The sequence below is a fragment of the Petaurus breviceps genome, unplaced genomic scaffold, assembly GCF_028583685.1.
Source record: "Petaurus breviceps papuanus isolate PSGF00001 unplaced genomic scaffold, PetGlider_PUasm1.0 90339, whole genome shotgun sequence".
Classification (NCBI taxonomy): domain Eukaryota; kingdom Metazoa; phylum Chordata; class Mammalia; order Diprotodontia; family Petauridae; genus Petaurus; species Petaurus breviceps.
The window spans coordinates 1-70,584 of NW_027187223.1; the positions used below are offsets into that span (position 1 = coordinate 1).

Sequence of the window (70,584 nt, forward strand, 5' to 3'; positions counted from 1 at the left end):
CTCTATTTTGCATATGCAACAGTCTTTAGAGAACTTTACTGCAAAGATGCTTTTACTCATTTAACTAAATTCAATTTGTTTCTGCAAAAAAACATTTCAACTTAATGGAAGCAGAATCACCCATTTTACTTTCTGTGATCCTCTTCATTGCTTCTTCTATATTAAGCTCTTTCCCTATCCATCCATGTGAAAAGTAGTTTCCTCCTTGCCCCTCTAATTTGCTATTGATTCCCCTTTTACACCTAATTCATGTATCCATTTGTAGTTTAATTTAATAGGTGGTATTGATGAGGGAGGGGATCCCAATAGGTTCAGCAGGAATTCTGATCTTATCTAAGACCAGAAAACCTGCAATATCGTCTGGAAAGAATTCAAGGTCTCAGGCTTAATTGGAGTGAGAGTTGTAGAAGTTTATTGTTACACTTCCACGAGAAGCAGGCAAGAGTCCTTTAGGGGACCTGCTAGTGAGAGGGGTACAAGCTTTTACCTTTAAAGGGTAGGGCTGCCATTGTCAGGGCTGACCAGACACTGGGAGGGGCCCCAGTGCACAGACAAAGGTCCGAGCTGACCAAGAGGAGCATGTGAATAGACAGTTTAGGTAAGATTTGGGCCAGGTCGTTAAGGAGACAAAAGGCAACAACAAAGGAGGGTGTGGGCCAGGCGAGGAGAAATGAAGACATTAAGTAAGAACAAAGGGGTCACAGGGTGTTGCCTAGGTGGAGTGTGGGATAGGGGGAAGGGGCAGAACTCAAGGATGGGAAAGGACAAATTGCAGTTACAACTGAACAGACTGGTTTTACAAGTTGGTTTCACAAATTGATCTAGACCCCAGGTACCCCATCAGTATTTGGTGGTCATGTCCTATCAAATTTCTGCCAAATTGCTTTTCTTTTATCCCATCTGTTGTTTTTTTTTTTAATTCAAGAAGTATGTCTTCCCCCCTCTCTCCCAATCTTCTGTCTTTGGAATTATTAAACACTATTTTATTTTATTTGTTTGCTTGTATATGTTGCAAACATTATCTTTTCCAGTGATCAGCCTTTTAATTTTTAATAAGTTCCAACTGTTGTCTGGATAGCTAGGTGTCCCACTGGGCCTAAAGTCAGGAAAACTCATCTTCCTGAGTTCAAATGTTCCCTCAGATACTTCCTAGCTGTGTGACCCTGGACAAGTCACTTAAGCCTGTTTCCCTCAGTTCCTCATCTGTCAAATGAGCTGGACAAGGAAATGGCAAACCATTCCAGTATCTTTGCCAAGAAAACCCCAAATGGGGTCAGGCAAAGTCAGACAATAACAACAACAATTCTTTTCATAATCACTGATCTGTAGTGTTGTTTGAGATCTGCTACTGATAATCACTAACCCAAACCTCTTTCTTTCCTCCTTCTGCCCTCTATCATTACCCTCAAAATGCTTGACCTCTTTTTAAAAATTTTTATTGATGTTTTCTGGTTCTTATATCAACAGGGTGTCTTATTATCCCTCCCTCTCTCCATCATCAAGAGCCATCCCACGTGACAGTATTTCTGCTTCTTTGTTTTAGGGAGGGAATAAAAGCCAGCAGAACTGAACAATGCATTCAGGCAAGGGTGTGCAATGTGTGATACCTGTGGACCTCTCACCTCCTAGAGAAGGTAGGTTGATGGTGTCTTCTCATGTTTCCTTTTCAGTCCTACTTGTTATTTAACTTTGTTTCACTTATTTTCAATTTTTTGGTGTGTTCTTCTTTCCATTTGAATTGTTGTAGTTACTGTATATATACACTGTTTCTTGACTCTGCCTAATTCACTTTGCATCAGTTCACAAAGGTCTTTCCATACTTCCCTGTACTCAGTGCTCTCATCATTTCTTTCTTTCTTTCTTTTTGTTTTTTGGAGGGGGTAAGGTAGGGCAATTGGGGTTGACTTGCCCAAGGTCACATGGCTAGTTTTTGTGTTAAGTGTGTGAGGCCGGATTTGAACTCAGGTCCTCTTGACTCCAGGGCTGGGGCTCTATTCACTGCGCCACCTAACCGCCCCTCTCATTATTTCTTAAAGCACAGTAGTTGTGTTCTGTTATTCCTGTTCCATACCTTGTTTAATAATCATTCCCCAGTTGATGAGCATCTGCTTTGTTTCCAATGTGTAGCTCTCACAAATATTTTTGTGTTTATAAAATACAAACATTATATTTACATAAAATGCTATTGTAAATATTTTGGAGTTTATAGGCCTTTTTTTTTTTCTGATTAATGACTTCCTTGGGGTATAAGTCCAGTAACTGAGTCTTTGTTTTAAAAGCTATGGACATTTTTGTTACTTTCTTTGTATAACTCCAAGTTACTTTCCAAAATGATTGTGCCTTTCACAGCTCTACCAACAATGTATTAGGTGCCTCTCTTCCCACACTCCTCCAACTTTGACTTTTCATTTTTTTTGTCCTTTTGTCAATTTGCAGAGAGTGAAGGGGATCCTTAAGGTTGTGTTCATTTGCATTTTTTTTCATTAGTGATTTGGGGCCTTTTCATGTGGTTGTCAATACTTTGCAGTGCTTTTGAGAAGTATTTGTTCATATCCTTTCACCATTTATCAACAGGGGAATTATGTATATACATGCATTCATACATATTTATGTGTGTATGTGTATATATATTTACATATATACACATAGATGCTTGTTTGTATGCCTTGTATATTAAACCTTTATCAGAGGAATTTGATACAAAGATTTTTTCCCATTCAAACACTTACCTTCTTATCCTTGATGCATTAATGTTGTTTGTACAGAAGCTTTTCGGTTTTAAGAAATCAAAGTCATCAGTTTTGCACTTTGTGATTGCCTCAGCTGCTTATTTGATCAAGTATACATCTCTTACCCATATCTGTGAGAGATACATGATTTTTTTTAGTCCCATGATTTTTGTTGTTGTTGTTTAAAATTTATGTATTTAAAATTGAAAGACACATGTAGGGCATAAATAAAGACCTGGATTAGAACTTATTTTGTTTCAACTGATCAAAATAAAACAAAACAAAACAGGGATAGCAATAATGATCTTAAACAAACTAAGCTAAAATTGATTTAATTAAGAGATAATCCTGGAAACTACATTTTGTTAAAAGATTCAATAGATAATGAAATAATACTAATACAACACATATATGCAACAAAATCCATCACATTCATATTATTAAAGAAAAAGGAAAATGAATCATAGGTGGAAAGACATAGCAAAACTATAATAATGGGAAAGATGGCACAGTATGTCAGAAAATTCCAAGCTATCAAAGAATTTCACCCACAAAAGAGATAAAATAGCACCTTAAGCAAACAAAGTGGGGGTGGGGGTAAAAATAAAAAAGAATAGGGTCACAACAGGGGTCTTCCTGGGACAATTTGAGAAGATCAGAAGAAAAATCCCAGGAAGAGGTTTGCTCCCTGTGGAGAAGTCCCATGAATTTTTATATTTTATATATCCACTTAGATTGTACCTTTTGGTGTAAATCTAATTTCTGCCAAACTGCTTTCTAGTTTTCCCAACAGTTACTATCAAAAAGGGAATTTTTCTCTAGGTAACTTATGGTTTCCACCTTATCAAACACTTTGTTTTTGAGTTCTATTCATTCTGAATCTCCCTTTTATAATCTATACCTTTTGTCTTTTTCTCTATTTTTTTGGTCTTTATTGGAAGGGGAAGGCAGGGCCATTGGGGTTAAGTGATTCAAGGTCAAAGAGCTAGTAAGAGTTAAGTGTCTGAGGTCAGATGTTTCTCTGTTTTTAACCAATAGTTTTGATGATTGCTGCTTTATAATATAATTTGTGCCCTGGAAGTGCGATACCCCCTTCATCAATCTTTCTTTCAGTCATTTCTCTTGATATCCTAGATCTTTTGTTTTTCTGACTGAGTTCTGTTATTATATGTAGTACCTTCTTGGTAATTTATGCATGTGTATGTGTGTGTGTGTGTGTGTGTGTATATGTGTGTATGTATAAATTAATTTTTGTAGAATTGATATTTTAATGATATTGGCATAGCCTAGCTATGAACACTGACTGTTTTTCCAGGTATTTAATTTGCCTTTTTAGATTCCTTTTTACATATTTGTATTTATTTCCCAGCTAAAAGCAAAAAATATTGGAATTCATTTTTAAATGAGTTACAAATCCTTTTCCTCTCTGCGTTCCCCCACACCTTGAGAAGACAATTGATATTGTTTATACATGTGAATGTTTATACATGGCTTATACATGTGAAGGCATGTGAAACATATTTTCTTGTCAGCCATGTTGCAAAATAAAACACATAAAAATAAAAGAAAAATAAAGAAAATAAATAGTATGCTTCAAGGTGCATTCAGAGTTCATCAGTTCTCTCTATGGAGAAGAATAGCATTTTTTCACTAGGTTCCTTTGGAATTGTCTTAGATCTTCATCTTGCTCAGAGTAGGTAAGTCTTTTGCAGTCAGTCATCAATACAATATGACTGTTGCTATGTACATTTTTCTCCTGTTCTGCTCATTTTGCATCAGTTCATATATGTCTTCCCAGGATTTTTTTAAACCATCCTGTTTGTCATTTTGTATAGCATACTAGCATTCCATCACAATCATATGTCCCAGCTTACTCAGTTATTCCATGTTTGATGGTTATCCACTAAGTTTCCAATTCTATGCCACCCAAAAAGAGCTGCTGTAGATATTTTTCTATAAATAGGTTCCTCCCCCCTTCTTAAATCTCTTTGAGATACAGACCTAGTAATAACATTGCTGAGTGATCGGGTCTGCACATTTTTGTAGCCCATAGGGTGTAGTTCCCAACACTTTTCCAGAATGATGGGACTAGTTCACAACTCTAAAAACAATGCATTAGTTTCCCAATTTTTCCAGATCCCCTCCAGCATTTGTCATTTTCTTTTTCCATCATATTATTCAATCTAATAAGTGTGAGCTAGTACCTCAGAGTTGGTTTTATTTTCATTTCTGTAATTGTACTGACTTAAAGCACTTTTTTTGCCTTTTAGTGGGCAATTGGGGTTAAGTGACTTGCACAGGGTCACACAGCTAGTTTTTGTGTTAAGTGTCTGAGGCCGGATTTGAACTCAGGTCCTCTTGACTGAGGGCCGGTGCTCTATTCACTGTGCCACCTAGCCACCCCTTAAAGCACTTTTTTTCATGCAATTATTGATAGCTTTGATTTCTTCTTCTGAAAACTGCCTGTTCATATTTTTGACCATTTACCAATTGGAGAATGACTTATTTTTTAAAAGAAATAATTTTGGCTCAGTTCCTTAGATATTTGAAAAACAGCATCTTTATCAGAGAAACTTGCTGTCAATATTTTTACCAGTTTTTCTACCAATATCTACCAATATCTACCAGTTTTTCTTCTACTTTTGTCTGTAGTAGGGTTCTTTTTTGCAAAAGCTTTTTAAATTTCATATAATCAAAATCATCCATTTTACTTCCCATAATACTCTCTATCTCATTTCATCATTAAGTCTTCCTTTATCCATAGATCTGACAGGTGCATTTTTATTTGCTCCCCTGATTTACTAATGATATCACCGTTTATGTCAAAATCATGTACCCATTTTGACCTTATCTTGGTATACAATATGACATGCCAACGTGTGCCTCATTCTGCAAAACTGCTTTTTCTAATTTCCCAGAAATTTTTGTCAAAAGGTGAGTTCTTACTGGCAAAGCTTGGATCTTTCAGTTTACCAAACAGTAGATTACTGTGGTCATTTCCTACTGTGTATTGTATACCTCATCTATTCCTCTGATGCACCCCTCCATATCTTAGCCACTACCAGATTGTTTTCATGATCACTGCTTTGTATTATGCTTTCAAATCTAATACAACTTCACTGCATTCCTTCACATTTTTTCATCGATTTCCTTAAAATTCTTTCCCTTATGTTGTTCCCAGATGAATTTATTATTTTTTCTAGTTCTATAAAATAAGTCTTAGGTGATTTGATTGTTGTTGCACGGAATAAGTCAATTAACTTAGGTAGAATTGTCATTTTTATTGGCTCAGTCTATGGATGAGCAATTTATATTTCTCCAGTTGTTCGGATCTATATTTGTGTGAAGAGTGCTTTTTCATTGTTTTCATGTGGTCCATGGGTTGGTCTTGGCAGGGAGACTCCCAAGGATATTATATTTTTTGCAGTTACTTCAAATAGAATTTCTCTATCTCTTCCTGCAGGTAGTTGTTGTAGCTTTTAGCTTGTTGTTAGTACTATAGAAATGCTGAGGATTTACATGGGTATATTTTGTATCTTGCAACTTTGCTAAAGTTACTCATTGTTTCCACTAGTTTTTTTGTTTGGTTTTCTAGGATGCTCTAATATACCATATATCATGTGTAAAGAGGGGGTAGTTTTGTCTCTTCGTTGCCTATTTTTATTCTTCCAATTTCTTTTTCTTGACTTCTTTCTATAGCTAGGATCTCTAGTATGACACTGAATAATTGTGGTGATAATGGACCTGGTTTCACTCCTGATCTTATTCAGAGGGCTTCAAGTTTATTCTCATTGCAGATAATGCTTGCTCTTGGTATTAAAAAGAAATTACTGCTCTTCCTAGGCTGGCACTCATCAATGCGGTGCCATGTTTAGCTCCAGTGCCAAGATCGTGAAGCCCAATGGCGAGAAGCCAGACGAGTTCGAGTCTGGGATTTCACAGGCTCTATTGGAGTTGGAGATGAACTCTGACCTAAAGGCTCAATTAAGAGAGCTGAATATCACAGCAGCTAAGGAAATTGAAGTTGGTGGTGGCAGAAAAGCTATCATCATTTTTGTTCAAGTTCCTCAGCTAAAATGTTCTCAGAAGATCCAAGCACGACTAGTTCGTGAATTGGAGAAAAAATTCAGTGGCAAACATGTGGTCTTTATTGCTCAGAGGAGAATTCTTCCTAAGCCAAAAAGAAAAAGCTGTACAAAAAATAAGCAAAAGCATCCCAGGAGCCGTACTGTGACTGCTGTGCATGATGCAATCCTTGAAGACCTTGTCTTTCCAAATGAAATTGTTGGCAGGAGAATCCGTGTGAAACTAGATGGCAGCAGACTCATAAAGGTCCATTTGGATAAAGCACAGCAGAACAATGTGGAGCACAAGGTAGAAACGTTTTCTGGCATTTATAAGAAGCTGACAGGCAAAGATGTTAATTTTGAATTCCCAGAGTTCCAGCTGTAAATGCAGAAATTATTAAGTAAAGTCCATTGTTCATAAAAAAAAAGAAATTACTTATAATTTTAAGAAAGGTGCTGTTGATTCTTATGCTTTCTAATGTTTTTAATAGGAATGGGTTGTATTTTGCCAAAAACTTTTTCTGAGTCTTTTGATATAATTACACAGTTTTTGTTGGTTTTGTTGTTGATATGGTCCATTGTACTGATAGCTTTCCTAATGTTGAAACAGACCTTCACTCCTAGTATAAATTCCACTGGTCATAGTGTATGACCTTTGTGATATATTGTTGTAATCTCCTTCCTAGGATTTCATTTCAAATGGTTCCTTGCTATTCTTTTTTTTTTCTTTTTGGAGAGGGGAGGTAGGGCAATTGGAGTTAAGTGACTTGCCCGAGGTCACACAACTAGTTTTGTATTGTTTCTGAGGTCAGATTTGAACTCAGGTCCTCTTGACTCCAGGGCCAGTGCTTTATTCAGTGCACCACCTTGCCACCATTTCCTTGTTGTTCTTTAAAGAAATTGATCAACAGTTTTTCTTCTCTTTTTTTCTTCTCCCTTCTTTAGGTATCAAAAATCATATTTTGGCTATTAAAAGACTTTGGTAGCACTCCTTCTTTACCTATTTTTAAAAATAATTTATATAGTATTGGGATGAATTGTTCCTTAAATGTCTGGTAGAATTCACTTATAAATCCTTCTGGTCCTGGGGATTTTGTCTTAGGGAACATATTTCTGCCTTGATCAATTTCTATTTTTTTAGATGGAGTTATTTAGATATTCTATTTCTTGTTCTGTTAATATGCACAGTTTATATTTTTGTAAATATTCATCCATTTCACTTAGATTTTCAGTTTACCTGGCATATGATTTGCAAAATACCTCCTAATAATTGCATTAACTTCATCTTCATTGGTTATGCATTCACCCTATTCATTTCCAAGACTGGTGATTTGGTTTTCTTCTTTTTTTTTTAATCAAATAACCAATGGTTTATGTATTTTATTATTTTTTTCACAAACCAATCCTAGTTTTATTAGTTACTTTAATTTTTTTAGCTTTCATTGTTATTAATCTCACCTTTGATTTTCACAATTTCCATTTTGATACTTAATTGGAGTTTTTAATTTCTTCTTTTTCTAGCCTTTTAAATATTTCATGCCCAATTACTTGATCTGCTCTTTCTCTATTCTATCGATGTAAGCATTTAGAGAAAGACAATTTCCCTAAGTACTGCTTTGGTTGCATCCCACTATATTTGGTGTGCTGTCTCATTGTTGGCTATCTCTTTAATAAAATTGTTGATTTTTTTCTGTGATTTGTTTTTGACCCCATCTCTTTTTAGGATTAGATTATTTAGTTTTCAGTTAATTTTGAATGTTTCTACATCCTTTATTGAATGTCATTTTTATCACCCTGTGGTCTGTAAGGGTGCATTTAAGACTGTTAGGAGGTGTACATGCAGTTTCCCTGGAGGCATGAGACCCAGAACATGCTGACTCTGCAGTGATAAAGTACATGCCAACCTTGACGCAAGCACTGTGGAGGAGACTCAGACATTCTGTGAGATATGCTGTGTTCCAGGACAAGAGCTCCATTACCTCCTGACTTGTGGCCTTGGGTTTAGCTCAGACTTGGTCCCATGGCAACTTCTGCCTCAGGAGAAGGGGGGCAGAAAGGGGATAAAAGTAGGGAAGCTCAAAGAGGAGTTAGGAGTTAGGATTGCAAAAGAAGCTGCTAAATAAAGTCTTGCTACTCTTTGAATCTCCTGACTCCTGACTCCATTCTTAGAGAACGTGGCTGGCCACATCCTGATGCACACAGAAGTGCCAGGAGAAGTAAGGCCTGGCTGCCCCTGACCCTCAAGGGTAGGATCAAGTGGCACCCAACGTGGGGCGGGAGTTAGGGGGGGGCGGGCGGTGAGGAACGGGACTGTCAGGAAGCCAGATGGAATTCCCTGTAAACTAGAGAAGGTTAGGCGGGAAGATGGGTAACTTTCCCATGATTGAGCCAGAGGAGCCAGAGATTTGGGCAAGGCAGTTTTATAAGGCAGTAAAAGGGTAAGGGGTTACCCTGCTGTTGAAAGATCTTCGCTATTTTATACAAAAAATCTTGGTAGTGTCCCTGTGGATTAGCTCATCAGGGGTGGATGGACAGAGATGGGGCATAGTAGGGTCACAAATGACAATTTATTTGGTAAATTGGGAGCCAGCCAGGAGAGAGAGGAGTGAGGAACTAATGGAAGAGGGACTCCAGCATTTCCCTATTTCTGCCTTTTTTCTACATAATATATTAATGACATGCTTAACATCAAAAATGAAAGTGCCAGGGGTGGCTCGAACCATTCACTGTGATACAGCTCTCTTTGTTGGAAACAGATAAAAAGAATATGATCAAGTAAGTTTTACCTGGGATCAAGCATAATGTCTGATTTCTGCAAACAATCTTTAATAATTTCTGAGTACACTCTTCCTGTCATTTTCTCTGTCTGTTTTGTCTATGTGTCTCTGTGTGAAAGCATGTGAGTGAGTAATCTAACACCCTGTAAGGTTCAATATGCATCTGGACATTTCCTTGGAATGCTGTTATCTCTTTCCCTCCTCCCCCTCTGCTGAATTCAGTCTAGAGAGAGAGAGAAAGAGAGGCAAATATTGTCTTGGTTAGGTTACATGATGGTAAATGCAAGTCAAAGAGTGTAGGAGAAGCGTCACGTCAGACTTAGGAAAAGAAATAAGGGTATGTGTGGTTTGAAAGGGGCTTTAATCCAAGTCCAACAGAAGGATGAGTAAACAGTAGGAAAAGCAAGAAGCAAAGGAAGGAGCAGGGGAGGAAGTGAAGAGAGGCCTGAGCTATTGGCTACTGGAAGGTGTGAACAGTAACCTCCTCCTCTTCATTCCACTCTGGCCAAGTGCAGCGAGGAGAAGGTCATAAGGAACAATAAGGGAATTTTTTCCCTCAGACAAAAGGGTCATACGAACAAGCATTTCCTGCCTCACTTATTAGAAAAATAAATCTGTGTATCAGAAAGAAACTGTAAGTCAAAAGTAAAAAGTGTCACTCCTAATTTGACGAAAATTCAAGTTTCTCCAGCTTTTTATACTTTTGTGCTTCTATGGGCATTCTGACACAATTGAATGCTGATAATGTTTCTGCCACTAACAAACTTATTTCAATCTTTCTGGGATAATTTTTTAAATAATATTAATTACAGGCATACCCCTTATAATAAAGATATTACAACCTAGTTGCAAAAATAAAAAAGGGGGAGTAATTAGCTGTATTAGCTACTGCTTTAAACACCAGCAGTAAAACAGTGTGATGGGTGAATACTCCCCAAAATGAAGGTAATGTAGAATTTATTACTGTGGGGGCGAGGCTGTGCTTATATATTTTCCAGAAGCTGGGGAATGACCAGTGAGGGTGCCAGAAAAGAAACATCAGGGTGTGTACTCTGAATCACCCAGAAAAATGAAAAAGCTCCAGCAGCAGCAGAAGAACTCACAGAGACAGAACATGGGAATAAAGAAGAATAGGTCTCCCAATGCAACCAAAAGCAGATCGAACATTTTTATATCCACCCAAAGAACTGAAAAACCTGTTACCCCAGGATTTGTGTTTCTTGCTGTGATCACTCTGTTTTCTATACAAACCGAACTGGTTCCATCCTGATTTACATTTTGATACACCTACCCTTGTTGCATCACTTGTTTCATATATAACTGTAATTATGACTAAATGTATTTGACCCCCTCAACCCTTCCTTACTTCTACTAATGTAAATCATTTACATTATAAGTATAATATAAGTCCATACTATATTTTATTGGAATGTACCCTGTTTAACTGTACTCTTAAACAATGTATTAGTATTTATGATGTCATACTGTTTGTAGAACCACCCTTTTGACTTTGGACTTCGGGAAAACTGGCACAAAAGTGATTTCTGGACTTTTACTCATGGGACTAATTGCAACTGTATCTTCTATTCTCCTTTTCCAATGTACTTATGGATACACCTGTCTATATATGACTCCTCTGTATGGAATATTGTTTGCATTCATTGTACTCCTGCTCTATGTATATCTAGAAGGGATTTGTACTATTAGTTTGTCTGCTATCATTAATAATTTCAGCCACTGTGTCTTTGTATTTAGATAATAAGTTAAAGTAGATACTTTCAGCAAAATTGGATGCTTTAAAGGAAACTAGAATTTGTGAAAGACAGGCTCGCAGAAACTGAGTTTTGTTGAAGTGTGATTATAGACTTCTTCCTAATTGTGTTATACCCATGAAATATAATAGGTCTAATTATGATTGGCAAAAAATTAAAAATTGTTTGTTAGGGATTTTTAGAAATACCTCCATAGGAGTGGATTTGGCACAATTTGATAAATTGATTTCCCATATTAATGAGGCCTCCCTGGATAAAATTAAGGTGTACAATTGACACGACAAATTTAGGGTTCATTTAAGGAATTAAGTCCTTTGCATTGGCTATATATTGCTTTCACCCTTTCTTCCTCTGGTTACATTGTATCTTCTTGCAACTGATGAGGATCTTCCTGATAAAACTGCTCAAGATATAATTAATTGGCTATCTAAATCAAAAGGATGGTTACAAATGCTAGTACTTAAATCCACCCTAACCTCTTTGTACGTTTCCCCCCCTCATCAACCCTTTCATAAAAATCTGTAGGCGCTCTGCGCTAAACAAGAAAGGGGACAAGTTAGAGGGTGTACATGCAGTTCCCCTGCAGGCATGAGACCCAGAACATGCTGACTCTGCAGTGATAAAGTACATGCCAATCTTGGAGCAAGCACTGTGGAGGAGACTCAGACGTTCTGTGAGATAATGCTGTGTTCCAGGACAAGAGCTCCATTACCTCCTGACTTGTGGCCTTGGGTTTAGCTCAGACTTGGCACAGTGGCAACTTCTGCCTGTAGCAGCAAGCACCCCAAGCGTCCTCAGGGTTTGTTGCCACCACAGGTTCTCGGATCTGCTTTGATAAAGGAAAGCAACTCAAAATGGGTTAACAAGCTTACTTTAATCAGTCAGACATATATTGTTTACCTTGTTCAGGGGAAAAAGGTCAGCACCCCGAACTTCAAAGTATACAGGCAGAATTATCAAGACAGAAACAGATCAGGTAGACAGATTTCAAACTGTCCAGCCATTACATCCATACCCAGTCAACATCTGGGTTTCCACATCTGGGTTTTTCAAAGGCTGTGTTGGGGGGCCTCTGGACAACGGCTTCCCAGAATACAGATCAAATCACAGAACACTTCTCAAAGTGAGCCCCCAAAACAAAGCCTCACATCAGGGCTTCTATAGCCTTCTCTTGGCTCAGAGAATGTAACAACCTTTTGGACCCACTGGCCAATCAAAAAGTATCTACTGAAAAACAAGCCTCCCACCCCAGGCTCCAGGTGCACTTTAGCCTAGGGGCAGGGAAGATCTTCCAAATTTGTATTCCCATTACACTGCCTCAGGAGAAGGGGGGCAGAAGGGGGATAAAAGTAGGGAAGCTCAAAGAGGAGTTAGGAGTTAGGATGTAATTGCAAAAGAAGCTGCTAAATAAAGTCTTGCTACTCTTTGACTCTCCTGACTCCTTTTTAGATAAAAAAAAAAGAGTGGAAAGAGCCACATGTACAAAAATATTGTAAAGGCTTTTTTGGTAGCAGTATTAGTAGTAAAGTGGAAACTTATACGGTGCCCTTAAGTTGGCAGAATGCCTAAACAAATTACATTATATAAATGTAATGGAATATTACTGCAACATAAGAAATTCCTAAATGAAGAGTTTCAGAGAAACCTGTGAAAACAAGTACCAAACATAAAAGTCTGTCAAGTGAATAAAACATTAGAGGTCAGAATCATGAGCAATAACTGGAAGTTATAAAGAGACCAATGATATCAGAAAAAATCTTCTGAAAAATGAGAATTCTCCCAAAGTGCAGTGGGCTCCTGTAATGTCATGCCAAGGAAAGGCAACTTCCCAAGGTTCAGAATGCCAGCATAGGTGCTCTCCATTTTAATCAGTGACAAAGTAAGAACAGAGAAGGTCAAAACATGACATCATTCAAAATACAGCATTTACTAAGGGTGATTAAATAATCTCCAAGTACAACCCCACCCCAGGACCTTCCAATCATTCAATCAATTACAAAGTCCCTGTTCTAAATACTACTCCACCCCTAGGCTGTACCTTCATTTAGTCCACCACAAAGCCCCTCTTCTCAAATGGAGATTAGTTTCCAAACATAAGTAAAGTACCTTCATTTGTTCAATCACAGAGCACAAAAAGGTCAAAAGTTCCTGTGATAGTAATGGCAATTAAAGATTCCCCTGTATTAGCTTGGTTTTCAAATTGATTGTGTTAAAACCCAGAGTTTGTTAATCTCACCTGTGGGATGGGCTTGTTGATGTGAAAAGAAAGTCCTGAATTGGGAGGAGCTGGTGACGTAGATTTGGAGACACAAGAGAGAGGCGGAAGATCTTTTTTGGTAGCAGCACCTCGTGGAGAGAGAGAGACTAAGAGAATTGCTGGTGGCCGCTTTGAATTGCCCTGGACTTTTGAGACCTGCCCCCTGAGCTGCCAAGGACTGAGGAGACATGGCTGTTTTGCTGGTACTTTGTCTGTCTGTTTTGATGTTATTTTGCCAGATTTGTCCACTGGTGAAAGACTGTCCTTTTGTTGAAGAAGTCCTGGAACCTGGCTGTTCGCTAAGAAGGCCTGAGACTGTCCTGCAGACAGAGAGTGAATACTGTCCACTGGTGAGGGACAGTACTGTTGTTGCAGGGGTCTGGAGACTGTCCTGCAGACAGAGTGAATACTGTCCACTGGTGAGGGACAGTGCTGTTGTTGCAGGGGTCTGGGAGCCTTTCTGTTGGTTCAGAAGCCCTGAAGAAGGATTTTCTTGTTGTATGTTTACAGAAATCCTGGGAGAGGGCTTTGCTAATGTGTTCAGGGGTTCTAGGACTGTTCTACAGACAGAGGATAAATTCATGAAGGGACTGGCAATGTATCTTATGGCCTTGCTAAGCCTTGTCTCCCCAGGAACTAAGATTGCTGAGAACTTGCCTGGTGTCAAGATGAAGAAAAGACCTCCATTTGGGTATTAAGTGCTGTGTTTAAACTTGATGTAACTCTGGGGTAGATTCAATTGTGATCCTGGGGGTGGGGAACTTTTGACCTTATTGTGCTCTGTGATTGACAAATGAAGGTACTTTACCTATGTTTGGAAACTAATCTCCATTTGAGAAGAGGGGTTTTGTGGTGGACTTAATTAAGGTATAGCCTAGGGATGGAGTAGTATTTAGAACAGGGACTTTGTAATTGATTGAATGATTGGAAGATCCTGGGGTGGGGTAGTACTTGGAGATTATTTAATCACACTTAGTAAATGCTGTATTTTGAATGATTTCATGTTTTGATCTTCTCTGTTCTGGGTTTGTTACTGAATAAAATAGAGAGCACCTATGCTGGTATTTTGAACCTGGGAAGTTGCCTTTGCTTGGTATTACATTACAGTTCCCCACCCCTGGATCACAATTGAATCTACCCCAGAGTTACATCAAGTTTAAGCACAGCACTTAATACCCAAATGGAGGTCTTTTCTTCATCTTGACACCAGGCAAGTTCTCAGCAATCTTAGTTCCTGGGAAGACAAGGCTTAGCAAGGCCACAAGATACATTGCCAGTCTCTTCATCAATTCATCCTCTGTCTGCAGAACAGTCCTAGAACCCCTGACAACATTAGCAAAACCCTCTCCCAGGATTTCTGTAAACATACAACAAGAAAATCCTTCTTCAGGGCTTCTGAACCAACAGAAAGGTTCCCAGACCCCTGCAACAACAGCACTGTCCTTCACCAGTAGACAGTATTCACTCTCTGTCTGCAGGACAGTCTCAGGAGCTCTTAGCCAACAGCCAGGTTCCAGGACTTCTTCAATAACAGGACTGTCTTTCACCAGTGGACAAATCTGGCAAAACAACATCAAAACAGACAGACAAAGTACCAGCAAAACGGCCGGGTCTCCTCAGTCCTTGGCAGCTCGGGGGGCAGGTCTCAAAAGTCCAGGGCGATTCAAAGTGGCCCTCAGCAATCCTCTCAGTCTCTCTCTGCCTCCAAAGGTGCTGCTTCCAAAAAGTTCTTCTGCCTCTCTCTTGTCTCTCCAAATCTACATCACCAGCTCCTCCCAGTTCAGGACTCTCTTTTCACATCAACAAGTCCATCCCACAGGTGGGATTAACAAACTCTGGGTTTTAATACAATCAATTTGAAAACCAAGCCAATACAGGGGGATCTTTATATTCCATTACTATCACAGCTGCCTTGAAGAAGTTGTGGGTTCCCCAAACTTGAAAGTATTCAAGAAAAGTCTGGATGACCATTTGTCTGTGATGTTACTCTGGGGATTCCTCTCATTTATAGATGGGACAAGATGGCTATTGTGGGTCTCTGTAACTGTCAAGTTTTGTGCAAATTGTGTGAATCAAGGCTGACAAGGAAATCTGAGGACAACATATGATTTTGAAAGTTCTTCACTGGGGCTGAAGCAGACATCTGAGCTGAGCTCTCCCTGGACAATATGAGGATATTTATGTAGCACTGGCAGACTTTAGGCTAATGCAGCAATCCCTTAGTTCCAGTGATAACAGCAATAGGAGGCCGGCCACCTGCCACCTCTAACCTTTCCCTCAAGGTGCTTCACTGCTTTAGCTAGGCTGGCTTGCCTGCCCCAAGGGGAGCAGGTGATGGGGGTGGTTGACTGGCCCCTTGTTCACAGGAAGTTCTTCCCCCAATGATGACTGTGGGTGCTGAACCTGAAACAGGATCAATATTTTGGGAGATGCCCATGTATGGGCTCTTGGGCTCCAGGTGCTGAGCTGTTTCCATCACGGTCTCAGGGGTAGTGGTGGTTGAGATGGTGGTAGTGGGACTTGCCTGTACTACCTGCCTCCTGATTCTCCCTCAGAGGGACTTGCTTCTTCAGGAAAGAACACATGAGGGCGTTAGGGAATGGAAAATGCCCCCATCTTCAAAAAGGGAAGGGAATGGAATCTTCAAATTGTAGTTAAATGAACTTCAGGCATGATTTCTGGGAAATGTTCTAGATTGTATTTGTAGGGAGACTGGGGTTTTCAGTGGCCAAAGTATAGCACCAAAGCATCTTTGCTGTGGACAGACATGTATAATAAGGACAGAATTGGAGGTGAGGTGGAGGGAGAACACTGACCTTGATTACTCAGAATACTTTTTGTTATGACTTAAATTCATTAGCAACTAATCCAGAACTTCCAAGTGTGTCAGGCTGTCAACTCTAAGTTAGATAATTAACTCTAAAAAAAAAAACTTTACCTGGAATCTAAACAATGAGGTAGATATGGAGATATCTAATGCTACCTGGGGACACTGCCTATATTTCTTCTGGGAAGGGGAGATGTAGTGGCTGTGACTTGACTATCAGCCTTCCCTTATCCTGCAGGCAGTAGGAGGGGGAAAGGGTTACGAAAGGGGGGGTGTTAGAAGGGAGGGAAGAAGTAAGGGGGAAGGGGAGGAAAAGGGAAGGGGGCTGATAAGGGAATACTGGGGGAGGTGGTGGTCAAAAGGAAAACTATTAAGGATGGGAAGGGAGAAGGGGAGAAAAATATAAGCATAAACAGAGGAGGGAATAGGATGGAGGGAAAGAAACAGATAATAATCATAACTGTGAATGTGAATGGAATGAACTCTCCCATAAAACAGAGGCAGATAGCAGAATGGATTAAAAACCATAATCTTACAATATGCTATTTACAAGAAACACATCTCAAACAGAGGGATACACACAGGTAAAGGTAAAAGGCTGGAGTAAAATATATCATGCCTCAGCTAAAGTAAAAAAAGCAGGAGTAGCAATCCTTATCTCAGATAAAGCAAAAGCAAAAATTGACCTAATTAAAAGAGATAAAGAAGGAAACTATATCCTGCTAAAAGGCACCATCAAGAATGAAGCAATATCATTATTTAACATATATGCACCAAGTGGTATAGCATCCAAATTCCTAGAGGAGAAGGTAAAGAATTAGAGGAAGAAATAGATAGCAAAACTATACTAGTGGGAGACCTTAATCTCCCCCTCTCTGAACTTGATAAATCCAACCTCAAAATAAACAAGAAGTTAAGGAGGTGAACAGAATTTTAGAGAGGATAGGTATGTGTAAGGGTTATGGGATTTAAAGATCTTCCATGCCCCGTTGGACTTGCTGACGTAGCAGGAAGGGGCAGAGCAAGAGGAAACGGAAGCCAAACTAGAGTTCCTGTGGTGGAGCAGTGTGCCAAGGGGCTGGTGCAGTACAAGCAGGTTGGAGCCATCACCAGAATTATCAGAAGAGGTCTGAATTGCCCCTCCACAACTATCCCCCTCTGTGTACTCTTCTTGTGTGATTACTGGGGAATCTCATTCCCTACCCCTACCCCACCAATGGGGACCTATGTAGGGGAGAGTGTGCTCTGTGAATATTGTGGGGGAATGATCTATTGCAGACTCTACTCTGCTGTTTCATTCAAAGCCTTTACTTTCAGCAATTTGTGCCCTTTGATTGACTAGACAAAAATGGAGGCTCCTGAGCTCTCATTTGGTGTCTGTGAACACACGGAGCACCTTGAAGGTGGGGCAGGTATTCTGGGGACCTTAAATGGGAGAAGAGGTGCCACAGGTGCTTCATGTTATTAAAGAGATGGCCAGTGAACATCTAGGAAAGGGAACAGGGAAGAGAAAAAATCAGTCTAACTTCACTGAAAATAGGCCAAGCCAGACTAACCCATTTCCATCTTTGACAGAGCTGCTAAAATGGTGAACCAGGAGGACCCAGTAGCGCTACTTTACCTAGATTCATGCAAAATATTTGATAAACGATTTAGTGTTCTGTTTGTAGAAATAACGTGGAGATGTGGCCCAGAAGACAGTGAAATTAGACCTGCAGTTGGTTGAATGACTAGGGCATAAGGGTTCCATGTCACCTGGAAGGGGGTCTCTAGCAGAGAGCCCAAAAGGTTTATCATTGGCCCTTTGCTGTTTAACATTTTTATTAGTGACTTTGACATAAAGGATAGATGGCATCTTTATCACATTTGCAGAAGACCCAGAACTGGATGGCAGAGTCAAGATCCCAAAAGACCTCGATGGGCTAAAGAATTGTGCCAAATCTAATAACATGAAGTTTAATTGGGACAGATACAAAGTCTTGCACTTGGATTTAAGGAGTCAACTTTACAAGTATAAGATAGAGAGAAGCACAGTTCTGTTTAGATTTGTTTAGCACAGATTTGTTTGCTAAAAGATTTGGGGAATTTGGAGGACTGCAAGTTCAATATGAGGCAGAAGTATGATATCCCAATATCAAACCACAGCTGGAATCTTGGTCTGCATTCATGGAAGCCAGACTTCTAAGAAGGAGGAGGCAATAGGCCATCCACGCTCTATATGGCGACTTTGCTCTCCCTCTCCAGCTGCTAGTGCCTTTTCCCTGAAATTACTTTGTTTTTGCTTTCTGTATAATTTGTATTGCAAAATTAGTATATTTTGCACATACACAGACACAAAGATACAGAAACAGATCCACACTCACAAACATGTGAGTATGTGTGTATAATTTGTCATCCATTATAGAATATATGCTCCTCAAAGGAAGAGATTGGTTGATGTTTTAGTATCCCTAGTGCCTGGCACAGTGTCTGGTAAATAGTTGGTGCTTAATAAATGCTTACTGCTTTAGTTGTTTGATATTTAGGGTCAGCAAGGCTTTTCAGTATTCATCAAATAATGTCATAGACATGACAGTTTCCCATTGAGTATGTTTGGGCTTGGCAGGGATAATATTATACCTGGATATAGAACTTGGCTAAGATATTTGGGGGCATTTTCCATACCTTGGTGGTAGAGGGACACCTAATAATCTTTAGGTCATCTAATACCCAACAATCTCTCTTTTTCTCCACTGTCCCTCTCAAACCACTCTCTCTTTTCAGTCATATTCTCAAGTATATTGCTCTGATTCCCAAGGTCCCTACTCTTCCACATTCACTTACTTCTCTTGACCTAACATCTTTTGCAAACAGGCACCTGGATTGTATCTGATTGCAGTCTGTGACTCCCATATGCTCCTGTGTGCACAGCACCGAGGCCATCCCCTCAAGGTAGTCATTGACATCCCAGCCTTGAGGAACTTCCTCAGTCCAGCTCCACTGCCCCTCCCTGGAAGCAACTACTTCCCCTAGCATTTCTTGCACAGGACTGTAGATGTGGAGGAAATCTTCCTAATCCTTTCAATTGCTCAACAAATGTTGTTCCACTTCCAGTAAATTTGCTCTGGGTCACAAGAGCTCAGCTGCATGGAGCTGTCCACTGCAAAGTGCTGACTTGACTTGAGGTTCTCATCCTCCCAATTCCTCTTATCCAGCTTACTAAAAATATTCCCCTCCTATGGAGCCCTCCGTGACCTTCTAGGGAAGGCAGTCAGGGTTGCTCTAGAGGTACAGGTGTGTCCATTGAAACTCCTCAACTGAGTTGGGTGGAAGGGGATGACAGATGGACTAATCTCTCTGTACAATATGCTGGGTCCCTTCTACTACATCAGATAGCACCATCACTGCTGCTTTAAAAATCAGGTTCTACCATTTCCTTATGTTCCCAACTGGGCCCATGTCACACTGGGTAGATCACTCTCACTGTTACTGCAGGAATTTGCTTTGTGTACACACAAGCTTGAGATATGAATCATGAATAAAAGTGACAAAACTTTCACTTCTGGGGTGATCCTAAGTAGGAGGGTGATAGTGTGTTCATTTTCTAAATGAAATGGAATGAGATACCATATGTAAATCCCTTTCTACTGCTCTCATTATTGAATTGGGGTGAAAGCTCTTGAATATGTACAATCTAAGCATGGAAGGTCCAGGGTGCTTGGAGGGCTTTGTGTGTGATTTTGATAGACCCAGTCACAGCGTTCCCACAGTGAGACCTTTGAAAATGATCATTTTCCCACTGCTTCCCCCAGACCTGTGCCTGCCTTAATGCTGAGCAGCACAGATTCCTTTTTCCAGATGGCGTTCCCATTTCAGCAGGGCTGGCATCTGCTGCACCTTTGGGATCTTTGCCAGGTGTATGCATGGAGATAAAGTGTGAGGCATTTGAAAGGGTAAACTCCAGAGAGTGGAACTTGATGTGTCATTCTTGGCAATCTCTGCCATTGGCAAGAGCCCCAGTCCTGCTATAGGGGTGCAGTATAACAATGGAGATACTTCTGTACATACTTGTATGTTGACTTTGTGTGTACTCTGGTCTTTGGGTATCCATAGTGATAACAGTAATTCAACCTATAACTGAAAAACATAGACAGAGGTCACAGGATCAATTGAATAAGAAGAGATGATATCTAAAAAAAAAGTTAAGAGGTGAGAGAGGAATATAATGAGAGAAAGAGAAAGGGAGAGATAGACTAGGGTAAATTATCTCCTATAAAAGAGGCAACAGAAAACTGTTACAATGGAGGGGAACAGGGGTGGTTAGGAGCACCAGCCCTGGAGTCAGGAGGACCTGAGTTCAAATCCAGCCTCAGACACTTAATAAACACACACACAAAAAAACTAGCCATGTGACTTAACCCCAATTGCCCTCCAAAAAGCAAACAAAAACAAAAAAAAATGGAGGGGGAAGAACAGGAAAGTGAAAGGGAATGGGTCAAACTTACTCTCAGTGAATTTGGCTTAAGGAGGGAATAACTGAGACATACTCATTTGGATATATTACCCTACAAGAAAGTAGGAGGGAAGGGGACAAGAGGGGGATGATAGAAAGGAGGGCAGATTGGGGGAGAGCATAGTTAGATGCACATATTTTGAAAAGGGACAGGGTCAGAGTAGAAAACAGAATAAGTGGAGGGCAGGATAGGATGGTGGGAAATATAGTCTTTCACAGTATATCCACTATGGAAATGTTTTACATAACTACACATGTACAACCTATATAGAATTGCTTATGTTCCCGGGGCAGGGGGTGAGGAGGGAAGAAGGGAAAGAATCTGGAAATTAAAGTTTTAAAAACATGTTTAAAAAAAATCTTTTTTACATGCAACTGGGAAATAAGATATACAGGCAATGGGGTATAGAAATCCATCTTGCCCTACTAGAAAGTTTCAGGGGGGATGGGGGAGAATATAAGAGAAAGCAGATTGGGGGAAGGGGCATTCAGTATGCTTACCATCTTGGGGTGGTTGGTAGGGGAAAGATGGGGAAATTTTTGTAACTCAAAATCTTGTGGAAATGAAGGTTGAAAACTAAAAATAAATTTAAAAAAAAATGGCTATCATGAATGATAGTGATAATAATAAACACTTCTGTGGGGTTTGAAAACCACTTTGAAAACATGTCATGTGAACCTTATAACCAACCATCCTAGGTTTTATTATCAGCCCCATCTTACAGATATGAAAATTGAGGTAGAGAGAGTTTAAGTGTCTTGCATGTGGTCACACAGTGAGTAAGGCAGAACTTCAGTCTAGGGCTGTGACTCCCATTCCAGGTGTCTCTCCACTGTGCCAGTTCACTAGTGGCAGGATAGCTGGTGCTGGAGAGAGCAAAGCCCCAGATCTGAAATAGTGCTAGAAAGAAATTTAATAAGTCTCCTTCTAGAGGCCCCTGAGCCAGAAAGGAGGGTGTGGCTCCCTCTTGTTCAGGCTCTTGAAGGTTTATAAGCAGGGTACCCACACATAAAGAGCTGGGGCAGACGTGCTGCCTCCCTGGGTGCCCCATTCCCCGCCCCCATCACCCCTAACCCAGCCTCATCTTTGTCTCCTCCTGCCTGGAGAAAGGAGACTGAGCTCCCCTTCTTCCTTTGCTCTGGGGGTTGTGAGGAATCCAAGTCCCATCCAAGGGCTGGTGCTTTGCAGAGGCTGCTGCAGCTACTGTGCTCTTACTTCCGTTTTGTGGAGCCCAGGACAGCCCCTCAACCTCCTCCTTCCCCCTCTTTGTCCTCTCAATCTCAGTTTCCATAAAGGGGCTGACCCTCAACAACCCCAAGCTGAGTTCATCTGCTGCCCCCCACGCCCAGCCCCAGCAGCCTGCCCTTAGGAACCTGGGACCCTGGTCAGCCCCAGGCCCACTTCCAAGTGGAGGGTGCACCTGCGACCCCCTCTCCTTAGCCAGTTTTGGTGATGAGGGTTGAGAGAAACGACTTGGGGGGGAGGGCTACCCACTGCTCTGGGTCTGATGTCAGAGACTCCCTCCCCTCCCTCCTCCTTTCTCCCTCAGCTCTGGGAGGAGACAAGACCCTTCCCGCAGTGACATCCCAGTGCCCACCCTCTCCCACCCTCTATTAAACGTGAGTGTCCTTTGTCTGGAGGAGGATGCCAGAGGAGTGAGCTGGCGGAGGTATGCATGCCCCTCACCCACTTCCCTTCCAATTCCCTTCAACACCCTGCTCCCTTCTCTCTGTTACCTCCCATCTTCCCCCCATCTTCCAATCTGACTGATCCTGAGGTTCCTGCTAGTGTCTAAGTGACTGGGATAGAGGTAAGTGACCCCTCCCTGCTCCTGCCTCTGCCCCTCCCTTTCTTCTTCTCTTTTGTCCCCCCAACCTTTTCATGAAGCCAAGCCCCCCATCCCCATTTGGCTTCAGTAAGTGCCCAGGAAGATGTGCATAAGGGTGGGTGGACGGTCCTAGGAGTGTCAATATCTTTGTTTAAGCATGTGTTGTGTATTTAGGTAGGATCATCTGTGTGTGTGTGTTTCTGTATGTGTCTATGTTGATGTGTGGATGTATGGGAGTGGTGTTCAGGGGCGAACCTGTATGAGCCTGCTCCCCCAAGGCTGCTCCTACCTAGGTCTGCCTAGGCCTTTGTCTGGAAGTCTGGGGCTTGGAGGGGTCCTGGGGTTGGGTGGGGTGCTGTGGAGGCCAGGAGGGAATAGCCTTTAGGGATACTACCTCCCTCCCCTCCTCAGGTACACATGTTCATGTCTCTCCATCCCCTCCTCTCATTTTTGTCTTGACCTTGACCTTGGGGCTTGGGAGAGAGGAGACAGTATAGAAACCCTTCCTCTCCTCTTCTCCAGGGCATCTCTTTTGTTTGGTGCCCTTTAATTTAATAGTGCATTTGTTTTTTGTTGTAGTTTCTTCAACCAGAACCTGGTGAAAGGGACGTTTCCAGGTACTTTGTTGTGGAACAGAAAGAGGGGCCTATCCCTGAACCTGCTGATCTCTATGTTTGACTGAAAGAAAAGGGTTGTTTTAATGTGTACTTCTCTCATTATGAGGGATTTGGAGCATTTTGTCATTAGGGCTGTTGATATCTTGGAACTCTTCCTTTGAAAACTTCCTATTCCTTTGACCTACTGGAGAATGGAGCTTAGTACTGGAATCAGTTCCTTCTATATGTTGCATATGCACCAGTCCTTAGAGAACTTTACTGCAGAGATATTTTTCCTCACTTAACTTTTACACTTCTCATTTTAACTATATTTGATCGTTTTGTGCAAAAACATTTCAACTTTACGCAAAATCATTCATTTTATTTTCTCTGATTCTCTCCGTTGCTTGTTCTGTCATACCTTCTTCCCCATCCATCCATGTGAAAAGCAATTTCTTCCTTGTTCTTCTAATTTGCTATTGATTCCCATTTTACACCTAATTCATATATCCATTTGTAGTTTAATTTGAGAGGTAGGAAGAGGTGTTGATGACCTATCAAATTTCTGGCAAACTGCTTTTCCCTTATCCTGTCTGTGATTTTTAGTCAAATAGTGTCTCCTCCCTGCCTCCACTCCCCTGCAACTTCTGTCTTTGGATTTATTAGGCACTCTTTTATTTTATTTATTTGCTTCTGTACATTGCATATCTAATCTTTTCTACTGATCAACCTTACAATACTTAACAAGTTCAAATTGTTTTCTTGACAGGTAGTTATTCTATGGGGTCTGAAGTCAGAAAGACTCATCTCGAGTTCAAACCTGGCCTCAGACACTTACCAGCTGTGTGATCCTTGGCAAGTCAGTTAACCCCTGTGCACCTCAGTTCCTCATGTCAGATTAACTGCAGAAGGAAATGGCCAACTACTCCAGTATCTTTGCCAAGAAAACCCCAAATGGGATCAGGAAAAGTCAAACAGGACTAAACAACAATTGTTTTAATAATCACTGATCTGTAGCATGTTTTGTCATCTGCTACTGATAATTACTAACCCCAAACCCATTTCTTTCCTCCTTCAACCCCATCATTTCCCTTGAGATGTTTGACATGTTAAAAATTATTGTATTGTTTTCTGTTTCTTACATCATCAGTGTATCCCATATCCCTCACTCTCCTCATCCTTCAGAGCCACGTCATGTAACAAATTGTATTTTTGTTTTAGGGAAGAAAAGAAAAACCAGCACAACGGATCAGTGCATTCAGGAAAAGGTGTGCAATGTGTGATAGCTGTGGACCTCTCACCTCCTGGACTGGGTCGGGTGATGTCGTCTTCTCATGGACCTTTTTAGGTCCACTTGATCTTTGACATTTTGTTCAACGTACTTTTAATTTTGTATGTCATTCTTTCTATTTAAATTGTTGTAATTACTGTGTATATACTCTTTTCTTGTCTCTGCTTAATTCACTTTGCATCAGTTAACAAAGGTCTTTCCCTACTTCTCCGTGCTCATCACACACATTACTGCTTGCATCATGGTAGCCGTATTCCATGACGTTCATGATCCATGCCTTGTTTAACCATTCCCCAGTTGATGAACCTCTACTTTGTTTCCTATTCCTAGCTGTCACAAAAAGTGTTGTTAGAAACATTTTGGAGTCTATGGGGCCTTTTTTCTTATTGATGGCTTCCTTGGGGCATAATGGAGTTCTTGTTTTAAAGGCTTTGGACATTTTTGTTCATTTCTTTGCCTAATTCCTGATTACTTTCCAAAATGAATGTGTCATTTTGCAGCTCTACCAAAAATGTATCAGTGTGTGTATATTCCCACAGCCTTGTCTAGGTATGAAAACCACAATTGTGACATAAGAGGGATTCAAAACTCTCCTTTACCTATTGTTTCAAATAGTTTTTATAGTATTGTGATGAAATGTTTTCTAAATGCTTGGTAGAATGCCTTTCAAATCCATCTGGTCCTGGGGATTGTTTCCTAGGGAACTCTTTTATGCCTTGTTCAATGTCTTCTTTTAAGGTAGGATTATTTAAGTCTTGTATTTGCTCTTCTGTTAACATGGGCAGTTTATATTTTTGCAAGTATTCTTCTGTTCCATGTAGATTGTCAGTTTTACTGGCATATGACTGAGCAAAGATAACTCCTAAGAATTGCTTTAATTTCATTGGTTGTACATTCACCCTATCCTTTTTGAGACTGGTCATTTGGTTTTTGTCTTTCTTTTTGTTAGTCAAACTAAATAATCATTTATCTCTTTTATCAATATTTTGATAAACCCACCACCTACTTTTACTTATTAGTTTGACTTTTTAAAAGTTTTCTTAATCTCATCTTTGTTTTAATTATTTCTATTTTGATATTTAATTGGATATTTTTCATTTGTTCTTTTTCTACTTTTTAAAGTTTCATGCCCAATTCCTTGATATGCTCCTTCTCTGTTTTATTGATGTAAACATTTAGAGATTGAAATTTTCCCCTAAATACTGCTTTGGCTGCATCCCACAAATTTTGGTGTGTGGACTCATTGTAATTCTCTTTAATTAAATTATTGCTTGATTCTATGATTTGTTCTTGGACCCATTCTTTCTTTAGGACTAAGTTATTTAGTTTCCAATTAATTTTTAATCTATACTTCTACATCTTGATAATTTATATTGCATTGTGGTCTGTAAAAGCTGCATTTAATATTTGTGTTTTTTATCCATTTGATTATGTGGTTTTTATGAGCCAATATTTTTTTTAAGCAATCGGGGTTAAGTAACTTGCTCAAGGTTACACAGCCAGTTATTTCTGGGTGTGATGCTGAGTATCTGAGCCCGGATTTGATCTAGGTCATCCTGACACTGGAGCCAGTGCTCTTACTCGCTGAGCCACCTGGCCTCCCCTAAGCAATTGGGGTTAAGTAACTTGCTCAAGGTTACATGGCCAGGTGTTTCTGGGTGGGTGCTAAGTGTCTGAGCCCAGGATTCAATCTCCAAGTCTTCTCAACACTGGAGCCGGTTCTCTTACTCGCTGTGCTACCTGGCCCCCCCTGTGAGCCAATATTTGATCATTTTTTGTGAAGGTGCCACATATAATTGAGAAAAAGTTTGATTTCTTTTTATTTCCAGTCAGTTTTCTTCAGAGTTCTATCATATCTAACTTGTCTAATATTCTCTTTCTCTCCTTACCATCTTTTTGATTTATTTTGTGCATAGATCTGCCTAATTCTAGGGGAGGAAAGTGGGGGTCACCCCTTAGTATTGTTTTACTGTCTATTTCCTTCTGTAAATCATTTAACTTTTTCTTTAAGAAGTTGGATGCTCTACCATTCGGTACATATTTGGTGAGTCCTGATATTATATCATTGTGCATGATACCTTTTAGCAAGATATAGTTTCCTTACTTATCTTTTTGAATTAGAACTATTTCAGTTTTTGGTTTGTCAAAGCTAGTTCTGGGGGTTTGAAAATTTTTGGTGGTTCCAAAGTGAATTGATTTGGTGAGAAGTTTGGTCACTCATTTACTGGCCTGTGCTCTGGTCTTTACCCAGGAAAAACCTCTAATCCCTCGGGACTGCAATTGATACAGCCCTACAGGGTCCCTGCTCCCTTTTGACCAGAAGTAATACTGCCCCTCAAGGCACCTGTTCCTTTGTTATTGCAAATGATACTGCTTCTCACGGTCCCTGCTCCCTCTTGCCAGAAAGTGCTAGCTTCTGCCCTTTAACTGTGACCCAGAAGTCTGTAGTGACAATGCAATATTGACAGCTCCCATGATCATGATAAAGACCATGAGTATAAATATCACATAACATGTCTTTCTTTATCTTCTCAGCACTTACTTAGCAATGTGCTTGTCACATAGAAAATGCCTAATGTATATTCACTGAATGACTATCCTAGATCATATTCTCAGTGATAGGAAGGGACTGGTTGCTAGAATGGAAATGCTAGGAATGCTGGGAGGAAATGATCCCTTAATCCTAGAGTCTGTGATAAAGGAGAGGCAATCTGGGCATAGTCTAAGAAGCCAAAGGACCTGGTTTTTTAGTGTTCCAGATATCCAAAGACCATAACTACTGGCAGTGAGGATTTACTTTTTGCCAAAAACTTTTGAGAACAACAAAAATCAGTATGGCACAGATTAGGTATAGACCAACATCTCACAACATAAACCAACATAAGCTCCAAATGATGTATGACTTATACAGAAAGGCAGATTTATAAACAAATTCCAGAATTGAGAAATTACCTTCCTTGTCTATATATAAAGGAAGCATTGAAGAACAAAGAGATAGAGAGGATCCCAGTAAGTAAAAATGGTCATTCAAATTAAATTCATCTAAAATAAGTTCAATGTTTTTGTAAAAAGTAAAGAAAAAGAGTGAAAAGGGAAAAAAATGAATGCCACTAAAACTAGAAAAATAACTGGTAAATGGGAAAAAATCTTTGCCGAAAGTTTCTCTGATATTTAAAGTATATAGAGAAGCAATTCTTATTTACAAACATAAGAGGAATTTTCCAACTAATAAATGGGCAAAGAATATAAACAAGTAGTTTTCATAGGAAGAAATGTAAGCTATCTATAAACATATGAAACAAGGCTGAAAATTAATAATGATTAGCAAAATGCAAATCAAAGCAACTTTGATGTTCTCCTTCATAACCTTCTCTGCTCTACATGAATCTGTAGCAAACATAGAAATTGAGAGGAATGACACACCCCCTGAGCCAAAGCAACAGTTGGTACAGTCCACTGTAAAATGGAATGAGGGATATGATGTATTAACTGAGGAACAAAAGAGACATGCATGGTTTACTGATGGGACAGCAAAATATTTGGGCTAAAAAAGACATTGGAAAGCAGTGGCCTATAACCCATGTACTAGAAGGACTTTGGAAAGTACTGGGATAGGTGCAAGTAGCCAATATGCTGAACTTATGGCAGTATATCAAGCCATCAAAATAGAACAAGGAGGACAGTGTCATATATTCACTGATACATGGGCGGTAGCTAATGGGTTGGCTACATGGATGCCCATGTGGAAAAATGAAAATTGAGAAATTCATGGCAAACAAGTCTGGGGCAAAGAATTATGGGAAGATATCTGGAACATGTCTTTGGTCACTGACTTGTCAGTTTTTCATGTAGATGCTCACGTGGCCCCCACCACACCAGAATGTGAATACAATGCTCATGCTGATCGACTGGCAAAGATTGCTACGGAACATATTGTCCCTACTTTGACAACAACTGATGATCCGGTATTGGCAAAATGGGTCCACCAAACAGCAGGCCATTTGGGGGTCCAGGCCACACACCAGTGGGCACAAGATCGAGGTATTAGTATCTCTCATTCACTGTTAAAACAGATAGCAGAAGAATGGTCATATATGTCAATTGGAAAAGGAGCGAACTGTTCCTCGGGTAGTAACTGGAGAGATAGCAAGAGGAAAAGTCCCAGCCCAAATCTGGCAAATAGATTATATTGTTCCACTACCACTGGATAAATGTAATGTAATGCCAAGGAAAGGCAACTTCCCAAGGTTCAAAATACCAGCATAGGTGCTCTCCATTTTATTCAGTGACAAACCAAGAACAGAGAAGATCAAAACATGACGTCATTCAAAATACAGCATTTACTAAGTGTGATTAAATAATCTCCAAGGACTACCCCACCCCAGGACCTTCCAATCATTCAATCAATTACAAAGTCCCTGTTCTAAATACTACTCCACCCCTAGGCTGTACCTTCATTTAGTCCACCACAAAGTCCCTCTTCTCAAATGGAGATTAGTTTCCAGCCATAAGTAAAGTACCTTCATTTGTTCAATCACAGAGCACAAAAAGGTCAAAAGTTCCCCACCCCTGGATCACAATTGAATCTACCCCAGAGTTATATCAAGTTTAAGCACAGCACTTAATACCCAAATAGAGGTCTTTTCTTCATCTTGACAAGAGGCAAGTTCTCAGCAATCTTAGTTCCTGGGCAGACAAGGCTTAGCAAGGCCACAAGATACATTGCCAGTCCCTTCATTAATTCATCCTCTGTCTGTAGAACAGTCCTAGAACCCCTGAAAACATTAGCAAAACCCTCTCCCAGGATTTCTGTAAACATACAACAAGAAAATCCGTCTTCAGGGCTTCTGAACCAACAGAAAGGTTCCCAGACCCCTGCAACAACAGCACTGTCCTTCACCAGTGGACAGTATTCACTCTGTGTGCAGGACAGTCTCCAGACCCCTGCAACAACAGCACTGTCCTTCACCAGTGGACAGTATTCACTCTCTGTCTGCAGGACAGTCTCAGTAGCTCTGAACCAACAGAAAGGTTCCCAGACCCCTGCAACAACAGCACTGTCCTTCACCAGTGTACAGTATTCACTCTGTCTGCAGGACAGTCTCAGGAGCTCTTAGCCAACAGCCAGGTTCCAGGACTTTTTCAACAAAAGGACTGTCTTTCACCAGTGGACAAATCTGGCAAAACAACATCAAAACAGACAGACAAAGTACCAGCAAAACAGCCATGTCTCCTCAGTCCTTGGCAGCTCAGGGGGCAGGTCTCAAAAGTCCAGGGCAATTCAAAGTGGCCCTCAGCAATTCTCTCAGTCTCTCTCTGCCTCCACGAGGTGCTGCCTCCAAAAAGTTCTTCTGCCTCTCTCTTGTCTCTCCAAAATCTACGTCACCAGCTCCTCCCAGTTCAGGACTCTCTTTTCACATCAACAAGTCCATCCCACAGGTGGGATTAACAAGCTCTGGGTTTTAACACAATCAATTTGAAAACCAAGCCAATACAGCAGAATCTTTCTATTCCATTACTATCACAATAAAGGATGCAGATTTATATGTACTTGTGTTGACACCTATTCAGGTGTACTAGTAGCTTGTCCTTATAAGAGTGCAACCCAGAAAAACACTTGTAAAACTCTAGATCTCATAAGTCTATATTATGTAACCCCAATGCAGATTCAAAGTGACAATGGGTCACTTTTCAAAGGCAATGAAATGAAGAAGTATTGTATACTAAACAATATAGAATGGATATATCATATTCCATATTATCCAGAAGCATCTGGGTTAATTGAAAGAATGAATGGATTACTGAAAGGACAGTTGAGGAAGTTAAGTTCCAATAATTCATATCAACATTGGAAGGATAATTTGTTCATGGCTTTGCGTAATTTGAATAATAGACCATTTGGAGGAAATACACCTCTAGCCAGAATGATGACCCCCAATCTGCAAATTAGAAAACAACAAACACATAAGATCCCAAATATTGAGTATTGGACCTTGAGGCCAGATGTCCCAGCACTGTACCCAGGACCACCTGGTTCGGTGGGGTATGATTTACATTGTTTAGAGGACTTTTGGTTGGACAGAAAAGAAATAAGAAAAATCTCCACTGGGATATGCATAAGAATCCCTAAAAATCACTTTGGACAGATTTTACCCAAATCAGGATTAGCAGCTCAAGGAATACATGTATTGGCTGGAGTAATAGATTCTAATTATCAAGGAGAAGTTGTTGTAACATTCCATAATTTAGGTGAAAGGCCCATACAGATTCACAAAAATGATAGGATAGTTCAAGTGATTATCGTTCCTTGTAAAACAATACCACTTGTAAAAACTGACCCTCCTTCCAAAATAACTGTCAGAGGAACTGAAGGATTTGGATATACTGATAGAATAAAATCAGGAGCTAAAATATGGGTAAAACAGAAGCCAGATGATGTTCCAAAGGCTGCAGAGATTATAGCACATGGGAGGGATAACACTGTAACTATTGTTTATTCTGGAGAAGATGATTACAAAATTGTACCCTTAAATCATTTATTCTACCGTGAGTGAGGCTACAATAGTCTGGTTATTGTCTCTTTGCTTCTTCTTGATTTTTTGTTTGTTCACCTTGTTTGTTAGATTTGTTTCCACAGGCTTGGTACCCTCCATCTGTAGATGCCTGATAGCTTAAGCTGGATGTCACCCCCTGTCTGCAACTGTGAAGTGTCACCCTTGGACCTGGCATCAAGCATATTAAGAACTGACCTCTCAAATGGGACCCCTTAGGACAGGGACAGCTCTACATCCGATTTCAGCAGCAAGTAGCCATGGAGGAAGAGACCTTCACCCCTTACCACAAGATTTTGGGGCCCCATTTGTTCGGGGTGGGGGGGAATGATGGGGAGCTTGTGCTCAAGCCCCACCCTAAAATATGGTTTTCTGTGTTTATTGTGTGTTATTTGACACCAGTTATTCCTACTGTATTTTTGCCAAGTAAGGGACATGAAAGATCTTGGGGCCGAATGTAAGGGTTATGGGATTTAAAGATCTTCCATGCCCCATTGTACTTGCTGACGTAGCAGGAAGGGGCGGAGCAAGAGGAAGCGGAAGCCAAGCTAGAGTTCCTGCGGTGGCGGCGACGGCCGCAGCAGCAGCAGAGGCAGCGGCAGCGCAAAGCCCTTTTTGAGTCAGCCAGAATTTCTGCTAAGGACTCCTGCTGAGGACTGCCAGGGGCCGGAGCTGCTGGGAGCACGCTTCCTGGACGCTGGGTGGTTGCTGTGAGTGGGGAGAGGAGGACCTTTGCCTGAGGTAGCCTGTTCTGTATTAAAGGTTTGAGAATGTGGGTGCTTTCTACTTAATCTACCTGTGCCAATTTCATATCTACTCTTTTTTTTAATTGTCTTTTTTATTTTTTTTATACACACACACACACACACATATATATATATATATATATGTATATATTTGAATATTTGATTTTAAAACTTTCAAATCCAGATTCATTCCCTTCCCCCCCTGCCACCCATCCCCACTGGGGAGACAAGCAGTTCAGTATAGGTTGTACATGTGCGGCTAATGCAAAACAATAACGTAGTAGATGTATTGTAAAAGACTGACTGTATTTCCCTCCCTCCTATCCCACCTCCCACTTGTTCTATTCTCTACTTTGATCTTGTCCCTTTTCAAAAGTGGGTGCTTCCAACTTCCCTCCCCCCCAACCTGCCCTCCCTTCCATCATCCGCCCTCATATCCCCTTCCCCACTATTCTCCTGGAGGGTGAGATCCCCTATTTAGTGTGTATTTCCCTCCCACCTCAAGCCAGATTCAATAGGAATAAGGTTGACCTATTCCCTTTTGCCTTCCTATTCTTCCCCTCCATTGTAACCATTTCCCCTTGCCTCTTCTGTATGAGATAGTTTGCCCCACTCTATCTCTCCCCATCTCCTCTCATTATATTCCTCTCACCTCTTAATTTCACCTTTTAAGTATCATCCCTTCCTGTTAAATTGGTACCGTGCCCTCTATCTATGTATATCTGTAAAAGTATATACACACATTCACATATGTATTCATGTGCCTGCATACCCTCATATAAAGACATATATATCTCTAATCCCTTCAACTACTGAGAAAAGTTTCATAAGTTACAATTATTGTTTTTCCATGTAGGAATGTTAATAGTTCAACTTTGGCCAGGTGGCTCAGCGAGCAAGAGCACCGGCTCCAGTGCTGGGACGACCCAGATCAAATCCAGGCCCAGACACTCAGCACCACACCCAGAAACAACAACTGTCCATGCAACCCCGAGCAAGTCACCCAACCCCAAGTGCTTAAAAAAAAAATAGTTCAACTTTGATAGGTTCCTTATGATTTCTTTTCCCTGTTTACCTTCTCATGTTTCTCTTGCTTCTTGTATCTAAATGTCAAATTTTCTATTCAACTCTGGTTTTTTCAGTAAGAATGCTTGAAAGTCCTCTATTCCACTGAATGAACATATTTTCCCCTGAAACATGATACTCAGTTTGGCTGGGTAGGTGACTCTTGGTTTTAATCCCAGCTCCTGTGCCCTCCGGAATATCATATTCCAGGCCCTTCGATCCCTAAGTGTAGAAGCTGCCAGATCCTGGGTTATCCTGATTGTGTTTCCACAATATTCAAATTTTTTCTTCCTGGCTGCTTGTAATATTCTCTCCTTAATCTGGGAATTTAGGAACCTGACTATAATATTCCTAGGAGTTTTCTTTTTGGGATCTTTTTCAGGAGGTGATCGGTGGATTCTTTCAACCTCTATTTTGCCCTCTCGTTCTAAAACATCAGGGCAGTTTTCTTTGAGAACTTCCTGGAGGATGCTTTCTAGGTTCTTACTTTGGTCATGGCTTTCAGGTAGTCCAATAATTTTTAAATTATCTCTCCTGGATCTATTTTCCAGGTCAGTGGTTTTTCCCATGAGATATTTCACATTGCCTTCTATTCTTTCATTTGTTTGGATCTGTTTAACAGCATCTTGATTTCTCATAAAGTCATTAGCTTCCATTTGCTCCAATCTAATTCTGAAGCAATGATTCTCCTCAGTGAGCTTTTGAGATTCTTTTTCCATCTGGCAAATTCGACTTTTTAAGTCATTCTTCTCCTCATTGCCTTTTTGAGCCTCCTTTGCCATTTGAGTCAGTCTGTTTTTTAAGGTATTATTTTCTTCAGTCAGGCTGTTGACTCTCATTTCATAATTTTCTTGCATTGTTCTCATTTTTCTTCCCAATTTTTCCTCCACTTCTCTTATCTGCTTCTTAAGGTCCTCTATGGCCTGTAACCAGCTTGTATTTTCCTTTGAAGCTTTTGGTACAGGAGTACTGACTTCACTGTTTTCCTCCTGTTCCATGCCTTGCTCCTTCTTATCCCCAAAATAGGAGTGTAATGTTGGAATCTTCTGTCTGCTTTGTTTCCTCTGCCTGCTCGTTTTGCCACTCAATTATTTGACTTTTGGGCTTTTTTTGCCACAGTAGGACTCTGCCAACAGGCAGGGGAGCTTTCGTCCCAAACGCTGGGGTTTTCTCAGCTACCGGAGGTATTAGATGGGTGCCCTCTCTGAGGTCTCCACACGCTCTGGCAAGCTGGACCCACACCCCAGGACCTCCACCCTAGACTCCAAACCAGATCCAAGCAGGTTAAAGCAAGAGCGATTACCCCTCAGACTGGTGCTTGGTCCCTCTACACTCTGCAGGCCAGGAGCTGAAGCCGCCACGTGGCGCTGGCAGGCTGTGCTGGCGTCTCAGCGGTTTCTCACCCCGGGGGTAAAAGACACGCACTCCCACTTACTGGTCCCAAAGTCCAGACTGCACTGGCCTCTCACCTTGTCCTTCGAATCTATGTATTGATAAATCTGGAAATGGCCACAGCTGCTGCTGATCTGGAGTCCCTCTGGCAGGTGGCTGGTCAGGCCCGCCCTGGGGCTAAAGCTTCGGGGTGGTGCTGGGCTCGGCTCCCAGAGCGCCGCGCTGGCCGATTCTTGCTGGCCTGCCAGGCTGTCCTCAGCGGGAGGTTAGCTTCTCTGTCATTATGTGGGTTCTGCAGCTCCAAAGTTTGTTTAGAGTCCCCTTTTTACATGGATTGGGGAGGGTGGAAGCCAGAGCCGAGGGAAGGTCTTGCTTCTACTCCACTATCTTGGCTCCGCCTCTCATATCTACTCTGATGGCTTTCACTTTCTGGTTTTGGGACTCAGTCTTTTGGTATTTTAATAAATTTTCTAGCTTATTCCCCCATATGGCAAGCATGATGTATATTTTGATGGATAATTATATCAGCATATCTGTAATTTCCATAGGCATTGTGAATATGGCATTGCTGATAGAGTCCCTTAACCTCTCTCCACCAGTATGGTGCCAGGCTGGGTTAATTAAACTCGATGCTGAGGTTTCCATGAGGCTCTTCTGTCTCCATTTTGCAAGAAACAATCTTGTTAGGGCACACACCATCCAACAGATGGCATTTGTTATGGTATATCCTAATAAGAAGGTTTTTGATTCCAAAGAAAAAAGCAGGCCATGTACAGCATGGTTTACTTGGGCTAATTGTATTGTGTAAGGGAATTTGCTCATGAGACCAGCCCTCTGTTGGCAACAGGAGAGAGTGTTTGATCCCTGCACCACCACTGGGTCAGACCAGGTATTATGCAGAAACAGAACAAAGAAGGCCAAAAGCCAGGGATGACTGGTGGTCACGTACAAGGGTTCCCATGAAACAACTGAAGCTTCTCTTACTGTTTACATTAAAGGTAGTTTACGTTCTCCATGGGGTGACAGGTCCCACTCCAAGACCCTTGCACCCCCTGTACGTAAAGCTACTTGGGGAGTTCCTAAATCAGGTAGGACAACTAAAGTTTTTCCTCAGGGTGGGTGGTGAATTGGGAAGGGAATTGTAGAACTTCCTTGCAGGGAGAATGATCTGTTTTCTTATCCTTCTCTGGTCTTGAGGCAGCCTCCTGGACGGTGGCTTGGCAACAATCTTCTGGGATCTCTGAGATCTAGGTGGTTCAGTGCTTAGTGTACTGGGCCTGGAGTTAGGAAGATCTGAGTTCAAATCCCTCCTCAGGCACTTCCATGCTGTGTGACCTTGGGCAAGTCCAAGTCTTCCAAGTCAAGCACTCTTTCATCTTTCTGCCTGGTCAAGAAGATTTACAATGCATCTGAATGTCTCTGTGATCTTACAGAGTGGTCTGGGGCACTAAGAGGTTAGGTGACTTGACTGTGGTCATGCTGGTAGCAAGGATCTGAGGCAGGACTTGCACTCTGAGCCTTCCTGACTCTGAAGCTGGCCCTCTGTCCTTGGGCCTCAGAGAATCCCCCTCTTCCATCCAGATAGTTCAAGCATCACCTATTGCATGAAGCCTTTCTTGATTCCAACTGCTCATGGCCTGGCTCCCAGACTGCCTTGTATTCTGCCTTTATTTGTATTTATCCTCTATAGACTTTGATGTATTTTCTGTCTCATGAGAATGTGGGCTTCTCGTGGTTAGGGCCTGCGCATCTCCAGAACCTAGCACAGTGCCTGTTATGCAGGAGGCACTTGAGAAATGCTTGTTGATTACTTAATTGGCCCACCTGACTCTCTGTGTGCCCAGGATATGGGAGGAGCTTAATCTATACCTAAGGAATGAATAATTTACTGAGTTGCAGGTCTAAGCTGGAGTAAATATTAATGTTTATAATTACATCTTTTATAGATATCTCTCATTTGTAATTTTCATCACTTATCACTTTATTATTTTAGTGATCATACTTAATTCATGTATTCCCTTATAATTTAATTTGATAGTTGGTGTGAGATGTTGATCTCCTACCAAATTCCTGCCAAACTGCTTTCCACTTATGTCATCTGGTTTTTGTTGATATTGTTTTTATCAACTACAGAGAGTTCTTGCTTTGTATAAGTGGACCACTGGGAAACCTCTAAGCAGAGCAATTTTGAAGTAATGTGAATTTGCCCACAGACCTGGCTACAAGGGAGGGAGGGAAGGAGGCAAGAAGGAGTCATGCAGCTGTGAAGGGAGGTGGCCAGGAGATTGTTTAAGGATACGCAGTGGCCAGGGACAGAGAAGCCAGAGCAGGAGGAAGATCAGGCAAGTGTTGGGGACAGACACATGATGGCCTGGCCAGAATTGAGAGGAAGAACCACTTGGGCACAGATATATAGAGGCCCTATGTGGCCACGCACAGGAGAGGACATATGGACTGAAGAGAGGCACATGGTACCAAAGCATGAATGGACAGAAGATAGATAGATGGCTGTCAGATGCATGAATAAATGGCCAGAGCAGCCAAAATCTTCTATCTGTCAGCACTGGAGGTCTCTAGCAAAGCCCTGATCCTGAGGCCTGAAGAGGTGGAAAGAATCACGGTGCACATACAAAACCCCTTTCTTTCTCCTTTTCTGCTCTCTATGAATACCCTTTATATCCTTGACTTCATATAAAAACTTTTTATTGATGTTTTCTATATCTTACATCATGGTATTCCATGTATCTCCCCTCTCCCTCTCCTCCTCCCTGAAAGCCACGCCATGTGACAAATGATATTTTTTGTTTTAGGAAGAAAAAGCAGTCAACACAACTATATAATACAAAGAGGAAAAGAAGCACATCTACTCTCTGAACACAGAGGAAAAGATACTTGTGGCAGGAGAAAGTCTTTCTGAGAACATTCCAGTTACTACAGGCTTACTCTTTGGGGAAGCACATCTAGCATCAGAATACTCAGTGGATGAAATACTTATAGGTGGAGACATACTTTCTGAGAACATTCCAGTTACTATAGCCTTGCTCTTTCTGAAATATCAAGAGAAAAAAAAATGAATGTGAAATAGATGCCTTAGAGGCATTCCTGATGAAAAGAACACAGCTGAAGAAAAAATACAACTTTCAAATACAAGGCTCAAAAGAAGCATTAAAAGGTAAATATGAAAGAGAAATCATAAGTGACTCAATAAGGTTAAACTATACTTTTCTATAAGGGAAGATGATACACCTATCTTCTAAGAAGTTTATCGTTATTACAGCAGGTAGAAGGATTCTACATAGAAAGAAGGTTTGGGAGTGAATCACTTAGGTTGGGATGATGTAAAATAAATGGATAGGGGGAAATATGGATGCTCTGGGAGAAGGCATAAGGGAGAGAAAGAATGGGGGAAGTTATCTCAATAAAATAAGTGTATGAGGAAGAGCTTTCACCCTGCAGTGGAAAATGGGGAGGGAGGAGGGGTCAGTGGTCAATGCTTGAACCTCAGTCACAGCTAAATTGGTTCAAAAAGGGAAAATAACTGTATCTGTGTTTATATCTGTATCTTTGTTTACTTATTCAATTTGTCATAAAAATCTCTTATCGGTAGAAGTAAGAGAATGGGAAATGAGAAAAAAAAAGTAGTGACAAAAGGGTAGGCTGATAAAAGAATACAATCCTATGCAAAACAGAAACTAGAGTAGGGAGCAGAAAATAGAGAAAGAAGGAGAAACAGAAGAAAAGATGATGGAGGAAAATGCATAGGGAGTAATCCTAACTGTGTGAATGGGATGAACTCATTCATAAAATGGAAGTGAGTAGCAAAATGGGTTAGAAATCAGTATCCAGCAATATGTTTTTGTTGTTGTTGTTTCTTTGTTTGTTTTATAAGGAACATACTTGAAACAAAGAGAGAACCACAGAGTTAAAGTAGGGGACTGGAGCAGAAACTGTTACATGTCAGCTGAATAAAATAAGGAGAGATAGGAATCATGATCTTAGATAAAGGAAAAGCAAAAATAGCCCTATTAAAATTGGGTCAGCAGGAAAATTACCTCTTTTTCAAAGGAACGACAGACAGACAGGTTTCAGGTTCTTAAGGGAAAAGTTAAATTAATTATAGGAAGAAATAGACAGTAAAACTATAGTAGTGGGGGACTTAAGCTTTTCCTTCTGAGAGCTATTTAAAAATAACCATTAAATGATTAAGAAAGAAGTTAAGAAGACTAATAGAATTTTGGAAAACTTAGATGTTAAAGGCCTCTGGAGAAAAGTGAATGGGTATAGAAAGAGGTACAGACAGATATTGCTTTCTATAAATACACATTGTGCAAACTGGACTTCATGGAAGGAATTCTGTAAGAAATCTACATTCCCCCCAAAAAGCCACACATGTAATTTACACCAGAGAGTACTGGGATCTCTTTCTGCTCCTGCCCCTGGGCTTGGTACTCACTCTGTCACCTCCTATCCCCAACCTCCCCAAAAGCCTTTAAAAGTCCTCTAAGTCAAAGCAGAAGAAGAGACGTCCAGAGAAAAAGCCACCACCACTGCTGGGACCTCCAGCACTGAGAGAGGAGACCTGGGCTCAGTCAGCCAGTCACCAGAGAGTTTGGTCGCTGTTTGGTGGCATTTTGTCCACCCTGTGTTGGGGTATCATGTGTCTGGCCTCTCCTGAACATTTCTGTCACTGGCCCCCATGCCTGCCAGTGTGTTCTTCCTTTCAGTTCTAGCCATGCCCTCATGTGGCTGGACCCAGCAGGCATATGGTCCTATTCCTGCTCTTCTTTCTCTGTGTCCAAACATCATGTGTCCTTGAGTTAGGTGCCAGCCCCTCCCCCACTGGGGTATCCTTGCCCTTTTTGCTTCCTTTCTGCCCTTTTCTACATCCACAGGGAAATTCACATTTTGGAAAAATTGTGGTCCACCTATGCAAAGTTAGAACTACCTGTGTACCTTTTTCTCAGCTTTATGTGGCAGCTTCACAAAAATTGACCTATAAATCTGTGCATACTCTTTGATCTAGCCAAGACTGTTAGGAAGTCTCCATCCCAAAGAGATCAAAAGAAAGATAAAGGAAACTATTTGTATAAAAAATATATAAAGAAGTTCTTTTTGTGGTGGCAAAGAATTGAAAATTGAGGGAATGTCCATCAATTGGGAAATGATTGAAAAAGATGTGGTATATGATTGGGGTGAAATTTGATTTTGCAATAATAAAAGACAAGCAAAATAGTTTCCAAAAATCCTGGAAAGACTTACATGAATTGATGCTGAGTGAAGCGAGCAGAACCAGGAGAACATTGTACACAGCAACAGCAACATTTTACAATGATCAACTATGAAAGACCTAGTTATTCTGATCAAGAAAACAATCCAAGACAGTTCCAAAAGGCCCATGGTGAAAAATACTATCCCCATCCAGGGGCAGAACTGATGAACTCAGAATGCAGAGTGAAGGATACTTTCTTTTACTCTATTTTTATTGGTTTATTTCATTTGTGTTTTATTTTCCTACACGGGTAATATGGAATTTTTCACGACCTGACATGTGATGATCAAAATCAAATAGCTTACCTGATCAAAGAGGGAGGAGTGGTGGAAGGGAGGATAAAAATTTTGAATTCAACATTTTAAAAAATACTTGTTAAAAATTTTTATTTTATTGAGAAATATTTTATGAGATGTATATAATTTTTTAAAAGTCTGCCAATTGCTAAGTGAAAATTCTTGAATCAAGCCAAACCATCTCACAATGGGGCACCTTCCAACCTTGGCAGGCTTCTTAAACTTTACTCCTCTCCACACACTCAGCAATTCAGGGACACTGACCTCATGCTGTTTCTTGCTCAGTTTACTTCACATTCCCAATCCCAGCTGTTTTATTGGCTGTCCCACATCTCTGCAATCCTCTCCCTCCTCAGCTTTGCCTCCTGGCTTCCTTCAAGTCTCAAATCAATATCCACCTCCAGGAGGCCTTTCCAGTGCCCTTTCCTCCCCCACTGCTATTACCTTCCCTCTGGAACTCTATCCCATTTCTCTGGCATGTGGATCCGTGTTTATCCCGTTACCTCATGTTCTCTCCGCTAGCAGACTGTGAATTCCCGGAGTGCAGGAGCTGTCTTTGTGCCTTTCTTTGTGTCCACAAAGTGAGGAATGGTGTCTGGTGAATGTAGGTGCTTCATAAATTCTTCTGCATTTATCCAAAGTTGTCACCATTAACCATAACTCGTATGGTTGAAAGAGTAAAAAGTGAAATATAAAGGAGGGGGGAGAGAAATGTTGAGTGACTAGAAGTTATTTTTAGGGGGCGATGTTGAGGGCTCATTCTGAGGGGTCTGCCATGGGTGCGAATCCAGGCCAAGGTCCCCCTTGAGCCTTGTTTCCACCCACCTGGGCCCAATATGTCAGAATGTTGACTCACCCTCCCCCACTAATCTTCCTTCCATGAAAAGAAGGCTCAGAACATTCTGGCCATTCCTGGAAACCTGGCCCCTTGAGCGATATAGATAAAGTAGTGATGCATGAGAAAAGAAAGCAGGAAAGCATCCCACAGGAGTAACCTCCTGCAAAGTTGCAGATTAGGTGCCTCATATAACAAACTAGGTGAAGTTTCCCATGAGAAAGTGTGATATAAATGCTTCAGCTACAGTATGTAAACCCTAACCCTCAGATGCTTAATTGGGATTTGATTAGCATGCATGCAATAAATGTATGAGTACTTTCAATCTCTTCCTGGCCCATGATTCCTCATTAGTCCGTGCTTTCATGTTTTTGTTGGTGCTGCAAGGTGCAGGCATCAAGTGGCACCTGGAACAGGGACCTGAAAGAAGGTGTGAGGAGAGTAGCCCCCTTGGGACTCCAGAGACACAGAAAATCCTCAGCTATCAGCATAGAGGTACCTTAGTGACCACTGTGTCATAAAAAAGTGTAAAGGGGGTGAGAGGATTATAAACAATGTTCCAACACAGTAAAGCCGGCCAGCATTCCAAGACAAAGGGAAGGGACAGCGTCCCGGCAGTGTTAGGGCAGGGAAGGTCTTCAGTCTTAGTGGGGGAGTAGAGAACTCAAGTAACAAGTAAGCAGTGAGTCCAATCTCAGTAAAATCTCCAAGGATGGGACAAGTACAATGCAGAAGTAGAGAATATTATTTGAGACTCTTAAAGAAACTACTAAGGGTACCATTTTTTAGTTATTTTATTTCACCAGGCTGCAGCAGAAATCTTGAGCAAGATGGGTCACGTACAGTTCAAAGATCAGGAACAATATCTTCAAGTATTAAAGAAAGTAGTGAAAGAAAGTGAGTTTGCTGTCAAGAAGGAATGGCTGGAACAGTTTTTGCATGCGTGAAACATTGTTGCCCTTGGTGTCCAAAGGGTGGTACAGTGGATCTAGTAATATGGGAGACAGTAGGGAGAGAAATGAGTGAAAGATTAATAGAAGGGGGACCCAGCATTTCCACATTTCTACCTTTTGTTTATGGAATCTATTAAAGATGTGTTTAACACCAGAAATGAAAGTGCCAAGGGCAGCTCAAATAATGAAGTGTGCTTCAGCAGCCTCTACACAGTAGAAACAGATAAAAAGAAAATCATAAAGTTTTACTTGGCCTCTGTTACTATCTGGAGGCCCAAGCAAATGCCTAATTTTTTTAAGGAGATCTCCAAATATTCTCTGTAAGCTTTTGGATCCATTCTGTCATTTTCTGTGTCTATCTGCTTTGTTTTTGTGTATTTGTGTGAATGAATATGAATGTGAGTAATTTGTCATTTTATAAGATTTGTAATGCAACTGGATTTTCCCTGGAATGTTATCCTTTTTACTCCCCTTCTTTCTTCTTTACTGCTGGAACACAAACAGCTGGCTGGAGAGGAGTGAGATAGTGAGAGAAAAAGTAAGATTTTTAAAAGTTTGAAAATCTCTTTCTCTTCATTTCAACTCTGGCCAGGTTGAATGCTGAAAAAGAAATAAGAAAGGGAATTTCCCCCCTCAGATCAAAGAGGCAAATGGATGAGTATTTAACCATTTCCTGCCTCACCTAAAAGAGAAAAGTTTTGTGTATCAGAATGCAACTGAAAATTAATTGTATTCATTCTGGTTATTTTTGGAATTGTGAAAAGGGAGAAGTGTCACTCCTAATTTGATACTAAGATAAGTCAGAAATTATTATACTATTTGGCACTAAGGAAAATTGAGATAACACAAATATCTGAAAAAAAGTGAAGTTTGGGGCTCTCCAGTGTCGGGTAGGGGGCAAAGGGACAAGGCACCACTCCCAACTCAATTTTACTAGAGGATTCAAAGCTCTCACTTTGAAAGAATTTTTTAAGGAGTGGACACATAAATAAAGTTTACTGGAGTCAAAGTTAAATAAGCTGAAAACATTTCACAAAAAATGATTAAAGTCTCTCATCCCAGATCAGATTAAAAGGAAGAGTGCTAAAGAATATTATGGAATTTGAGTTACCTTCCCCAATCTGACAAAAGGGAGGAAGCATACTAAATTTATCAAGGACCCCACTAGCAACAGCCCTGAGGCAACCTGAAGCCCACACATTTCTAGACAAGCAGATGAACTTCTCCATTCAAACCCCTAAATACACAATCAGATTCTGCATATGTGAGGAGAGGAGAAAAAACCTCTGCACTTGATAAGCCCAATTTTCTACCAATAATTTTTTTTTGCAAGTGATGATTTGGAAATAAAATTAATGTCATAATGTCATTGTGTTATTATGGTCTTCCTAAATTGTTGTAAAATCCTTTCATTTAAAAACTAAGAGATCATGATAAGCCAGAAAGAGTGGTAGATAAAGCAAATTTTTCATCTGAATTTTGTTGAAACTAAAAGATAGAGGAAAAATTTGTGTAAAAACAGTTATGTCACTTTATCAGTTCTTCTAAACCGTATCTTATAATGTTTATATCTGCCATATAGAAAACCACGTATTTACACCTTTATCTGTAGTTTAAAAGGAGGTTATAGCTAAAACAATTTAACTCACATTTATGAAATTTAGTTACTGTTTTAATGATAAAACCTGAAGTTGTTAATTGATTACTGTATGTGGAAAGGAGACTAGGTGAAAACTTTATTCAGATTAATTCTGCCCATTCAGAACATTTCTCCTGCATGTATTAGATTTCATGAAGCAGGGGCATCACCATCGGCCCCTCCCTAGGCTCCTTATTTTGTAAATCTGCCAAGGCCCCTAGGAGCTATCTTTATAGGCAAGGTTATTCAGCCTGGGAAAGGAACTTGTTTTAGTTATGTAGTTCCTAAATAATGAACCTAACTTGCTAAGAAGTTGCAAAATATTAAAAAGATTTGTAACAATTGGCTTTTACACTAGGACAAATTTAAATTTGAGAACGAAAAATGTTAAAAGAAATCCTTTATGCATAAGAAACCTAGTAAATCTTTATTTTTTATTACAGGTCCATGAGAATAAAATTAACTATAATTGGCTCTAAGCCATGATTGGTGAAAATTGCTCCTTATGATAAAATTCACTTAAGACTATATTTAATTCACATATTCCTATCTTCTTCCTTCTTACAGAAAATTTTTATGGTCACAGCAAATAGTCAGTAAAGTATATGAATTCTTTTGTGTTAGCTTACTAGGAAATCTAACTATTTTTCACCAAGAATTAGAACATGTACAGAAATTTATAAATTAATTAAAATTATAATGTGACTATTAATCAAAAAGTTCCAGTTTTTCAACTCCTTTTCCCCAAATATTCATAGAGCTGCATTATTTCACTCTTATTTTCATCAAAATGCACATACTTTATGTAAAAAATTTCATGGGAACAAGCTACACAGATCATGAAAAACTGCCACTAATGGCCATTAACCAACAGGGAATGTATTATCCTATATACATGTCACAATAGATACTTTTCTTTCTTTTACCTTTGATTCCCTTTAGACAGGGGAAGCAGTAAAAATGTAATTAACCATATGTTACAGACTTTTACTTCAATGGGCATTCCAAAACAATTGAAAATTGATAATGCCCCTGCCTAAACTAGCAAATTATTTCAATCTTTCTGTGATCGTTTTCAAATAAAATTAATTACAGACATAACACTTATAATCTTGACAGACGGAATAAAGATATTAAAACCTATTTACAAAAATAAAAAGGAGGGACTTGGTCCAATATGCCATAAAGGCAATTAGCTACTGCTTTATACGCACCCCAAAATTTTTATATATAGCTAAAAATGTGTATACAATGGCAGTAAAGCAATGTGAAAAGGTGCATACTTCCCAAGTGAGGGCTATCCAGACAAAGATATGGGAAGGGCCTGACCCCTTACCAATGTGGGGGTGAGGCTGTGCTTATGTTTTTCCAGAAGCTGCTGAACAACCAGTGAGGGTTCCAGAACAGAAATGGCAGGGCGTGTATTCCAACTCACCCAGAAGATGAAAGAGCTCCAGCAGCAGAAGAAAAAATCACGGAAATGGAACAGGAGAATAAAGAAGAAGAGGTTTCCAAATGCAGCCACTACACAAAAAGCTGCGCCCACATTGGGGCAGATAGAACATTTATTATATCTAGCCAAAGAACTGAAACCTGTAACCCCAGGATTTGTGTTCTTCCTATGATCACCCTGATTTCAATACAAACTGAACTGATTTAAGTCTTGAGTCATATACCCCTTCCACTTCAGTTGTTTCATATGTAACTACATGTATTTGACACCCTCAAGCTATCAATGTAAATCATTTACAAATGATACAAAACCATGCTACATTCTATTGGAATATAACCTGCTTTAACTGCATTCTTAAATAATGTATCAATTCTACTGATGTTATTGTATTAATGATTGTACAACCCTCTTTAATTGTTTTCCCCATAAAATTATCTCATGCATGATATAGCAGAGTCTCTGAAGAGACAAAAAAAAATTCGTTAGCCTCCTTATTGCTAGCATAGTAACTGTTTCTTCTTTACTTGCGTTTACCACAATCTTTCCCTTGTCATTACAAGAAGAAATTTAAACTGCTAAATTTGTAGATCATTTGGCAAAGAATTTTTCATTAGCTTTGACACCACAGAAAGCCATTGATCAAACCTTGTCTATAGAGTGAATTTATTAGTATTGTATTTAGATGATGAGTTTGAAACATTCCCAACTCAACTGTTATTTAGATGTGATTCTAGATATACATATATTTCTGTAAATCCTTTGTCTTATGTTATCTCTAAGGCTGATGTTCCTTGGGACAAAATATGTGCCAAAATTCTTGGTGTTTAGCCTGACTCAAATACTACAAAGTATATCAGAAAAGCATTCAAACTAGTAATCACCCTAGAATTGATCCAGGGAAAAATGCCAACACAACCCTATCAGCTTTGTTAAAGTTATTCCTTTTTACTTTGATGTCTCTGATCTTGCATATTGAACCTTTATTGATTATTGTATTATTTCTTTGTATTTGCCTTCCTGCCATGACCAGGCTGATGATGCAGCTTCTAAAACCATTAGTATTAATCATAGTTATATCCCTGGGGAAGACTCTGCTGAATTGGCTAACCAAATTCTACATAATTTAGAAATTATCAGTCCTTTCAAAAATATAACTTCCATGCTCCTCCACTTATTCTCTTGGTTAAGCATTCTGGTGGTAGCATGCTTAAATTTTGCCATGCCTCATAATAGTAATGGGCACAGAACTCCATAGCCTCATACTGCTTGCAAAAAAAGGGGGGAGATGTAGGGGGCGATGTCAAGGGTTGGCTCTGAGGGTTCTGCCATTGGTTGGAATACAGGCCAAGGTTCACCCTTGTGCCTTGTTCCCACCCACCTGGGCCTAATATCTCAGAATAGTGACTCACCATCCCCTCCCACTAATCTTCCTTCCATGCAAGGGAGGCTTAGAACATTCTGGCCATTCCTGTAACCTTGGCCCCTTGAGTGTTATAAAGTAGTGACACATGAGATAAGAAAGCAGGGAAGCATCCCATGGGAGTAGCCTCCTGCAAAGTTGCAAGTCAGGTGCCTCATGTAACAAACTATGTGAAGTTTCCCATGAGAAAGTATGATATAAGTGCTTCAGCTACAGTATATAAACCCTAACCCTCAGACACTTAATTGGGATTTGGTTAGCATGCATGCAATAAACGTATGAATGCTTTCAACTTCACCTGCCCCATGATTCTTCATTAGTTCGCGCTCTCACATTTTGATTGGTGCTGCAAGGTGCAGGCATCAGTTATTAAAACCTTTCATTTCAGAAAGCAGGATATTTTAGTTAAATGGGATCATTGACCTCACTTGCTGTACACACTCCATAGAGGGATGCAGGTGGCACTGTAGTTAGAGGGCCAGGAATATTTGGAGTTCCAAATTCTCTTCCTCCCCTTTCTTTGAGAAGGCAAATAATTTGATATGGAACATGCATGTGCAACCATGAAAAGTATTTCCATATTAGCTATGTTGCAAAAGAAAATGAAAATGAAAAATAATTTAAAAATTAAAAAACAAGTATGTTTCAATCTGTATTCAGACTACAAGAATTCTTTCTTTGGAAGTGGATACCACTTTTCATCCTAAGTCCTTTGGAAGTGATTTGGATCATTGTATGGCTGAGAATAGTTGTCATTCACAGTTGATGATTATATGGTACTGCTGCTACTGTGTACAATGTTCTCCTGGTTCTGCTCACTTCACTTTGCAGCAGTTCATGTTAGTCTTCCCAGGTTTTCCTAAAAGCATCCTGCTCATTATTTCTCATAGCACAATAGTATTCTCTCACAGTCAGATAAGACAACTTGTTCAGCCCTTCCCCAGTTGATGGTCATCCCTTTGATTTCCATTTCTTTGCTGCCACCACAAAAAGTGCTGCTTGCTTGGGATGAACTTCATATTTACCTAGAGAGGCTTATACAAACCGATGCTGAGTGAAAAGAATAGAATCAGGAGAAATTTGTACACACTTGCAGACACAACGCATGTTTGATGACCAACTTTGATAGACTGGACTCTTCTCAGCAATGCAGAGTCATAAGTCAACCCCAAAAGACTCATGATGGATAGACATGTCTACATCCAGAGAAAGAACTAGAAAGAACTGAGTTTGATTGCAGATTGAAGCAAATACCTGATCTTTTCCTTTTTCTTGTTTAGTTTTGTTTCTTCTTTCCCATTGTTCATTCCATCTGATACAATCATTCTTTACAACCTGACTAATGTCTAATGTGAAAGTATTTGCAGATCCTATACTTGATTGTATGCCGTCATGGGGAGGGAGATGGGAGGAAGGGGGAAAAATTTGAAACTCAAGGAAGTGTGGAACTGAATCTTGTAAACTAAAAGTAAACAAACAAATTAATAAGACCAAAAAATAAATTTTTTAAGTGCTGCTCTAAGTTTTGTTGTACATATAGGTCTTTTTCTTTTTTCTTTGATCTCTTTGGTCTACAGATCTAATAGAGGTATTGTCAAAGGTTACGTACAGTTTGATAGCTCTTTGGGCATAGTTCCTATGTGTTCTCCAGAATGGTTCGATTAGTGCACAATTCCACCAAAAGTGTATTAGTGTCCCTATTTTTCCACACCCCCTCCAGCATTTGTCATTTCCTTTTCCTATCATATTACCCAATCTGGCCACTGTGAGATGGTTCCTCAGGGTTTTTTTTTTTTTTGCATGTCTCTAATCAACAGTTATCTAGAGCACTTTAAAAAATACTATTTTACTTTTTCCCAATTAAATGTAAAGACAATTTTTAACATTTATTTAACAATATTTGAGTTGCAAATTTTCTCCTCCTCTTCCTCACTTGCTCCTTCTCTCAGATGTTAAGCAATTAGATACAGGTTACATGTGTCCAGTAATGCAAAACATATTTCTGTGTTAGTCATATTGTGAAAGAAGACATGGATCCAAAGAAAATTAACCAAAAAATAAAATAAAATTACAAATAGTATGCTTCAATCTGTATTCACACTCCATCAGTTGTTACTCTGGATATGAATAGAATTTTTCATCCCAAGTCCTTTGAAATTGTCTTTGTAGACTCCTCCCCAAAACATTTTGAACCCCCAGGATCTGATAAAGGCCTAAAACCTTGATTGGCCAATCAGGAGAGGCATTGTGGCCCATTCTGAGATTAATCTACCATAATGCTTTGCAATGCTCTGGCATAATAGACATGCTTTCCTCTCTGAGTGAACTCAAAATGCCCCTTCCCGAATCAACACTAAAAGGCCAGATGAAGCTGACCAGAGCATTCTTTTGTTTATGACTAGCAAGGACAAGTTGTCTTGACTAGACACTACCTTGAATAGTGGGACTTTTCTTATCTTAATTATTTTATGGACATAGACTGTGTTATGTCATGTTAATTATAAAGGAAACAGATATCCTGGAATTTTCATTTCAATTGACACTTTGTCAGTTATCTTGTGTTATTTACAACCTATTCACTTAAAAAATTCCTTTTCCATATCATGGTTAACTGTAGGGAGATCATAATTATGGTTGATGTGGGCGTCCTGAGCCCATTCAAGAGAAGCATAAAGAGGTAAACAGGAAAGAAAAACCATTATTCAATAAGGTTAAACTGTTTCTATCCCTACATGAGAAGATGACACTTGTAACTTTAGGAACTGTATCTCTGTTAAGGCAATTAGAATATACATAGACAAAGGGTGTGGGTGTAAGTTGACTTTGATAATATGCTAGAAAACATTAAGCGGTGAAAAAAGGATTGTACTGGAAGAAGAGGGAAGGGGGAGGCAGAATGGGGTGAATTATATCACATGAAGAGTTATGAAAGACCTATTATAGTAGAGGGAAAGAAGGGAGGGGGCAAGTATTGTTTGAACCTTGGTCTCATCAGATTTGACTGAAAGGGAATAATAAACACAATAGGGGGGAAGGGGAAGAAAAAAAGTAGAGGGGCTAGAAGGGACGTCAGATTGAGGGAGGCAGTGGTCAGAAGCAAAACACTGGTGAGGAGGGACAATGTGAAAGGGGAGGGTGAGAGTGAGAGCAAGAGAGAGGAATAAGTGAAAAACAGGATGGAGGGAAATACACAGTTAGTAATCATAACCGTGAGTATGAATGGGATGAAGTCTCCCATAAAACAGAAGCAGATAGCAGAGTGAATTAGAAAAAAAAACAGAATCTTTTAGTATGTTGTTTACAAGAAACACATCTGAAGCAAAGAGACATACAGAGTAAAGATAAAAGGCTAGAGCAGAATCTGTTATATTCAGCTGAAGTAAAAATATAATAGGGTAGCAAACATAAAAAGACCTAATCATCAGAGACAAGGAAGGAAATTATATCTTGCTAAAAGATACCATAGACAATGAATCAATATCATCCTAAACATACATGTACCAAATGGCATCAAAATTTCTAAAGGAGAAGTTAAATCAGTTACAGGAAGAAACTGACAGTAAAACTATACTAGTGGAGGACCTCAACCTTCCCTTCTCAGAACTAGGTAAATCTAACTATAAAATAAACATGAAAGAAGTTAAGGACCTGAAAAGAATTTTAGAAAAGGTAGATATGATAGATCTCTGAAGAAAATTGAATGGAAGTAGAAAGGAATATACCATTTTCTCAGTGGCATATGGCACCTACACAAAAAATGACCATATACCAGGGCATAAAAACCTCACAATCAGATGCAGAAAGGCCGAAATATTAAATGTATCCTCTTCAGATCATGATGCAGTAAAAATAAAGGGCCATGGAAAGAGAGATTAAAAACTAATTGGAAACTAAATAATCTAATATTGAGAAATGAGTGGGTCAAACAACAAGTCATAGAAATAATACATTTCATCAAAGAGAATGACAATAAGAGATAACATACCAAAATTTATGGGATGCATCCAAAGCAGTGATTAGGGGAAAGTTTATATCTCCAAATGCTTATATCAATAAAATAGGGAAAGAAGAAATAAGTGAATTAGGCATGCAACTAAAAAAGCTAAAAACGAACTAATTAAAAATCCCCAAGTAAACAATAAATTAGAAATCCTGAAAATCAAAAGAGAGATTAATAAAATTGAAATGATGAAAACCATTGAAGTAATAATAAAACTAAGAGCTGGTTTTGTTTAAAAAATAAAATAAACATTTGGTTAAATTGATTTAAAAAAAGAAAGAAACCAAATAACCAGTATCAAAAACGAAAAGGTAAATTCACCATCAATGAAGAGGAAATTAAAGCAATAATTAGGAGCTATTTTGCCCAATTGTATGCTAGTAAATTTGACAATCTAAGTGAAATGAATGAATACTTACACAAATGTAAGTTACCCAGATTAACAGAAGATAAAATAAAATACTTAATTCCATTTTAGAAAAAGAAATTGAACAAACTATAAATGGGTTCCCTAAGAAAGAATCCCCTGGGCCAGATGGATTTATAAGTGAATTCTACCAAACATTTAAAGAACAATTCATCCTAATACTCTATAAACTATTTGGGAAAATAGGTGAAGAGGAAGTCCTACTACATTTTATGACACAAATTTGGTGCTGAAGAGCCAAGTGAAGTGAGCATAAACAGAGCATTTTACATAGTAACAGCAACATTGTGCAATGATCAATTATAATTGACTTAGCTCTTCTAAGCAATGCAGTGATCCAAGACAATTCCAAAGGACTTATGATGGAAAATACTATCCACATCCAAAGAAAAAACTGATGGTGTCTAAATGCAGATCGAAGCATACTATTTTTGCTTTCTTTGTTTTTTTTTCTCCGTGGTTTTTTCTTTTTGTTCTGTTTCTTCTTTCATAACATGAGTAATGTGGAAATATGTTTTATGTGATTGCACATGTATAACCTATATCAGATTGCTTGCCATATTCAGGAGGGAGAAGAGGAAGGAAGGAAGGAGGAAAATTTGGGACTCAAAATCATAAAAAATGAATGCTGAAAATTGACTTTTCATGTAATAGAAAAAGTAAAATACTATTTTTTTAAATAGTGGGAAGACACAAAGACAGCATAGAGTCAGAGAGAGAGACAGAAAGACAGTGACAGAGAAATAGAAAATGAAGGGAGGGTCACAAAGACAGATGATACACATAGACAGTGTATAAGGGGCACTGGACCAACCCCAGGTCTATACCATAGCATACTGTCCTAACCTCCAGCCTCTGCCTGAAGACCACCAAGGCAGGGGAATTTACCAGCTCCTGACATGGCCCATTCTACTTTTAGACAGCTTTAACTGTTAGAGCTAGTTGTTAGATATGTCTTCCTGACATCAAGCCTAAATTGAGTTTCCAATCCATCCTTCATACCTCTTCCTGAAGAGGAGCTCACCAAGGGTCCTACTCCTGTTACCCAATGAACCACCAGTTCTATCATCCCCATACCCCCAATTCCTTTCCAAGATGAGCTCAGAAAACAGGGGTTTTCTGAGTCAGTCAGAGGTCCTGCCTCTGTTGCTTAGGACCTGATTTCCCCCAGTTCCCTACACCTCAATTTCTACATCTGAAAAATTAAGGGGTCAGACTAAAGGATCTCTAAAGTTCTAGGTCTATGTCTGTTAGACACTTGGATGGGATGGGATAGAGGGAAGGTCTGGAACACGAAGTTTTCCATTCTCAGGGAATTCTGAATGAATAAATAAGTGTGTGTGTGTGTGTGTATGTTTGTGTGGGCACACAGGTGAGCTTGCATTGTGAGAGAGGCAGAATCATAAGTGTAAATCACAAGGAGAACTGATTCCCAGGGTCAGGACACTGAAAGGTAGCCTTCCTCCATACAAGTCAAAGTGGCATAACCACAGAGCTTAGAAGAGTTTTCTGAGACTGTGGTTGGTTCAGATCCTGGATCTGCCACTTAGTGTGAGGCCTTAGACAATACATTTCCTCTCCCTGTATCTCCATTTCTCCACCAGTAAAATGAAGCCATTGCCATATGGTTCATTGAAATGACATTTGTGAAGCTCCTGTTACCTACAGAGTCCTATGCTCAGAGCAGAGGAAGGTGACAGGAAGGTGAAATGATGGCACTATGAAGAGACATGAGGTGAGACGTGACCATAAAGGCCTGTCCTCTGATATGACTAAAGGTCTGAGATCTCATCAATGTGGACATTCCCTCCTAGGATGTAGATATAACTGTTCCCCCTGCCTCCTTCTCCTGCCTGTCCTGGGTCACTCCTCCATGTCCTACCACCATTTCTCATCAGAAGGCCCACTCAACCTGCTGAAGGCCTTTCTGACATTCTCCTAGCATCCTTTACCTCTTTGTGGGAGTTCAGTGGTTAGAACTATTACAAGTACAAAAGAAAGGCCTAACAAAGTCCTTCCAAAGAAGGAAGAATCACTACTAGCTGGGGTGGGCAGGTAGATAGACAGGGTTTCATGGAGGAGGTGGCACCAGAGGTGGGCCTTCAAGGCCTAGAAGAATTCCAGCAAGTGGAGTTGGTGCTAAAGTCCATCCTGAGACTCACAGGAGCAGAGAACTGGAGACTTAGGAGACTTTGAGGGGGGGTCATGTAATCCAATGCTCTCATTTTGTGGTATACCTCAAGTTGTGGTATATGAATTTAATGGAATACTATTGTTCCATAAGAAATGATGAGCAGGCCGACTTCAGAATATCCTGGAAAGTCTTGAATGAACTGATGCTGAGTGAAGTGAACAGAACCAGGAGAAGACTGCACTCAGAAAAAAACAACACTGCACGATCATCAACTATGATAGATTTTCCTCTTCTCAGCAATACAATGATTCAAGACAATTCCAAAAGACTCACAATGGAAAATGCTGACCACAGCCAGAGTCTGAATGCAACACTTTTTTGGGTTGTTTTTTGTTATTCTTTCTCGTGGTTTTCCCCTTTTGTCCTCATTCTTCTTTCACAACAGGACCAATGTGGAAATACGTTTAACATGATTGTAAATGTATAGCCTATATCAGATTGCCAGCTGTTGTGGGGAGAAGGGGAGGAAAGGGAGGGAGGGAGAAAAATTTGGAACTCAAAATCTTACAGAAATGAACGTTGAAAGCCATATTTACATGTAATTGGAAAAAAAATCCTATTAAGAGAAGAAATTAAAAAATAAAAACAGAGTGAAGAGTGAAAAAAAGTTTTAAAGTAATGGTTTAGTCTGAATTCTGATTGGGACTTCAGGAATTCATTACTCAATTCACTTCCTAAATCTATGATTTCCTTTGGTGCCATATTTCCTACTTTAACCAGAGTGAGTTATTGATTGGGTTAAAAATCCAATGAAAGGAGTATTTTAAAAAGGCTTAGAGTGTAATAGTAGGAGTTGGACACATGATGGCTGTAACAACTTAACTGATCACAAGGCAGTGCTCTCCTTTAACTAGTAAGCTGCAATATCCGGTTTGGCCACAAGATGTGAGCCTAAAACCATACTATACCTCTCACAAGTGATTAAGTGGTCTACAAGTGTTTGTGAAACACCTTTTATATGCCAAGCCCCATTCTAGGAATTGGGCTTGCAAAGACAGAAAGCATGCCTTGTTTTCAGAACCGTACTGCCTATTGATGGAAAAAATACAGGTAGTACAAGTATTTATAGAATAGAGAGATGCATGATAATTTAGGTGTGAACACACTGACAGGAAGAGTGGAGAGAGGGTGGAGGGAAATAACTAAAACTTTATGCAATAGTGGGAGGTAGGTCTGTAGGTGAGCTGAGAGAGAGAGGGAGGAGGAGGAGGAAGAGAGAGACAGACACAGAAACAGAGACAGAGAGAGACAAAGAGAGAGAGACACAGAGAGACAGAAATAGAGACAGGCACAGACAGAAAGAGACAAGGAACATTTCTTAAGTGCTGACTATGTGACAGGTCTTGTCCTAAGTGCTGAAGGCTCATGTTCAAACAAATGTCCCTGCTTTCGGCAGTCTTATGTTCTAGTGGGAGAAGAGCAATTTGAAGGGGAACTGGAAGAATCCAATATCTGAGAAGTGAGAGGGAGGCCTGGAAAGCACAGGTTGGCCTATAAGATAACTATAAGGTTCCAACCCTGGATGCCTGGGAGGATGGAGGTGTCCTTGATAGTAGCAGATTAGTTCATTAGAGGGGTGAGCTTTGGGGGAAAAAAAGGTACTGGGTTCTGTTTTGAACATGTTGGGTTTGAGTTGCCAGTATAGTGTATGTAGTTCAAAATTTCAGCTAGCTGTTTCTCCCTTCATCTGCTTCTTTCTTTCGTTTTATTGTGGTTTTTTTTTTTTTGCTTTTTTTTTGTTTGAGAGGGGAAGGTAGAGCAATTGGGTTTAAGTGACTTGCCCAGGGTCACAGGCTAGTTTTGTATAAAGTGTCTGAGGCTGGATATGAACTTAGGACCTCCTGCACCTCCAGGGATGGTGCTCTATTCACTGAGCCATCTATCCACCCCCTTCCTTTTGTTTAATAAGGAAGTGGAGATGTAGATACTCATAGGCATCATGACTCTGTGGACCAAAGCATGTGATCTACCAACTCTAAGTGATATGAAAGTCAGCCCCAACTCCAGAGAGAATGGTCACCCTTATAGGAGGCTAATACTATCCAGGCTGAATTCTAGTTTTGAGAGTAATATCAGAAAACACCTAGCGAGAAAAGAGTATCAAGGGGAAGAACATGATTTACACTGAGGAAGGCTATAGAGATGTCAAAAAGAAAGACTGATGAAAGGCCATTAGAGTTGGTAATTAAGAGATCATTGGAGAATTTAGAGAGAACATTTTCATTTGAATAATGGGATATGTTTAAGAAACATGGGAAAGGAAAGGAAATAGATGGACTACTTGTAGACAGCTCTCAAGAAATTCATACACAAAAGGAAGGAGAAACACAGAATTATAACTGACATGGGTAGATAGATCAATTAAAGAATTTTTGAGGAGGGAGGAGATACAGTCTTATTAATATGTGTTAGGGAAATGGAGTAGACAGGGAGAGATTGAAGATTAATGAGAGATTTGGGATGTTAGAGGGGGCAAACTTCTGGAGAAGATGGGATGGAATGATATCACTTGTGCATGTGGAGGGATTTGACTTGGCAAGGAGAAGATCCACCTCTTCATTTGAGACAGGGATGAAGGAGGAGATAGTGGAAGAAGAGGTCTCAGTGATATGAGATGAGGAGTAGGGAAAAAGAGAATACTCATGGGGAGTGGTTTCAATTTTTCAATTAAAAAATAGACAAGATTCTTAGCTTAGTAAATAGGGGAGCCATGAAAGGCTGGAAATGTCATGGGAAGGTTGGTGCTGTTGTGAGTAGCCTTTGGAATTGATTAGGGAGGGCTGGTCAGGTTGAAATTGTATAACAAATTTGTAGTGGACTCAGCATGGTTTTGTGATTTGCTCAGGAGCATTTTAGTAGGCACAAAGGCATAATATGGTGAAAGTAATCCCAAATCAGGGATTGGCAAGGCATGATTAGTGACAGGATAAGGAGACAAGGGACTCAACCTCAGAGAACATAATAGTATAAGGTTGAACTTGTTCACCAAGTGATCAACATGTGGAAAGGAGGTATGTGTAGCCCAGGCTGGGATGATGGCCTGGGAAAGGGCTGTTTTTACAATTGGATTGGACAATGAGGACAAAGAAGAAGTTTTAATGTTGCAAGGGAGAAAGAGAGGTGAACTAAAAAATAGATTATCATTAGAGCAAGGAACACTTGTGCACGATAGAAAGATCGAGGGTATGGTCTGTAGCTGTGGTGAGGGAGAAGAGTAGCTCTTCAGAAATGGGTCATGAAATTGGGAAGTAGGTGGGTTCAAGGGAGTATCAGTGTAAATGTTGGTGTCCCCAAGCATAAAGGCAGGACTTGGGGAGGTTAGGAAAACTTTTAGCTATGTTCTGAGCTCATTGAGGAAGGAAAGAGAGTGTGCTAGAGTGTGTTAGACAACAGGCACTACAACCTTGATTATGCAATGAAAATAGATCGAACAGACCTCAAAGAAATAGAGATTACCGAATGATAGGAGTAGAAGGAGAGCCTGAAAGTGGATGTGGGCACAAGTGGTATTCCAAGTCCCCACTACAACTGATGACTCTAGGGTTATGAGGGAAAATGCAGTCAATGATGGCAAGTGTAACCAGGGAAACTGTCACCAGGAGGGAGGCAGTAAAAGGCAAAAGATGGAGAAAATGAGAAAGGAAAATATTTAAGATAAAACCTAGGTTTTCCAAAGTTCATGGAGAAATGGATGGGCAGGTTAGAGCCAAAATGACTGAGAGGAAGCACTAGAGTCCAGCTCCTACCTCCTCAATAAAGACCCAGAGAACAGATCAGACTGAGCAAGAAGCATAGAAGTGAGTCTTTCTTGTAGCTTTGGGGAGCTAAGGGAGGCAGATAGAAAGGTCTATGCACTCTGGGGAGGGGTTCTGGCCAGAAGCACCTCTGGTAGGAAGCATTCCATTGCCAAGGGATTGAGTGAATCCTGAAACAAGGCACCAAGGAGGGGTAATCTGGGGCAGAAATCATCCTGGGGGATCACTGAGAAACACCAGATGTAGGAACGGGGACCATCTGGCAGCTCTGTCACGTACAACCCAGTTCCAGGTTATGGAACCAGGGTAGAGAGGAACCATCATGAACATCATCCCTAGCTGTGTACTGAGCATGGAAACAAGTTAGGGGAAACAAATGATAGCTATGTGGCTCTGATCCCAGGAGCAGAACCCAATGTCCCAGACCAAGGTGGAAATGGCAATTCATTCACTCAAAACCTGCGAAGCCCCTGATCTGGCCAGTGGTAACTGAATAAAGCAGCAGCCTACTGAAACTGCCAACCAGAAACAAACTGAAAGACCCACACCCAGTATAGGAAATTGTGAACTGAAAAAGGAAAGAAGCAAACTGACCTAGTGAATATGGCACCACTTTAGGAGCACTGAAAATTTGCCAGATCCCAGATAGATCTCTGAAAACAGTAGAAGCCAACAAAACAGAACCTGACCATACAGATATATTATTGTGACAGGGAAGCTCAAGGTAAAAACTCAGTGATGACTCAGAATGACTCAAAAACTTCTACAAATTCTCGAAGAAAAATGCAGCTTGTATGTAAGTTCAACAAGAATTCCTGGAAGAGTTAAAAAGCTTTAAATGATTTTGAAAATCAAATGAGAGCAGTAGAGGAAAGGGAAAGGAGGCAAGAACCAGCAAGACTAGCCATATATGAAAAGAGAATTAATAACTTGGTGGAAAAAGATTTAAAACTGCTTAAGAAAATAATTCCTTGAAAATAAAAATTGGCCAAATGAAAGTTAATGATTCCTTAAGACATTAACAAATAATAACATGAAGTAAAAAAGACTGAAAAAAGGGAAGAACATGTGAAAAATTCTCATAGGAAAAATAATTCACATGGAAAAGAGATGGAGGAGATTTAATTTAAGAATCATTGGAATACTTGAAAGCCATGAACAAAAAGAGTCTAGATTTCATACTTCAACAAATTGTAAAAGAAAATTTCCAAATATCTTAGAATCAGAGGGCAAAGTAGAAATTGAGATAATCTATGAGTAACATCCTGAAAGAACTCTCCAAATAAGAACTCCAGTGACCATCATACGTAGCTAAAATTCAGAACTCCTAGGTCAAGGAAAAAATACTGCAAAAAGCTTAAAAGAAAGAATTTGAGTGCCAAGGAACATCAATATCACATAAGATTCATCAAGCACCACAAAAAGGAGGGAGAGTTTGGAATATGATATTCCAGAAGGTAAAGGTTGTAAAGGCTTACAAGGAAGAATAACCAATGCAATAAAACTTGACTATACTCCTACAGGGGGAAAAGCAAACTTTTAATGAAATAAAGTATTCCTGAGCATTCTTTATCAAGAGACCATAGCTGAGTTTAAATGGTGACAAAAAACACAGGAGTCAAGAAAAGCACAAAAAGATAAAAAGAAATGAGAAATCACAAGGGACTAAACAAGGTTATATTCTTACATGGGTATTTGATACATGCAATCCTTCAGTACTTTATCATCACCAGGAGTCCTAGTGGGAGTCTAATTGCACAGAGGATCTGGGTGTAATTCTTTTGTTTGGATAATCATAAAAGTAGAATGGAATGCATAAAGAAGAGGAATGTGCTGAGAAAGGGAGGAAGAGAGAGAGAGGAAGAATGAGTAAAATTATCTCACACAAATGAGGCAGGAAAAGAGGAGTTTATACAAGGATGGAGCTTTGTGTTGGAGGGGAGACTTGGACCTCACTGATGTCTGAACGGGTTGAAGGACAGAAGTGTACACATACACACACAATAAGGAATAGAAATATATCTTACACAACAAGCAAGTAAGAAGGAAAGAAATTAAAGAAAAATGAGGACAGGGAAAGAAGGAGTTTAAATTAAGAAATTGTTTCATCAGAAGCAAAACAGACTCAAAGAGCAGGAGGAAAAAGAAAAGAAAAAAAGTATAAGATTGCAGGATGGAGGGAATACACTTTTAGCAATTATAACTTTGAATAGAAAGGAGATGAAGTAATCCATAAAATGTAAAAGGATAAATAGTTTAGACAAGTAATTCAAAAATATATTCTTTACAAGAAACACACTTGAAACAGAACACATGGAGTTTTAAAATGGACTGGAGCTAAATCTATTATGCTTCAACTGAAGCAAAAAAAAAAAAACACCAACCAAAAAAGAAGGAGTAGCAATCAAGATCTCAGCCAAAGGAAAATAAAAAATAAACCTAATTAAAAGAGATAAACAGGGATATTACACTTTTTTTATAGTTCATAAATGATTTACATCATTACTAAACATATATGCACTAAATGGCATGACATCTAATTTTTATAGGAAAAATTAAATGAGTTACAGGAAGAAATAGATAGTAAAACTATGTTAGTGGGGAAACTCAATTTACACCCTCTCAGATCTAGGTAAATTGAAGCAAAAATAAACTAAAAAGAAGTTAAGGACCTGAATATAATTTTTTAAGCTAAAAATAATAGACAGAAAATATATCATGCCTCAGCTAAAGTAAAAAAAAAAGCAGGGGTAGCAATCCTTATCTCAGATAAAGCAAAAGCAAAAATTGATCTAATTAAAAGAGTGTAATGGGAATGCAAATTTGGAAGATCTTCCCTGCCCCTAGGTTAAAGTGCACCTGAAGCCTGGGGTGGGAGGCCTGTTTTTCAGTAGATACTTTTTGATTGGCCAGTGGGTCAATAAGGTTGTTACATTCTCTGAGCCAGGAGAAGGCTATATAAGCCCTGATGTGAGGCTTTGTTTTGGGGGCTCACTTTGAGAAGTGTTCTGTGATTTGATCTGTATTCTGGGAAGCCTTTGTCCAGGGCCCCCCCCGGGCTTTGAAAAACCCAGATGTGGAAACCCAGATGTTGACTGGGTATGGATGTAATGGTTGGACAGTTTGGAAATCTGTCTACTTGATCTGTTTCTGTCTCGATAATTCTGCCTGTATACTTTGAAGTTCGGGGTGCTGACCTTTCCTCCTGAACAAGGTAAATGATATATGTCTGACTGATTAAAGTAAGCTTGTTAACCCATTTTGAGTTGCTTTCCTTTAACAAAGCAGATCCAAGAACCTGTGGTAGCAGCAAATCCTGAGGACGTTCTTGGGGTGCTTGCTGCTACAAAGAGATAAAGAAGGAAACTATATCCTGCTCAGAAACTGGGCATAGACCATTACCTGACACCATATACCAAAATCAAGTCTAACTGGGTGCATGATCTAGGTATAAAGGTTGATACTGTAAGCAATCTCGGAAAACAAGGAATAGTTTACCTGTCAGATTTGTGGAGAGGGAAAAACTTTATGACTAAACAAGAATTAGAGAGTATTATAAAATGCAAAATAGATAATTTTGATTACATAAAATTGAAAAGCTTCTATACAAACAAAGCCAATGTAACCAAGATTAAGAGGGAGGTGGGAAATTGGGAAAGAATTTTTACAGCCCATGTCTCTGATAAAGAACTCATTTCTAAAATATACAGAGAATTGAGCCAAATCTATAAGAATACAAGTCATTCCCCAATTGAGAAATGGTCAAAGGATATGAACAGGCAGTTTACAGAGTAAGAAATTAAAGATATCTATAAGCACATGAAGAAATGCTCTAAATCACTATTGATTAGAGAAATGCAAATCAAACCAACTTTGAGGTACCACATCTCACCAGTCATATTGGCTAAGATGACAAAACAGGAAAATGACAAATGCTGGAGAGGATGTGGGCAAATTGGAACAGTAATGCATTGCTGGTGGAGTTGTAAACTGATCCAACCATTCTGGAAAGCAATCTGGAATTATACCCAAAGGGCTATAAATAATTTCATACCCTTTGACCCAGCAATACTACTTCTAGGGTTGTATCCCAAAGAGATCATAGAAGTGGGAAAAAGACCCCTATGTACAAAAATATTTATAGCAGCTCCTCTTGTGGTGGCAAAGAATTGGAAATTAAGGGGGGTGCCCATCAATTGGGCAATGGCTGAACAAGTTGTGGTATATGCATATTATGAAATACTATTGTGCAATAAGAAATGAGGAGCAGATGGACTTCATATTTACCTGGAGAGGCACCCCAGAGCACTGCACTAGCTGCTTCCTGCCGGCCTGCCGGGCTCTCCTCAGCGGGAGGTTAGCTTTTCTGTGTCATTTTGTGGGTTCTGTATCTCCAAAGTTTGTCTAGAGTCATTTTTTTACATGAATTGGAGGAGGTGGGAGCCAGAGCTGCATCAAGTCCTGTTTCTACTCCGCCATCTTGACCCCGTGGCTCATTTCTTGGGACAGATTACTTTAGTTCTACAAAATACTGATGGTTGCTGATAGGAGAATTCTTGAACTGATGATCTGTGGGACAGAGGAATCTCAAACCAGGGTCTCCCCTTCCAGAAGGAGGACGTAGGAAGAGATTTTTACCTTCTGGAATAGACTCAGGGAGAAAGCCTGTAGGGTAAGTTCCCATGGGGAATTGAAGATCCTTGAGGGCAGAGACTGTGTCTTGTCTCTGTGTCCCCATGCCGAGCACAATGCCTGGTACACAGTAGAGTTTAAAAATGTTTCTTGAATTGCAAGACCAAATGCAAGCACCTACAAGTGCCTCGCTAAAGGAAAGTTAAGTCACCAGGCACAGTGGACTAGCTAGCATCCTTTAGAGTATGCAGAATTCCAGCAAAATCTTTGCAGTTTTCTTTATTCTGTTTGTCACCCTCCTTCCAAGTTTCTTCCTTTGATATCACTGATGAGACTTGACTTCTCTGAATCTCACTTTCAGTAAACCTGTATTGCTTCTGGCCACATGAGAGAATATAAATAGACAGATAGTTCAATGTATAGACAGAATATGTGATTACTTGTACATATGATGCCATATATATATATAAGATAATACTTTCACTGTGAGTGTTAAAATTTCTTCATCAACAGCCTCAGCACCTGGACAGTTTAAGCCACTGACTTACTAGAGAAGAGACTGGCATTATTATAGATAAAAGAAAGCAAATCAAAAAGAAATGTGGTCTACAATAAAAACTCCTCCAACCTGACCTATTCCAACCTGTTATTAATGATTGAAAAGGGGAATTGAAGAAAGTGCACACACACACACACACACACACACACACAATCATTTCATATAGCATTTTAATTGATATAAAGCATTTATCAAAGTAAGGGACAACAGGGGATCTCAAAATTGCCTTAAGAAATATTTGACTAATTTATTAAGTGACAGCCAAGAACAAGAAACAAGCTAGTTGGCTCAATGTATAGAGAGAGCACTGGGCTTGTATTCAGGAAAACCTAAGTTCAAATCCAGCCTCAGACACTTAGTAGCTATGTGACCCCAGGCAAAGCACTTAAACTTTGTTTGCTCAATTCACTGGAGAGGGAAATGGCAAACCACTCCAGTATCTTTGCCAAGAAAAGCTCATAGACAGTATCAGCATATGTTCCATAGGGTCGTGAAGAGTCGGGAACAAGAGAATGCCTGAAAAACAATGGGTGAAACAGGTTTGGAACACAAACTAATTTGTAACATCTCGTGGCAAAAGAAGGTGGAAGATTAAGACTTATCTCCCATAAATTATTATTATTCTCTCTGTACATTGGCATATATGAGTACTCACATATGCTCTCTCTATATTCATATACATGAGTTACTGATATGTTCTCTCTATGTATATATATGTATATATTAAGATTCCTGTATTCTCTTTCACTATTCATATATGAGAACTCATCTATACTTTCTCTATATTCATAAATATAGAGTACTCCTATGTTGTCTCTATATTAATATAAAAAGCAATCACTCTGTATATTCATATATATGAACTCCTATATTCTCTCTCCCTTCATATATGTAAATACTTATATACCCTCTCTCTTCATATATATGAGTACTCACAAATTATCTATATATTCCTATAAATGAGTACTCATGTGTTCTCTCTTCATATATAAGAGCATATATCCCCATATAGAAGAGCACTATTATTAGTATATATATATACATTCATATATTAATACTTATGTATTCTATTCACATATATGAATCCACATATATTCTCTCACAGGGGGAGAAACAGTGAAATAATCATATATGAATGTGGAGAAAGTATATGAGGATTCACATGTAGGAAAAGGGAGAAGATATGTGAGGACTTATATACATATGAATTAAGAGAGAATATATAAGGGCTCATCTGTAAGAATATGTAGAGAGAATGAGTACTCATATATGAAGAGAGAATATATGTTATATAAATGAGTATATAGAGCAAATGAGTACTCATATATGTGAATATATAGAGAATTTTTGAGTCCTTATATATATGACTGTAGAGAGAAAATATGAGTACTTATATATAAATATAGATAAATTATATATGAGTACTTATATATGAATATATAATCTATATTTGTATGTATGTTTTCATAGATTTTGATATCTCCAAATATATGTTTATATTAATTTAATCTCTGTATTCACATATATATGAATTCTTTCTATATATGTGAAAATAGAGACAATATATGTGTACTCATAAACCTGAATATATAGAAAGAATATATGAGTACTCATTTTAATGAATATAAAGAGGAAAAAGGGTAGCTAGGTGGCGCTATAGTGGATAGAGTGTCTGCTCAGAAGTCAGAAGGATCTGAGTTCAAATTTGACCTCAGTCACATACTTAGCTATGTGACCCTGGGCAAGTCACTTCACCCTGTTTGGCTCGGTTTCCTCATCTGTAAAATGAGCTGGAGAAGAAAATGGCAAACCACTGCAGTATCTTTGCCAAGAAAACCCCAAATGGGATCACAAAGTGTGGAATATGACTGAAAAACACCTTAACAACAAAAAAGAAAATATGTGATCACTCATTAATAAGAATGTATAAAGTCAAACCAGTTTTATTAGTGAGACAGAGGAATGAATGGACAGGGATGTTGTGCATCTCTCATGGTCCCCTTGCTCCCCCTGCCTATATGATTCTAGGAATGGCAGTATTCAGATAAACCCACTATAGGCCCTTTAGGGTGGGTAAAATGATCCCCCAGAGGGTACTGTGGAGGCAGGGGAGCTGACCCATGGCCCAGGTGTAATTGGAGCAGGGTAGCTGGGTTGGGGATTCTTGACTTACTGGGTACAATCACTGGCTGGCTCTCAGCAAGGGATCCACTGTGCCCAAACTCAGCATTTCTTGACTTGCACTCCCTGAGTACTTCCAAAGACTGGAAGTGTATATCTGGGCAAAGAGGGGGAGTTGGTGCCTGGGGAGTAAGAGATGCCAGAGAACTCACTCAAAGCCCACCTGAGGTTTAGGTGCCTCATCGGGGACCACAAGTAGTCACAAAACACACACTAGAGCTCTCCCAGATCACTGCCCAAGGTAGATAAGTGGTCCACAACTAGTCACTACTGGACCTTCACCTTCCAGATTCCTGGACTCTGAAAATGTCTTGTCCAGTGGGGGGTGGGAGGCACCTCTGTCCCAGTAGGCAGGTTCAGAAAGATCTATGGGGTTTATTCCAGACTTTAGGGTTAGACAACCATCTGCAGGACTTGCTGGTTGGGGGTCTCCCAAAATGAAAGCATTAGACTTGTATGGTTTTCTCTTCTGAAGGGGGTAGTTGGATGGGGGAGGGTAGTGGGGGGTGGAGTCTGAATAGGATAGTAGGTTTTTATTGGATGAAGAACTAAAAGAAACCTCAGAGGTAATCTGGTTCAACCTTCTCATTTGAGAGAAAGGATAACTGAGGTCAAGAGGATGGGAGGAATGCAAAGAGCTCTTCTAGAAGAATATTCAGGTAACATTTATCTTTCTTTTACCCATAAGCTCTTCAATAGAAGGAGCACAAATATTCCATGGAGTTGGATCATTCCTTGACCCTGCTAGAAAGTAAATCGGATTTTGTATAATTCCATGAAACGTAAGTGTCACTTAGAAGTTGACTGTAATTTTAATTCCCCAGACAAGACAAATCCTTTCTTGGGTTGGCCTTTTCATGAGTGCTGCCCCATGTATGGGGCATGACATGGGAATTGCTAATTAATTTATGGAATAATTAGTGGTGACTACAAGAGCGTCCCTCTGGGTCAAGTGGTAGACAGACATGCTTGGCTCTTTTGATTCCTTCTCAGAAAGACCACAATGGCAGCAAGAATCAATCAGACTTTAATAAGGCACTGGGGGTACAGAGACAAAGGGCTTGGGGTGTAAAAAGGCAGAAGTGGGGATGGAGGATGGGGAATGGCATGATACAGAAAGGTAGGCTGTGTGGGGAAGAGACTGGGGGAGGGGAAAGTCACTTACATAACCATGTATTGTAGTTGGACATGTTTGGCAGCATGGACCAAAAAATTCAAAAAAAATTCAAAGATTGAAGACAGTTCAGGGGGCAGGATTTTGAGGTCTCATTTTAATAGGGTTTTGGTGGGGGACAGACTAACTTTTATCTCTGTTACCTTAGTGCTCGTTCATTAACATAGCCACATCATCTCAAAGTTATCAGCAACATTTTGTGTTCCACTAGTATTACTTTGAATATCTAAAGCTTACCTGAGACTTACAGACCATGGGCAGTGAGCAGGACCAGAGTCCTTACAGTAAGGATGTGATTTTAGTTCATTTATGAGGCAGTTTGCAAATAACCATTATGCTCCTTTGATCGGTGAGACTGTCTGTAAGTGACTTCTGGATTCTCTTTTTTTTATCATACTCCCTGCTATTGATACTTTATACTGGCTATTTATAAACTTATTATACTAACTAGAAGTGGAAGGGGGACTAGAACATGATATAGTTTTAACACAACATGCATATGAAGGATGTAAAAGATATGGGCACCATAGGTGGTAGGCAACATTTTTCCAGGGTCAGAGTAAACTTCAAAGATCTATGTTGATTGCATTAAAATTTCCATATTCACCTCTGAAGATTTTGAGGTAGCTTGCATTTATTATAAAATTATAATTGTTGAGTACAGGCAGACTATATTACTTTAAAAAAATTAATTTAGCTATTAAACTCTAGAAAACTCTGCCACTGTTTAGTGTGCACCTTATTTCCTAGCACATAATAAAATAATTGAATTGTTAATTTAAAAAAAAGAGGAGGGCAGGGACATGGCCAAGATCCCAGAGCCAGTAAGGGACAGACCCCAGTCTTGAACCTGCATCTCCCTTGCCTGCCAGGCTAGCTGATTTTCAATTTGGTCTTTCCCTCCTCTGACAACCAAGCTCCATGGGCTGAAGGTCCCTGGGAAGGGACTCTCTAGAAATGGGTTATCACCTTCACTGAGATTTGGGCAAGAGCTTTGGGCAAGAGCCATAGAGCTACGGGTTTGAGGAGTCTTCGTTTATGACTATGGGTCCTGAAGGACAAAAAAAAGGCACCTGGGCTTTGGGCCAGCCTGGAATGCACACTTACCAAGGTGAACCTGAGCAAATCTCATGCCCTCCCTCAATGAATTTCTTCTATTTGTGAAATAAGGGGAATGACCCCTACCAGATCCATTTAAAACCCTACTTGAGGGTGGCTAGGTGGCGCAGGGAATAGAGCATCGGCCCTGGAGTCAGGAGGACCTGAGTTCAAATCATACATAACACAAAAACTAGCCATGTGACCATGGGCAAGTCACTTAACCCCAATTGCCCTGCCTTACCCTCTCAAAAAAAGTTAAAAAAAAACCCTACTCAAACATTTTTCTGGGACTTGGAGGCCTAGGCAAGGTTCTCCTTTCCTGCCCCTGAAAAACCACAGTGTAGTGGGGGAGAAAGAAGTGCCTTTGACATGGTGAATATGGTATTGGTGTCAAAGAGTTGGGCAAAGGAGAGAGACCTAGTGACAGAGGGGTCAGGAGAGGCTTCATGGAGAGGGTCAGCATCAAAGCTGGGATTTCAGTGATGGGAAAGGTGAAAATTGTTGACAGTACAGAGGTGGGAATTCTAAGCAGAGCAGAGGGCCCAGCCTTGGCTGCAGAAGGGAACTATGGGAATCAAGGTGGGGAAGGGAGTCCAAATAGCCCCTTTGGCCAGAACCCATGTGCAATTTCCTTTCCCACCCTGAGCAGGTATCTGTCGAGTTATGCCACCCAGAAGGAGAAGGCTTCTTGCCCAGAGTGCAGAGATCAGTCTCATAGTTACCAATCACAAGATTATCTCCTTGATGCAAACACCCAGAAGAGGAAGATGAGGCCAGAAGCTAAATCCAACTGTTTGTCAAAACGAGGCCAGAAATCTAGGCCAGCTTCTCTGTTCACCAGGAATGCTACAGGCATTTCAGCAGCAGCTCCAGCCGTGGGACAGTTACGTTCTGAAATTATTAGAGAAGAAACCGATGTTAGTATAAAGATAAAAGAAAGCAAAACTTAAAGAGAGGTGGCCTACAATAAAAGCCCCTCCAACCTGACCTATTATCAATGATTGAAAAGGGATGTGCAGAGAAGAAATGACACATACACACACTTAATATATTAATTTCATATAGAATTTTAATGGATATATTCTCTCATAGTAGGATGATGAAAGGGGATTTGAGAAGTGCCTTAGCAAATATTTGACTGACTTACTAAGGGGAAGGACCTGGCACAAAAGTGCCAAATAGATTTTGAACATAAACTCATTGGTAAAATCTCATGGAAAAAGAGGGTGGCATATTGGGACTTAGATCCTTATCGATGAGTGTTCATATATTCTCTCTCAATATATATATGTATATATATTCATATACATAACACTCACAAATACTCTCTGTTTACATGTATGGATACTCATATATTCTCTGCATATTCATAGGAAGTGGATCACTTTATTGCTTCTAGCGTCTTACTGCTCAGTACCTAGGTCTGGACACTATATTTTAGTGTCCTTTGATTTATTCTTATATATCATGGTTTCTTCTTCTCTTTTCTCCCAACCATTCCCTATTGCTAAAATAGAAGCTGTCCAATCTGGAAACTAAAAGGGGTGTCTATCAGTTTGGGAATGGTGAATAAATAATGACATATGAGTGTAATGGAATATTATTTTACTATAAGAAATGATGAAAGACACAGTTTCAGCAAAACACAGGAAGGCTTATGGGCTTATGTGAACTAATGAAGAGAAAAGTGGGTAGAATCAAGACAATGATTTATATAAGAACAGCAACATTGCAAAGACTAAAATATTTGAAAGACTTAAGAATTCTGATCAATATAATGACCAAGCAATTCCAAAGGAAAGCTGTTGAACAATGCTATGTATCTCTTGGTGAGGTGGAGATGTGTGCAAAGTGGATAGGGTCTAGACCCAGGAAAAACCGAGTTCAAATCCAGCCTCAGACACTTACTAGCTGTGTGACCCTGGACAAGTCATTTCACCCTGCTTGTCTCAGTTTCCTCATCTGTCAAATGAGCTGGAGAAGGAAATGGCAAACTACTACACTATCTTTGTCAAGAAAACCCCCAATGGGGTCACAAGGAACCTGAAACAACTGAACAACCACAAATACATCTCTCAATAGAGAGGTAATATCCTCAGGTTGGAGAAAGAGATTTTTTTGACGTGACCAATATAGTTTTTGTTTTGCGTGACTACATATATTTGTTACAAGCGTTTTGTAATTCTTTTATTTTTTTTAACGGTTGAGGGTTAGGGGAGAAAAATATTTTTTTCTTAATTGAAAAAATCAAGTTTAATTTTTAAAATATCAGTTACCTTTGAATTGTATGTCTGTGACTAAGTGGATCGATTTAGGAAATGAAAAACTATTTATGTCCTTCCTCTGTTTATTCTCTAAGTCCTCAAATTAACAACCTGTGTGGGGCTACTCTAATTTGAAACAGGGATTACATTCAGAGAAGAAACAATACATTTGGTGCTTAGGAGGTCCTCATAAGGCCCAAATCACATTGATTCTCTTTCAGTGTGGGTCTCAAAATTCAAGGAAGGCACAAGACACGGTTCATATTGCAGAATTCTCACACTTCCAAAACCATCAAATAGATGATCCAAGGTATTAGTAATGGCCTCATTGGTCATACAATTGTTTAGCACCTATGTTGTAGGGAAGTAGCTCCTGTGATTCCAATAGCTGAAATTCCATTTCTGTGTGCCTGTAACATTGGAAGGAAATGTACTCGAATCACCTGCCATTGGCTTAACTACTGATCCGACTTCTTCATGCTTGTCAATCATGCAGAGTTTAAATGAGATTTTTACCAGGCCCTACTGCAAACATAAAGTAAGTCAGCAAGACTGGGGGTCAGTGAGTGTATATTCAGGCACTGGTCACATTCCACTAGGGATGTCTAAGGCGTCATTGGGATTGAAACTTTTCCCAGCATGCACATTCCTCTTCCCTGCCCTGCAGAGGAGAGACCCACAGTAAGATAAGAAAGCCCCCAGAAAGAATTGCTTTGCAACCAAACTGGTAGAGACTGGAAATAAGCTTGGATTCGGTAGAGTTATCTAAGGGTTTGTCTCTCAAGTCTTTGCCCCAGACTTTTTTTTTTTTAGTGGTTTTGCCTAGATGCTGCTATGCTCTGACCTAGCATTGGTAAGTCTTTGTAATGAGTGTTTTCTAAGGAAGATGGGGTTTTTAATAATTTATTTGGGGAAAGTGAAAGTTACCCTTAGGGAAAATGAGTCTCCAAGGAATGTCTCATGCTCTAGACTGTTGTTACTTTGTGCTAATCCCTAAAGTGTGTGACTGATTGCTGTCTCTCTGTGCCTTCACCCCTCCGCCTCTCTCCCATTCTATAATATGGGAAGAAGCTATTCCAACAAATTGGGTTTCTTCCTGAAGCATCAGATCTGTATCTGGTTTTGGATGTGGTCATAGAACAAAACAGACATGGAGAAAGCCAAAATGTCTTTGAGCAATTTGTATCGAAGAGCCAGTTAAGAAATCTCTTGACAGCTGAGAATGAAGTGGCTGGAGAGGACAAGGGGAAGACATTTCAGTGTTAGAGATGGAGAGCAAGAGGGGACATCCTCTCTGGCCAGCTAGTCCAATCCCCTCATTTCACAGATGAAAAAATGGAGTCTGAGGGAGGTCAAGTGACTTGCCCTAAACTATGTCCGACTCTTTGTGACCCTGTGGGCCACAGCACGCCAATACTGGCCAGGAGGTTTTCTTGGCAAGGATACTGGAGGGGCTGGCTATTTCCTTCTCCTGCTCATTTTACAGATGAAGAAATTGAAGCAAACAGGGTGAAGTGACTTATCTAGGGTCACACAGCTAATAAGTGTCTGAGACTGGATTTTAACTCAGGTATTCCTGACTCCAGGCCCAGAATTCCATCCACTGAGCCATCTAACTACCCTAAATTACTCAGGTGTAAGTATTAGAGATAGGACTTAGAGGCAGGATTTAAAGCCAGCCTCGCTGTCTCTAGGGCCATTATTCATTACCACTCCACAGCACTGCCTCAGGGCAATGGGCTGCTGATAGGTTGTTGGCAGCTTGTTTGATTTGGTTTGGTTGGCAATTGTGTTTTTTAAAAGCTTAGATCAGCTTTTCCAAGACCAGACTTCAAAGCATTTCAAAGTAGAGCATGACAAACCCTGTGTATTCTTCATGCCTCAGGACTAACCAGAGCCTGTGCCTGCCATGGCTTTTCACTGGTCACAGCAAGCTCTAGCTCCTTCGGAACCCAGTTGCAGTTAGAATTGGCATATGGTCTCTGGTGGCTCACCTTTTCTTTTCTTTTCTTTTCTTTTCTTTTCTTTTCTTTTCTTTTCT

The 70,584-nt window shown here is 39.9% G+C and overlaps 1 protein-coding gene across 2 annotated transcripts; it reads left to right on the top strand.

The window, feature by feature from the left end:
• The first annotated feature begins 1,487 nt into the window (after positions 1-1,487).
• On the top strand, positions 1,488-37,564 carry LOC138177210 (small ribosomal subunit protein eS7-like). Of its 2 annotated transcripts, XR_011172458.1 has the most exons (3): positions 1,488-1,634; positions 24,568-24,614; positions 37,202-37,564. XR_011172458.1 is itself a non-coding variant. In XM_069108273.1 (2 exons), exon 2 carries the CDS (start codon positions 6,597-6,599, stop codon positions 7,179-7,181), a length of 585 nt encoding a protein of 194 aa, XP_068964374.1. In that variant the 5' UTR covers positions 1,557-1,634; positions 6,573-6,596; the 3' UTR covers positions 7,182-7,228. The 2 variants fall into 2 exon arrangements, 1 of the variants encoding a protein (XP_068964374.1); XM_069108273.1 differs by lacking the exons at positions 24,568-24,614; positions 37,202-37,564 and adding an exon at positions 6,573-7,228 and having other exon boundaries at positions 1,557-1,634.
• The last annotated feature ends 33,020 nt before the right edge of the window (positions 37,565-70,584 follow it).

Bases quoted from the DNA above. Each gene is read 5' to 3' on its own strand.
- LOC138177210 (XM_069108273.1), top strand. From the start codon at position 6,597: ATGTTTAGCTCCAGTGCCAAGATCGTGAAGCCCAATGGCGAGAAGCCA.